This window comes from Pieris napi, chromosome 1 (genome assembly GCF_905475465.1).
Source record: "Pieris napi chromosome 1, ilPieNapi1.2, whole genome shotgun sequence".
Classification (NCBI taxonomy): domain Eukaryota; kingdom Metazoa; phylum Arthropoda; class Insecta; order Lepidoptera; family Pieridae; genus Pieris; species Pieris napi.
The window spans coordinates 10326252-10398340 of NC_062234.1; the positions used below are offsets into that span (position 1 = coordinate 10326252).

General features: G+C 33.5%; 1 protein-coding gene, 1 long non-coding RNA gene, 1 other non-coding gene and 1 pseudogene across 3 annotated transcripts in view; 2 read left to right on the plus strand and 2 right to left on the minus strand.

Annotated features, from left to right (window-relative positions):
- Positions 1-24784: 24784 nt before the first annotated feature.
- On the minus strand, positions 24785-24897 carry LOC125055440 (annotated as a pseudogene).
- Positions 24898-28960: 4063 nt separating this feature from the next.
- Positions 28961-29033, plus strand: Trnav-aac. Its single transcript has one exon. It is a non-coding gene; the product is annotated as a tRNA-Val (tRNA).
- Positions 29034-44056: 15023 nt separating this feature from the next.
- On the plus strand, positions 44057-44737 carry LOC125054592. The gene is made up of 2 exons (XR_007117732.1): positions 44057-44137; positions 44214-44737. It is a non-coding gene; the product is annotated as an uncharacterized LOC125054592 (long non-coding RNA).
- An 11261-nt stretch (positions 44738-55998) lies between these two features.
- LOC125048962 (toll-like receptor 6) overlaps positions 55999-72089 on the minus strand; it is a 58148-nt gene continuing 42057 nt past the window's right edge. The window contains exon 3 of the mRNA XM_047647946.1: positions 55999-58856. Coding sequence (XP_047503902.1) covers positions 57101-58828 — 1728 coding nt within the window. The 5' untranslated portion in view covers positions 58829-58856 and the 3' untranslated portion in view covers positions 55999-57100. The remainder of the gene's footprint in view (positions 58857-72089) is intronic.

Genomic DNA, 72089 nt, shown 5'->3' on the forward strand with positions numbered 1-72089 from the left:
TTGTCCCTCTGTAATATCCTCTAATAACATACGCTAAAAGCACTGGACGAAATAATTATACGGATGACCACGTGAAAACAATAGCGCCGTTTCACGGAATTTTCAAACTATTTGTAAGGCAACTACGTCTAGTTTCCCGTGAAAATGTCTATGTTAGCTCCTTTCAGCCACGTGTTTTTGTATGTAGACATTTTCCCATTAGCGTAACGAGTGCAGCGACAAAATTGTCTTTTTAATAAATGCAATTCGGAGATTTTTAGGGAAATTAAATGTAATCTTGAGACTTTTAATTCAGGGACGTGAAATCACTAAAAGTACTTTAACAAAAATAAGATATCACCACAATATTGAAAAACTAAAGAAAATACGTTGATGAAACAATGACAGATGTTTACAGAATATAATACTTGAAAAATTTATTTATTCAAGAAAATTTCCTGTAACATGTTCCATATTTTTTATGTAACTAACGCAATATTTTAATCTTAATTTATAAAAATACCAGGTAATAAATATATCTCAACAGATACCTTCACACCGAAACAAATAAAATAACCATTCTAACATTACCATTGTTTGCTATGAACGTATTAACATATAAAACACATTCGGGAAAGTAATTAACGTAAATAATCAGAAGAACACGTGAGCCTTCGTGGTTCAGAGAGTATGAGATTTAAATTAACCAACCTTATTAGAATTATTATGGTTTTAATTTGCCCGTGTATTTAACGTTTCGAATCAGTCACAATTTGGAACTTTAACGTTGACATTCTGAATAATTCACATGATTATTTTTCCGACCCAAATATCGGCCAATAGAATTGCACCATTCGACGTCACGTGGTACAACCTACATGGTATTATACTGACAATTTTTTGTGAAAATTTTCTCTGGTCGTTGCTTCAAGAAAAGTATTAAGTAGTTGTTTTATTCATTATGAAATTCTTATTTGTTAACTGTACATTTCGTCTCATGGTGCAATTCTATTGGCCGACATTTGGGTCGGAAAAATAATCCCCCGAATACCACTCGAGCTTCAAAATTATCTGGTATTTCCCTCAAGGTTCGTTGCAAACAAATATAGTCGTCATGACGACTATATTAATTGTTTGCAACGAACCTATCGGGAAATACCCGATAATTTTGAAGCTCTTGTGGTATTACATATGATAAATTATTTTTTTAGTCCCACTTGTGACCATGTCTAGTGCTGCCCTAGTCAAGCTTACGAACGTGCATTCGATACCTCGGGTTTGCACCTATGGATTGTATGTAAATATTAAATAAAGATTTTTAATAAGGATAAACATTTTGAATTTTAATTATAAAACAAGCTAAAAAATTACATAATGAAAAATAATAGTAAGTATTATAGGCACTAACAAATAGTAGATATTTAGTCAGATCTCTCAACGGACAATAAAAAAGGTCCGTTAATAGTATTGTCTTTGATTAACATAACTTATGTTCATTTGAGTAAAACACTATTTTGACCGGATTGAAGTTATGTATTTATTATAAATTTACAACTATTTAACATAATTTTAAATTTATCCGACGTTTCGCGTGCTTTACAGCGTGCGTGGTCACGGTGACTGAAGACAAAAGATGTTGAATGTCAAAAAGTATCACAGCTGCATAGAAAGTTGGATTATCTGTATTTATTTCCCCGGAGTTGGTATCGACTAAAAGATGGAGGGTTTTGGCAAAAATGGCTCACGGTGTCCTCTATTTTCGCGGATTGTGTTTCTTTTTGAGATTTTAATTTGGATATTATTGGATCCCAGGTGTTTGACAATTTTAGGCCGTCTTCTCTATTGAAATTGGGGTGTTTTTTGATTTCAATGGCTTCGCGTACCAATCTTGGGAAGAATCTTTTCTCTTTCGCAAGTACTTTTGGTTGGTCAAAGCGTATGTAGTGATTAGGCCTATCTAGTATGTGTTCACAGACTGCTGATTTTGTGTGTCGTCTATGTCTTATGTCTGCAATGTGTTCTTTGAGTCTGCTGGACATATTACGTTTAGTTTGCCCTATGTAAGACAGGCCACAGTCGCAATCCAGTTTGTATATACCTGCATCTTGCAATGGGGTGTTACTTTTGATTGGTCTTAGGAATTGCTGAATCTTCTTGTGCGGCTTGAAAATTGTATGAATAGAAGCTCGTTTTAGGATCCGGCTAATTCTATCTGTAACTCCCTTTACATATGGCAAGTAGGCTGGCTGGCGGGGAACTGTTTGTGTCTTGTTTTTGTTTTTGTGATGCAGCCGGGGGATGCGCAGCTTGTTTCGGTGTAGCACCTGTTTGACATGCTGTAGTTCCTCCTCGAGGTGGGCATCATCACAAAGACGTTGGGCTCTCTGAAACAAACATTTACCGACAGAAAGCAGTTGTGAAGGGTGGTGGTGGGATTCACCATTGAGGTACCTATCTGTGTGGGTTGCCTTCCTGTGTATTGTGTGACCTAGTGTGCCATCTGCTTTGCGTATAATTAAAATGTCTAAAAAGGGCAGACGGTTGTTGTTTTCTTGTTCAACAGTAAATTTAATGTTCTTGTGTATTGAATTTAAATGTGCTAAAAATGCAGATATTTTGTCATTGGGGAGTACTACAAATGTGTCATCGACATATCTCTTGTACAGTCGAGGTTTAACCGGGGCATTGGCCAGAGCTCTCTCCTCAAAGTCCTCCATGAAGATGTCAGCGACTATAGGTGACACTGGAGAACCCATGGCTACTCCATCAACCTGCACATAGAACTCATCTTTCCACATTAAGTATCCTGATGTGAGACAGTGTTTTACAATATCTACATAATCTGGTGACATGTTTTGTTCTCTAAGTCTTTTTGCAATGATATCTAGGCAGTCATTTAGTGGTAAGTTTGTAAATAGTGACTCAATGTCAAAGCTCACCATGGTTTCATTGTGGAGTAATTTGAGATCTCTCAATGTTTCCACAAAATGGTAAGAGTCCTTAACATGAGCACTAGTGTGCCCCCTGAGAGGGGATAATATTGACACTAAGTGTTTGGCTAATTTGTATGTGGGTGAGTCGATATGACTGACTATGGGTCTTAAAGGATTGTTGTGTTTGTGTATTTTTGGCAATCCATACATTTTTGGAGGTTTTACGCAGGCTGTTGTTAAAGATTTGACGTCTAATGACAGTGTTTCAAAAATCAGCAGTCTGTGAACACATACTAGATAGGCCTAATCACTACATACGCTTTGACCAACCAAAAGTACTTGCGAAAGAGAAAAGATTCTTCCCAAGATTGGTACGCGAAGCCATTGAAATCAAAAAACACCCCAATTTCAATAGAGAAGACGGCCTAAAATTGTCAAACACCTGGGATCCAATAATATCCAAATTAAAATCTCAAAAAGAAACACAATCCGCGAAAATAGAGGACACCGTGAGCCATTTTTGCCAAAACCCTCCATCTTTTAGTCGATACCAACTCCGGGGAAATAAATACAGATAATCCAACTTTCTATGCAGCTGTGATACTTTTTGACATTCAACATCTTTTGTCTTCAGTCACCGTGACCACGCACGCTGTAAAGCACGCGAAACGTCGGATAAATTTAAAATTATGTTAAATAGTTGTAAATTTATAATAAATACATAACTTCAATCCGGTCAAAATAGTGTTTTACTCAAGGTCCGTTAACCTATGTAATTCGTTGACTAACGTAATCCAGCGTTTGTGATATTATCCGAAATAGTTTCGGTCATTCAAGTCTAATAATGAAAGGCGACTGTAATATTGTCGGTAAAAGAATAGCCAGCTAATTCAGTGCTACGTGTTGTATTCAACTCACGTCTACCGTAAGTAACGGCGTCTTCGCAACTCGCATGTGACACCTAGCGTTAGGTGCGGTGAAAAATGGCCCTTTTCCCGACGCGCGGATAAATTTATCTTCCCGCGACTATTGCGAGCGGGTTATTCGTGTGTTAATATTCATTGCGGTACAATAACGCATACTTTGACTTGCAGCGTCGCGTGCAAAATTCGCTGCATTTTATTTTACACCCGCCGTTTAATGTTTGCACTGGTCTTAAAGGATTGTTGTGTTTGTGTATTTTTGGCAATCCATACATTTTTGGAGGTTTTACGCAGGCTGTTGTTAAAGATTTGACGTCTAATGACAGTGTTTCAAAAATCAGCAGTCTGTGAACACATACTAGATAGGCCTAATCACTACATACGCTTTGACCAACCAAAAGTACTTGCGAAAGAGAAAAGATTCTTCCCAAGATTGGTACGCGAAGCCATTGAAATCAAAAAACACCCCAATTTCAATAGAGAAGACGGCCTAAAATTGTCAAACACCTGGGATCCAATAATATCCAAATTAAAATCTCAAAAAGAAACACAATCCGCGAAAATAGAGGACACCGTGAGCCATTTTTGCCAAAACCCTCCATCTTTTAGTCGATACCAACTCCGGGGAAATAAATACAGATAATCCAACTTTCTATGCAGCTGTGATACTTTTTGACATTCAACATCTTTTGTCTTCAGTCACCGTGACCACGCACGCTGTAAAGCACGCGAAACGTCGGATAAATTTAAAATTATGTTAAATAGTTGTAAATTTATAATAAATACATAACTTCAATCCGGTCAAAATAGTGTTTTACTCAAGGTCCGTTAACCTATGTAATTCGTTGACTAACGTAATCCAGCGTTTGTGATATTATCCGAAATAGTTTCGGTCATTCAAGTCTAATAATGAAAGGCGACTGTAATATTGTCGGTAAAAGAATAGCCAGCTAATTCAGTGCTACGTGTTGTATTCAACTCACGTCTACCGTAAGTAACGGCGTCTTCGCAACTCGCATGTGACACCTAGCGTTAGGTGCGGTGAAAAATGGCCCTTTTCCCGACGCGCGGATAAATTTATCTTCCCGCGACTATTGCGAGCGGGTTATTCGTGTGTTAATATTCATTGCGGTACAATAACGCATACTTTGACTTGCAGCGTCGCGTGCAAAATTCGCTGCATTTTATTTTACACCCGCCGTTTAATGTTTGCACTTCTTGCGGCTCGAATGTTTATTATGATGTCGCTACTGCATTCAAATGCTTTTGAAGGAATTTTTTGTGGCACTAGAAACTATTTTACATATAATTTAGAAATATTTGCACGTACTGTACAATCAATGAAAGCAGCCGGTACATAATAAATTATTTAAAAGCATGTACGGTTAAAATGATTAATGTTTAAAACAGTCGACTATAAAATCCACCGCGTCGCTTGGCGATTTAATGGAGCTATTTTTGCAATACTTTGGCGTAAATTAATTCAGAAAAAATTGCTCTTCGAAATAAAGCGATGACAAAGGCAATGCACTGAAAATGTCAGGCAACCGCAACGCCAAACCAATTAAACGTATCTGTGGCTATAATTCTCTTTACTAGGGATCGAAACAATGGATTGAAAATATGACAAAAATCGCACAGACACCAGACGACATTAATTCGATTGTCGCCAGTCAGAATTGATCAATGTTAGGTAGATTAACGGGAAATTTGATATTTGGTGGGGACAGCCAATTTCCTAGCACTGGTAATGGACGATGAGGGGAAACTAATGCTAATAAAATAACAAAATAATTAATGCTGCACGCCAAGCTGTAACGAAATACGTGTCGGATATAAGGATATTCAGAGACGGGGTCGCAACTATCAACACGAATTAATTTACGAAACTCTATTATCTATTTAATACAAAAGAAGCTGTATCAGTTATTCTCATCATTCATCGAGAAGTTTTTATCATTAAAGTCTTTATAGACAAAGAAAATTCGATTAACAAAAACCTAAAACAAACAAAAGCTATCGAAATTCGAATACGCGTTTATTTAAACACTATTGTATGCTAATTGGTATTCTATTTGGAATACAATAGCCGAATAAATAAAAGTTTTTAGACTGTGGATCATTTTTGCCACTCATAATTCTGAATGTACCATAATTCAATTATTATCATGCATGCACATCTGTCACGACTCCGTGCGTGTGCCAGTCATGTAAGTGTTCATGACATTCGATGTACACGCCCCAATGTCCCTTGACACTGGTGAATTGAGTCTTTGGCATGCAGTTGCAGTTGGCAAGTGATTTGTATCATTAGCTACTGCAAGCTTTGCTGAAAAGCTACCATTTGAACAGGTTTCCAAGGAATACTAAAGATCTTTTGTCACACACACCTTCTATGTGGAAATATATAAATTATTAAGTCAAAGTAACAATAGGCATAAGGATACACATACAGAAAAGTACTATAGTAGAATACACAAAAGATGTATGTGCATCAATGACAAATATGCAATACTAATACAAAAAAGGGATTATTTCAATACATTGCTGTACTGATTTAATCATTATTACTACTTAATTGAAACTGATTTTAAAGCAAAATAAAATTCTACGATCTACCTATGCATATAATGTTTGTACACTTTTTGACAAAAACGGTTATAAAGTGATTATTCTCTAAATTTACATTTGCATGTTCTCAAATCGAGAGCGTAAAGTGGACAAGAAGTCTGGTAAAAATCTCTCCGACAATCCTCTTAATCGTTATTTAAAGTACATTTTCTCATATATTAAAATAATTGTTCTGTCGAATACTGCCACATATATATCTATTGGCTATATAGTAAAATTTGGATGATTTTCGCCGGCTCGGCTAACCCCTTGCGCTGATTAAAAAAATTAAAAAGCATTCAAAACTACAGTATTTTAGACCATGAAATAGGAAATTATGATAGAAATCGATGATAAATGAAAACAAACGTAATTAAATAGAAAATATGAACGTAAAGCAGATATTAAGTGTAAGTTTTAACTTAGGTAAGTCAACAGTTGCTGGAGTCGCGAGTTTCCAAGTTTGATGCTATTCCTGATCAAATTAATACAGTCGAGTCAACTCATCAGAATTTTGATCATTAGCGACGGATGTTTGTGCTTGTTCTAAACTTATGTTGTATGGATTAGTTGTTAAATTATATTAGGTTGTACACAAAGGTTTATTTAAAAAAAAAGCTCTTAAATATAATATAATAATGTGAGTTGCGAATTTAAAGAAATTAATAAATGATTCGGAAAACTATTATTCCAAAAAGTTACATATTGTTTACGTAACATTAGATTTTTGTTTATAGACAAAATTTGAAAAACGTTAGGTAAGTCTGTGTTTGGTTAAGATTCGCTGTTGACTAATCACAATCGATACATTTTCAAAGCTTTAGACTTTACACTAACCTAAATTTTTAGTACACTGGCTAGTATACTCAACATAGGTCAAGATTGAATGACAAATAGCGTTCCAATTCCTAAAAGACCGGCAACGCATTCGCGAGTCTTCTGGAAGAGTAAGTATCATAGCTATGAGTATCATTTAAAAAAACATACAGTTTTTAGTATTTTTGTCCACGTTTGAAGGAAAAAAAGTTGAAATGCTTTAATTATGAATGTTATAAAAATGTTACCGTGTCTAATAAAACCGATTAATAAAAGCAATAATAATCCTCAAAGCCTTAACAAGACAACGGAAGGCGCCGGCACAACAATAAAAGCTTAGACTTTGAATTTCAAAGCTGTTAATAGTTCAAACAAGTCTAGTTGCGAGAAATAATCTTGTTAGGTAACAACCTGGAAGGGCTCTCCCGGCGAAGTTAAGGCAATTCCCTTTACTTAGCAACTTTCACACCCAGCACTATATTCGAGACTAGAAACCAACCCACGGTTCGTACAAGTGCTACATTCTATTACACATTAAACTTCTGGATGGTAAATGATAGCTTAATGTAAGATAATTAAAATCAATTTTTTGCATTAATTAACAAACAAGAAATTTATACTTGGAAAATTATCTCCTACAATAATTTACATAAGCCCGTTACAAATGTATATTCAGAACAATTATTGGCCGTCTAACAAGTATTTGAATTGGTTCGAGAATAAGTTGACAGAGTATTGTTCTGGTTTCAAATGCGTTCGCAATGAAAGCTAACTGCAATTGGGATCTTTGAACATAACAGTTAAACCAAGTTTATAACTATCGGTTTGTGATATTCTTGATTACGCGAAACTGTTTCTCTTTTGTTTGAATTTCCGTGCAGGTAATTATGAAAGTTTGCTCTAGTCTGGTTTGTACATTACAAAGAAATGTAAATAATTCATTTATCGTTATTATACTTGCATTATTTTTTCGTAACAATTTTTAATATCATCAATCATGTGTTCTTAAGATTCTACTATAGCAAATGTGTTTAATTAAGACACTATCGCTTTTTTGTCTGTATCTTCCAAAAAGTTAAACGCGAAGGCACAATTTTTTATAACATGTGTTGGTTTGTGGCATTGTCTTGCTAGACCCCCTTTGTGAGTCACGCACGCTTAACCACTAGTCTGTGGTCTCAAAAACGCAAATGACAAAATAAAAACACAAGTCACACTGTGCTACTTTCTTCGCAAACAACATTGTTCAATTAAAATTGTACCAAACGAACATCGGCTGAACGTCAATCAACAAAGTTGTTACGACATAATAATATTTACTGCAGTAGAACTTTTCAATTGGCATAAAGTTAGGCGGCGCGGGTGATCAAATTATTACCATGTTGCGGTTCCAGACACTGTCAAACTTCAACGGTTTTTATTTGCAAATACTTTGTAAGTAGTGTACGGAGTATTATTTTTTAAAACGTTTATATCGATTTTGTTAGCGTATAGTATATATTATTTAGTATTCTAATGTAATAATAATGATAATTGAATATTAATAAATAGAAAATTAAAACAAATTTAAGAGTTTGGTCCCTATAACGATGGCAGCATCTCCTCGCTGAATTGCGATACTTAATCGTTGAGCGAGGAAAGCACCTGCTCTGGGGTCACCGGTACTATCTACCAGGCGCCAACTTAAATCTTTATTTAGCGCTTGTGCACTTGAACTTCACGGACCATGAGTCTTTATTCCAAAAGGATCAAAGTTGAAGGAAATACTCTTTTATACTCTTTTTTAATTCTAAGTAGTTTATAGAAAACTTTTTTGAAGTTGTACTTCTTTAGGCGCGTTATGAAAAATTTATGAGAGTGAAATTTTACGATTGCGCGCGCACCTATGACACAAAATTGGCAGTGTGATATAGCGTGCGCGAGCGAGATGGGAATAAGACAAACTACAAGTAAAAGGAAATAGAATATGCGTGAAGCTAACTTCACGCATATTCTAGCTTAGCAGCTTAACAAGAATTTTGAATGACCATGACAATTGACATCTGACAATGACATTTACCTTTTAAACAAATATAGGAGTTTTAGTTATTGTTTAAAATTAATAATTATATACCTAGTTATTTTCATTATACAAAATATTTGTGAAATAATATAAAATATTTGTGAAAAAACTGTGCTAACCTTCCTGAGTGCTTCAATACAATTGAGGTTAACTATCCGTATGTATTATCGAGTATTATTGTTGATTAAAACTGAAACATGAACCATTATTCATTGCTTTTGTTTATTGCGTTTGTTACAGCAACTTTTTAGAAATATTCTACGACCCTATATATCAATAATTGAGAACAAAGATTTAAGCACGAATACTAATAAGGAGAAAATGAAGGCTTGGAGCGATATAACAGAGAAGTAAACATTTTAATAAGTACCTGCATCTCAAAAAAATGACCACATTATTTAATCAAAACATCAGATTTAATCTAGCAAATATAAGGACAAGAGACAAAAAACAATTGATGAATCAGTGGAAGTGCACTAAATTGAATACAAAAAAAGAGTTGTCATCTTATCGCCGTGAAACATCAAAAACTGGAGGTGGAACAAAGCCACCATCACCTTCTCGAGACACAATGGTTTGAAGTAGATTTCAATGAATTTGATTGTGATGGTGTTGAGGTAGGAATGTTAATTATAAATATGATGTATGGTAATGTTCAAGGTTCAACCTTTCAAGCATAGGCTTACAACATTACTTTATTCCCCTACAGGGTAGTTAGAGATATTGTAATACCTCAAAACATCCATGTTGCACTTGTAGTACCGAAACTCTGTCCTGCCAGAAGTGAGCCCATTCCCACTTATAATGGACAGTGGGTATAATACACCTTAATACCTGAGTGCGAACCACTCACCATGATACTTAAATTAATAGATGTTATTTATATATTTCAGGTTATTACAAATAAAATCATTTTGGAAACAATTGATATCCCAAAAGCAAATAAAGCCAACAATGACAAGGTAATAAATCAGTTTTGACATAACTTGAATACTAAAAAAGCCAAACAAAGGTGTGCACAACAGTGACAACATAACTTAACAATTTCATTATTTTGTAGGATTAAAGAAAGGTTAAAGAAAATCATGTCGAACTGAACAACAAGAATCCCCAAACAACTCCAAAGAAACCTACAAGGAAGACACCGGTATTATATTTAAATTATCTCTATCTCTAAATAGAATAAAAGAAAGTTGCTATCCAGGTCTGTAGCATGTGCTACAAATTATATTATTAATACATTTATATAATTATATTAATATAAATGTGTTAAAAAATTTATAATATGAATTATAAAAAAAATTAAGTTTTGCATGGACAGAGCTTAAATGAATATTCTCTTATTTGTTGCAGAAAGCAAGTAGTTTTGGAGAAGCCTCGTAGATGCACAACCAAGTAATGATTAATTTAAAATTACAAACCGAAATTCTGATGAAGACATTAGAGTCACTTAAAAATAAATAGTATAATGAAATAAAAATGTTTTAAAGATAAATAGTGTTTTATTTGTTTAATGTAAGAGAATAATAATAAATATTTATTTAATTAATTTTTCAAATGTAAACTGAACTTTATTGACTTTAATGACTCCTTTTCCAGTCTTTGATTATTTAATTGTAATTAATTATTTGCATGCAATCAAAAACTATTTTTAATAATGCCAAAGAAGTATAACTTCTTACGCGCGTACATAAGTACACGCACCCTTTTTTTTTAAGATTATTTATTTATTCACCTGCCTATTTTTTAAATTTTAATGTTTAAATTTTGATTATAAATTTCCTGGACTTAGCAACTTTTTTAATGATCTGATAAAGCTTTGATTAATAAGCGTAAATGCCATAGTGTATTTAATAAAAATTAAAAGTCCTACAACTTCTAAGCCTGTCTTATCTGTCTTCCAATTCGTCGTTTAAGCGTATAGGAAAAATAACGTTACTGTTGCATTTATAATATTATTATAATTAGTACAGACTTCAAAAAGTAATTCCATTTCAGAGAGGTGTTCGACTAAACACTTATTATCTTATCGCCTACAGCAACGAGACTTAATTAAATTAAACTAAGAAACTGTTTCTCTAAAGTGTGCGATGATTGTACTAAATCTGATTAAATGTAATCTTAATGTGTATACATTTGTGTATATTATTTTACCAAGGATTTTTGAGCTATTTTATAGTACGTGAAATGTCCAAGCTGGCTGAAAATGTAGTTTTTTAATCCAACAAAGGTTTTTTATGACATTGCAAGCGGGTCATCAGTCAAGCGAAGTGGAAGCCTCTCAGCCGTAGATATGAGGGGACTGCACTTTTACTTTGAACTAACACGTTCCCATATGACACTAGATGGGGTCAGTTGGTGAATTTAGATTTCGAATTGTCAGGATTTATTGTAAAGGTCACAAAGGTAGACAAGGATATAATGGATAAAAATATAGAAACGAAAGTATTGCAATTAACAATGTTATTGGTTTTGCAATGACCACATTTTTAATTCATATCCTTTTCATTTTGAGTGTCTAAATTTATTGGTTAATGTTTATAAGTTTATATACAAATTTCTCGAAAACTTAATATAATCGAAATGATGCCAAAATTTCTAAATTACTTTGATTAAACATGCAATATGGCATATATTATTATTATATTGTCTTCTAGTGTTTGCTTTTAAGTACTTATTGTTTTGTACAAACTTATAAATGTTTTAGAAGTAGTATGTACATATATAAAGTGTTTTAGAGAGTAATCTGTATAAAACTATGGAAGGAGGGAGCTATGGAGTAAAATAAATAAATAATCTTAAAAAAAAAGGGTGCGTGTACTTATGTACGCGCGTAAGAAGTTATACTTCTTTGGCATTATTAAAAATAGTTTTTGATTGCATGCAAATAATTAATTACAATTAAATAATCAAAGACTGGAAAAGGAGTCATTAAAGTCAATAAAGTTCAGTTTACATTTGAAAAATTAATTAAATAAATATTTATTATTATTCTCTTACATTAAACAAATAAAACACTATTTATCTTTAAAACATTTTTATTTCATTATACTATTTATTTTTAAGTGACTGTCTTCATCAGAATTTCGGTTTGTAATTTTAAATTAATCATTACTTGGTTGTGCATCTACGAGGCTTCTCCAAAACTAAAACTACTACTTGCTTTCTGCAACAAATAAGAGAATATTAATTTAAGCTCTGTCCATGCAAAACTTAATTTTTTTTATAATTCATATTATAAATTTTTTAACACATTTATATTAATATAATTATATAAATGTGTTAATAATATAATTTGTAGCACATGCTACAGACCTGGATAGCAACTTTCTTTTATTCTATTTAGAGATAGAGATAATTTAAATATAATACCGGTGTCTTCCTTGTAGGTTTCTTTGGAGTTGTTTGGGGATTCTTGTTGTTCAGTTCGACATGATTTTCTTTAACCTTTCTTTAATCCTACAAAATAATGAAATTGTTAAGTTATGTTGTCACTGTTGTGCACACCTTTGTTTGGCTTTTTTAGTATTCAAGTTATGTCAAAACTGATTTATTACCTTGTCATTGTTGGCTTTTGGGATATCAATTGTTTCCAAAATGATTTTATTTGTAATATCCTGAAATATACAAATAACATCTATTAATTTAAGTATCATGGTGAGTGGTTCGCACTCAGGTATTAAGGTGTATTATACCCACTGTCCATTATAAGTGGGAATGGGCTCACTTCTGGCTGGACAGAGTTTCGGTACTACAAGTGCAACATGGATGTTTTGAGGTATTACAATATCTCTAACTACCTGTAGGGGAATAAAGTACTGTTGTGAGCATATGCCTATGCTTGAAAGGTTGAACCTTGAACATCACCATACATCATATTTATAATTAACATTCCTACCTCGACACCATCACAATCAAATTCATTGAAATCTACTTCAAACCGTTGCGGTATCATCTCTGCCATATCCATTGTGTCTCGAGAAGGTGATGGTGGCTTTGTTCCACCTCCAGTTTTAGATGTTTCACGGCGATAAGATGACAACTCTTTTTTTGTATTCAATTTAGTGCACTTCCACTGATTCATCAATTGTTTTTTGTCTCTTGTCCTTATATTTGCTAGATTAAATCTGAAAAATTACATGTTTTGATTAAATAATGTGGTCATTTTTTTGAGATGCAGGTACTTATTAAAATGTTTACTTCTCTGTTATATCGCTCCAAGCCTTCATTTTCTCCTTATTAGTATTCGTGCTTAAATCTTTGTTCTCAATTATTGATATATAGAATATTTCTAAAACGTTGCTGTAACAAACGCAATAAACATAAGCAATGAATAATGGTTCATGTTTCAGTTTTAATCAACAATAATACTCGATAATACCTACGGATAGTTAACCTCAATTGTATTGAAGCACTCAGGAAGGTTGGCACAGTTTTTTCACAAATATTTTATCATATTAATTAGTTTTGATTTAGATATTAATTTTAAATCACTTCTGATTATAATTCAGACGCACATATAAAATTCGCACTTGTATAATGAAAATAACTAGATACATAGATAATCTTTTATTTTAAACAATAATTCAAACTCCTATATTTGTTTAAAAGGTAAATGTCAATGTCAGATGTCAATTGTCATGGATATTCAAAATTCTTGTTAAGCTGCTAAGCTAAGAAATAGAATATGCGTGAAGTTAGCTTATATTCTATTTCTTTTGTAGATTGCGCACGCTATAATCACACTCCGAATTTTGTGTCATAGGTGCGCGCGCATCGTAAAATTTCACTCTCATCAAATTTTCATAACGCGCCTAAAGAAGTATAACTTCAAAAATAAAATAACTTGTAATAATCATTAACTTGTTTTTGTAAACATTCATTCCAATAAATAATATGTCATCGCCTGTAATGTAATGTAATGTAATATACTCCTAATACACTCCTGGAGTTTAATTTCGTCGGATATGTGTATTTGACCCTTGACTTTCATTCGTCTTTACTGCCATGGATAGAGACTGGTGCGACATCACCTGCCTAGAGAAGACGAAGGCGATTTGTTTGTTCTTGAAATTATAAACGTTTAATTTGAATTTTCAATATCAGAATAAAAAAAAAATAATTTCTAAACTCCATTAAATAAAATTTCTTAATTTCACTAAGATGTTTCTAATTACCTGATTTCATAAAAGGAATTACAAATTTAAAACCAGGTGAAGAAATACAGAAATGTTTCAAAGGAACTTTAAGCTTATCAGAAGCTGCCAGCTCGGTAATGAATTTCACCATCCATTTCTTTGGTCGCCAGTCGCCACTACCGCTGACTGATGACCTCGCTCTAAGAGCATTTTTCTGCAGTTACTTTATAGAGCTCACGTTATGCACTTTTATGAACATTACAGTGGAACCTAATTATTGGTCACGTGACTTACCAATACTTTGGAAGCCGTCATACTTTTAAATATTTCTGTTTAAAGAGGCGGTTCCTGTAGCCGTATTTTTTATCCATTAGTATGGTTCTATTACTATAACCTTACTAATGGATTATTATAAAAATATTGTAATAAAGGCTGGATTACAAATTATGGAATTTTAATCAAAAATAGCTCTTGCTATGAATTTAGTAAACAATTTTGATATTATAATTACGTTACTAACAAAACTTTATCTAAAGGCATTCCATAATGCGTAATGAAAATTTATTTGTCAATTATTATTAGTCTAAATAGATTTCCTGCTCTGTGCCTGTACAAGGGTAAAATTTATCCACCCGAATTCCTGTTATCGGTATTCGTTTAAAACCCACTCACACCGCAACAATATTCTTAAGGTAAAAGAGTTACTAAAACGGAAAACAAATTTTCATAGCTAATCGATAAATTAATCTCGACTCTATTACTGAAGAATAGAGTTGGAAATACAACAATTTTTAACTAGTTATTGAATACACTGCTTCCTTTGTAGTAGGTTTATTGCGATTGATTCTATCCGCAAGATGGACGCTATACACTTATCTAATTTTATTGTCACTCTACCCTCGGTTACTGAGAGAAAACTAGAAATGTTGTCTTTATCTGCACTAGGGGAGCGTTATGGTGACCATTTTGGTCGATGAGAGGAAAGATAGAACGTTAATTCATAAATTGGTGGAACAAAACTGTCACGCATCTCAATCATCGAAATTATTTATTATATTATTTCATCGAATTGTCATATATTTTTCCATAGTGGATTTTTTCTTAAATACATTACATTTCAAAAGAAAAATCAAAGCCTTATTAGGCTAACACTATTCTTTTAGCGTTCTTTTTAAACTATTGCATTTTTTATCGCGGGCTTCGAGCGCGGCGACCGAATCAAGAAATTCCGTAACGAAAAAAACCTTACACCCGATGACGTAATCTAGGTGCGGCAAATACGCGTTAGAGTGGGACAGAACGCATACTGCGCATTCCCATCTCTCTGACGAGATCGGTGACGTAACGTGAGCGGGGCCGGTGCAGCCGGTACGCGTTAGAGTGAGACAGGCTATATAGGCGTTTTAGTCTGAGTCTGGTAGAGTGGTAGATTGAAATAATATCGAAGAAAAAACTTGAATTAATATCAAAGAAAAACAAATACTGGATAAATAAAAATAAATAAATAATTATAACTGCATAAGTTGATAAAAAATACTATGCAATAGCTTTACCGCGGCAGTCCCTGAGTGAAACACGTTTTTTTTTTATAGGACAGGAAGTGGGCCACTTTGAATAAAGTAATAACCGCCGCCCATGGACACCAGCAACTTTCTTAAAGGCGCCTAAGTCGGATAGGTTCAAAATACCTCTGGTGTGCAGAAAGTGCCTTAAAAACGCTGTATTTTGGAATGATGGAATTTTGTATCCTGCTTCAACATCCCATGATGGAATTTACCCGCATGTCCAGTATTCAGCCTAGTTCAGTCTGTTCTCTTAAGTATATTATTCTAGATAGCCTGTTCACCGATTTATCTTTGAATGTCTTCAATTCCGGCAATCACTTGCGTCTCCCGCGAACTTGTAAGGAAATCTGTAAGTCTTGGACAAAAGTCAAGCACAGAATACTAATAACCAAGTAGTCAAATACTCAATAAAACAGCTACAGAAATCTGAAACCTACATGCTCTTATAATAACAAAATTCATTACCTTCCTTCATAATTTCTTAAGTCTCTACGTATAGAACAGAATACATTTCAATTATATTTTTGATATTTTCTATTTTGATTATACATTCGATATTTAAAATTACATTTATCATAATTAACGTACTGGTGATTTCTAAATCAGGCGGAAAAGGAATGATCGTACTACAATGTCTTTAAACAAACAGCAACATTTTAAAAGAATCTGTGTGGCTTGCCATATCTAAAATAGTAAAGTAGTTTTAAATTTATTAATCACATTTCAACCTGTATGTTAAAGGCATTGCATGTCAGTTAGTAGACTTTATACGCCGGCAGTTAAACTCAATTTAAGATCGGAAGATAAACGGGAACTCTGGGTGAAATATAAGGAAATGTTATCCTGAAAAATTTCGGTCACGTTATCATTATATTAGATTCGGATAAAATAAATTTTGGTCGGCGAGCAGCGTTATTACGTTTATTTTACGGTAAGCGAATTCACGTTTGCTAATATTATGGTTACGGTAATGTTAATAAGTGTTCTCGTTAGCGCTCGGGCTAGTTTTATCTTTAGTAAAAAGTTTCTGAAATACAGAATTAAGAAAATTTCTATCATTACATATACATCTGAGAGCGTAATCATTTTTTATCTTAGCGTTATTAAAAAAAAATAGACTAAGTTTTATTTTATAAACTGCTTAGATCATAATTAACTACTTTAATATGTGATGAGGAGTATGTTGTAATGGTTGGAGGCAATTACAAGCATTTTGTAAAAAAAAAACCTTGGCGATTTCAAAGAGTGACGGAGAGTTTCTTGCAGCTCTTCTCTTCAGTTCTAAGCCCTTGATTTGAGAAGTGGCAGTGTAAATTTAAATTTAGAACCATTAATTTTTCATTCTTATGAAGACGTATACGTTATGTTATATGAATAAATAATATTTAGATTTTAATTTATGGGAGCCCATTTGACACTCACAACACAAAAGTCGGGCATTCAATACTGATGTACCAATGAATTTTCTTTCTTTTTTAATATATTTTGTCCATGTATTTCTCACTATAATTATTAGGTTAAGATTATAATTATGTTAATAGTATTCATATTTATATATAATAAGTTATAGCATATATTTCTTTCTATTATAATTTATGTTTCTTCTTCCGACCTGTGGCGAAGGCCCATATTGTAGCGCTACTGGATTACTATTAATAATGCGTTAAAGGTCACTGAACTGACGCATATGTTTGTATGGGTTATATTTTAACACATCAGGCAAGCTACAAAGTTCCAAATTTGAATAAGATACTATACTATTCACAGTACAATCTAAAAGGCAGTACTATTATAAAGATGTCTCCTGTAGCCACATTAGCTATGATAATTGCTACATTTGCTTTGAGAATTGCGAATGAAACAGACATTATGACGTGTGTAACCGTTTTAATATTCTACGAGTAGTTTATGGTATACCACTTCATGGTGTCTTTTATTAAGTAGCTTGAATAAATTACCAAAAATATAACTTAGCTTTAACTAAATAAAATCCTAATCATTACCTATATTATTTATATTCAGTAGTAAATGTACTTCGACAGCGAAATTGATGAACGATTTAAGTTGTTTGCTGTTGGAATAAGCAATGAAATGATTTCAGTTTTCGACAAATACACTTCCTTAAAAACCTAAATAAATAATCGTACTCAAATGTTTCACAATTACAAAAATACTAAGGAGCTTAATAATTAACTAGTCGATGACTGTCTACAAACTTACATACAAACTTGACGTTTCCAAATTAAACAATTTTTTCTAAGCGTTAACCAAATTTTAACAAACGTACTTCCAATTACTAATTAAATAAAAGTCCTGGGGCATTTACCTATTCTTTTACTAGCTCCATTTATTCTGAAAAGCACGTAAAAAACGCCTTATTTTAATTTAAATTCCATGATCAAAAACAGATAATATTTTAATCAGTATTTTAATATAAGTTCAACAAAATTCAATAAACATTGTTCGGTTCTGCCATAACATTAATGCACGTGTCAAAAGTGAAATTGATTTTGCCTGCGTGCCGTATCAGCCTGCCTGAAGTGGTAGGGGAGGTTTGCTAATAACTAGAGAAGATGTTTATTTAATGGTACGGGCCGTAATGGGGATTCGCGCCCATAGCTTCGACAACGCAAATTACATAGGTCAACAAAATCAGCGATTGTCTGTTTTTTTTTAACAAAAAAGATTCGCGGTTTATGTACTCTGTGATGGACCTACTTTATGAGGGAAACCGTGACGGGGTAATTGCGTGCCGTCATTCAGATGACTGCATATAGTTATTCTTTATAGTATAGAATGTACTCTGGCAATTTTATGTTTTGTCAATAGTAAATATCGATATAGGATCTATTTCATAACATGAAATATGGGGAAGACAAAAAATGTAGCCTTTGTCAATCTTCGTAGATATTTTTTTATAAAAAATACTTCATCATAAGATGGCGCCGTAAGTCCAACCATAGATTATCGAGACAATCTGTCGTTTACAATAAGACAATAAGAATAAGAATGCTTTTTATTTCTATTTTTTTAAAGAAAATTCACACCAATTGACCTAGTCCCATGCTAAGCTGGTGAAGCTTGTGTTATGGGTACTACATATATACGGATATACATATATATTATAGATAGATAGACATATAAATACATATTGGAACGAAGTTCCTTATTTAAACACCCAAGACCTAAGCACAACACCAAATGCCCATCACATCGATGTTCGTCTCAGCCGGGGATCGAACCCGGGACGCATGGATTCGCAGTCAGGGTTACTAACTACTAGACCAATGAGTCGTCGTTTCCTTTGACCAATCACAATCAAGCGAAACGCTTCAACGTATCTTTTATATAAGTAAATGCTTCCTGAAAATTTGCAAGGAGCAATTACCTCACGTCCCTAATTACGAATCTCAGCTCGTTTATTAATTATTGGGTAAACAAAATTTAAAAAACAAAATTAAAAAGGAAAAATTTAAACATGGAACACAGACTACGCATCGTTGACGCTTTTTTCATAAAACACATTAAAGTGGCACAGACAACCCTCTATCGGCGGTAAAATAATTGATGTCTATGGCATCGCTTGTCGATTATGGCTTGCTGTTTATTTACATTTCGCTTTCTCCCTTCGTAATATTTTAAAACTGAATATTGCAGATAACATTAACTGCACGGCGCGACATCTCATTACATTATCGGTTGGTCGGAAAAAGTAAATGCTTTTAAAAGACGTTTTTGTTATTTGTTATCTTTGCGCACGCAACTTTGTGTTCAATGTGGATAAAGTATAAAAGCCGAGTCCTTCCAAGATTGGATTTATTATGGAAACATTCCTTTTCTTAGCTTATATATGCTAAATAAATTCTAAAGCTAACAAATTCAACTTTACAAATAAAAGTTAAAAGTATATATTATGATGATCTGAATTATTCAAGGCCGATCGCTAGCTAAGCGTACCCTAATGTCTAGCGTTTGCATTATAGCTATGCGTAAATGAATTTTTGCTTGCATTAAACATTAAAATTATCTAATATTTGCTTATACGATATACCAAACTATTAAAAAAATAGCAAGACTTACACCCAAAACATCGTGTGTCGGGCACAAAAGCTGACCTTGCCTATAAAGACACTGATTTGTGTGCTCTAAGCTCCATGTGTTTACATGAAAGTCACAATGTTCGATATACATAATTTTAGATTAATAAAATTTGATGAGGATGATCCGAAATATTTTTACTTAGCCGGTCGTCACATTTTTTTTTATCTCTGCTTAGGTTTACTCGAGTTATGTTAGACTCGTTTTTATTTTTATTTATACCATTGTGCGCTTCTTGTGAACTATTGTGACGAAAGGTATCAGTATCAGTCTAACCTCTCTTTACAATACAATACAATACAATTAATACATACAAACTAATACAATTTCTCCAAATCCTAACGACTGACAATTGTGTGCCTTTCTTCTTGGTAAGGATACATCGTAACTCAGGACTTATTATTTTAGTATAAATTGTGTATAGACGGTTACCGAACCGTTCTTTGTGGTACACATTGTCATAGATTTTTATTTCAGCCCTGCGATTCTGTAACTCACTTTTCGAACTCACACAGCGGTTTTCGCATCGGCGGTCGCTCTGAAATCAGTCGTGAAGCAGTCATCACGAAAAGTGAGTTACAGAATCGCAGGGCAGTAACTAAACAATACAAAAAGGCGATTTTTGAACGCAAAGTATTCAACGTTCCATCAGGTATGAGGCATTGCTGGTTACATTTCTAGAGACTGTCCATTACTACGCATAATTCACAAAGCGTGTGTCGGGATTATCATTTGAATGTGCCCTCATAACAGGATTCAGTGAGAGGCGAACAATGGAAAAAATCTCGCCAAAACTCGATGTTCTTAATACTTAAGGAAATTACGTTTTTATCACGACACATTTCGCGTTATCTTTGTAATTCTGTTGGAAATCTTTGGTATTCATCTCGTGTTGATGTTTGAACTTCATTGCAATGTCAGTGTTTGTATTCAACTTTTATCTCTGCGGCTTTTGCAATTGTCGCAGATTAAATCAAAAATTATTTTCAGTTGCGTTCATTTTCTTTTCTACGAATTTCATCATACATTGACTGCACGGACAGAACAAAAACCTTTGTGAAAACGCTAAAGATTAATCGTTCTCTAGAAGATTATATCTTTCGTAATCAAAAGATCGAAAAAATGTTTGCTTTCGTTTAGCTTAACGAAGTGATCGTTTTGATACGTTTTCGTTTTAAACAATTTAATTAAAATCACAATTAACATTATACAAATAGCAACTATACTGCATTCTGAAAGCTTTAAGATAACGATAAAGACAATTTATGGCGTTATTTTATTAATCTACATAAAACAAGCCAAACAGTGATAAAGCGGTAATGTTATTCGCTAGGGCAGCTATTAAACAAAATTATTGTTGACGCTTTCGTATAAGTATATTCCCCTTTAACTATGTATATGCACTACATTTTATTTATATTTGGGTGACATTAACATAGTAGAATTTAAGAAAATATGGGTAAAATTTTAAACGAAATACATACAACACTTTTAATTTCCAGTAAGGAGTGTGGTATGTATTATTATTACAACCCGGGGTGATACAAACATTTATGTGTCTAGGCCCCAGACTTCTGCCTCTTATATATTACATAGTATATAAGATAGTCTTTCTATATCAGCCTTTAGTGCCTGATACACGTTGATTTTTGGCTATACAGGATATACAGGAGTCACTCTTAGCTCTAAGTCTTACCCCGCGACATTTCGATTTCCTCACGATGTGTTTCTTCACCCTAGGCGCAAGTGTTAATTACGCATTTACGAATTGGTGCATAACATACACGTCCAATCCCCACACGGTTAAACTAAGGCAAAACCTTGATCAGTATATTATTGGATTTCAAAACCGCATACCGACCGAATGGAGGCGATTACCATATAGTCAGAAAGTTCAAAATTTTATTCATGTTTAAATAAATGTGTACCTAAAAATATTGAAAAAATGACTAGCAAATATTTGCCATTTAGCAATGCACATAAATTCCGATATCATTCGCTAAAGAAATATGAGTCAATTGATTGGTGAGCGGCGAGCGCGGCTGCATTCGGTTCTTACGAGCATGTGTATGAAGTTGCAAATGGAATTTCATGTACAGCGAGGCAAAAGCGTTTTCTGAATTTTATCTTCCGGATTGCTGGCTGCGGAGAAATGAAAGTATCGAGAAAATGAGAATTGTGCTGAAATTGATTTTGCCCGTGGCCCAAGGCGGCGACCTTCCATTACCTATTTTATTTCAGCGTCTATTTTGTCTATCAATATAAAATCAGTCAAAGATAAGGCTGTATTCACAATAAACTCTACTTTGATAAATTGCCTGAAGCGAAAGTTCAATTTCGAATGCCGAATTGATAAATGAGTTCCGCGCAAGCTCCCGATTGTTACACTTAACTTAGATTAATATTTCAGTAAATATTATGACAAACATTTCTCAATAACTGGGCCGACATAAACTTGATATCAGTTTAACTTTGTTCAATTAGAAATACAATTTATGTGTCCGACAGACCTGTTCAGATGTTAATCATTGTTTTTATGTGTTTAATTCGATTAGCGTATTCTAAAAATACATTTTGCAAAGGAATAGTCAAGTCTAATAGAATTGGAAGCCCGAAAACATAATATATGTAGGCTTAACAAATTCACCTGACCGTTGTTTAAACTAGCCTTTTTACCGTATGCGGCTCGCGTGTCCTTGGTTTATTCAGGTTGCCTTTACTTAAACAACTTTATCACAGAAGCAGGCGATTTTATGTCTTCTTGCATTGTAATAGTGGCTTCTCTAAATAATACGTCAATGGGAACATTTTCTTCGTCTCTTGTCACGATTCGTAGGCCGCAGTTTCTTGATTACTAAATGCTGAGTCCTTGTGAATTGGAATACGCTTTGTGATATTGCGTTAGATTCTAGGATGTTTCTACTCTTGTTGCTTAAACGTGATTGCTTTTGGAATATGAAATACATAAAAGCGTAAGTGAATGTTTTCCGATTCGAAACAACACATTACCTGTATCCCTTAAAATTATTATTAATAAGTTATATGAGTAATTTTTTATAAGAGGGGCAAACAGGCAGGAGGCTCATCTGATGTTAAGTGCCCATGAACACTCACATTGCCAGAAGGCTCGCAAGTGCGTTGCCGACCTTTTAAGAATTGGTACCCTCATTTCTTGAAGAACCCTAAGTCGAATTGGTTCGGAAATACTTCAGTGGGCAGTTGGTTCCACATAGTGGTGGTGTGCGGCAATAACCTTAAAAAACGCGCAACGCCATTTACATTATCTATATATTATTTGGTTTCTTGACGAGATCTCTTAGAAGCAATAAGGCCGCATGTTCTTTACTAAACTTCGATTTTCTTATTGTACTAGTTTTGTAATGCAACCAAGTGTTAATAAATTAGTTTTGAAAAGGTTTTCGCCTTATAAAAGAAATTTTAAAAAAATAATTATATTTATTTATTCGTGTGTGATATACAAATACCTAATCTTACCCGGTAAAAACATAAATCAGTTCATAAAAATGAATAGCTTATACATATTACGTAAATAGATCTTCTTCATTAAACATTTCTGTAGCAATGATTTAAATTTTTTCAATTTAATAAAAAGTAATATTATTACAATTGGCCATTAAACCGCATCCATTTGCGGTCAACATTTAATTTATTATATTGATTTTCGATAAACTTCTACTTTCAACACGTTGTTTGCGGCTCGCCTATAATTTCAGAGGGGATTAATTGTTATAAAATGAATGAAAAACAAAATCAGTATTAAATATTTATAGTATTAAAGAGAAGAGTGGAAGCTCTTAGAGGAGGCCTATGTCCAAAGACAAGCTGAATAACAGAAATTAACCGGCTTGCCGATTAATTATTATTAGTGTTTATTTTTTATTTTTAGTGTAAATTTTTTAGTAGGTACTTCACATTTTTATATACTAGTATAAGTAAAGGCTTTTATAATTATTATTAGTATTAAAGTAGTGTATTAAAAATGTAGTATAAACTAATATTATATTGTTTATTTATATATTTTATTTTCCGATAAATAATTAATTAAAGCTACAAAAGAAATACCTTATATATAATAAAGGGGGCAAACGACCTGGAGGCTCACCTGGTGTTAAGGACACCGCGGCCCAGGAACACTTGCATGATGCACGCTGCCTGAAGGCTAGCAGTTGCGTTGCCGACTTTTTAGGTATCGTTTTAGGTATCGTATTGGTTCGCTCTTTTCTTGAAGGTGGTGGCGCGTTATACAATGATTAAGAAATAAGATTACCCCACTATGTAATATATGTAGGTATATGTAATACATAACACTTGTTATTTATTTAAACAGTTGATTTTAAGTAAGCGACTTTTTACCCTGAGATCGTGGATTCGAATCCCGACTGTGCCATAAATAAACGTTGAAGATTTATCTGACTTTGAAGTAAAATATCCGGCATGTTCCATAAATCTACAAAGGCTGGCACACTAGGCGTTTCAATAAAAAAATAATGAATATTTTTTAAAGGTATTGATTGTATTTTGCAACGAAACTAGGAACCCCCAATTATTTTTGTACAGGGATTCTGGTGTACGTTTACTACCACTAATTTAGTTAAGTGTTTCCAAAAAAAAATTTGATTTCTTATCGCTACGAAAAAAAAGCCAACATCGCGAGGTGTTCCCAGGCGGTCACCCATCCAAGTACTGACCTCGCCCGACGTTGCTTAACTTCGGTGATCGGACGAGAACCGTTAACGTGATATGGACGTTGGCGTTAAGCATATTGAAAATATAAAATAGAACAACTATAGCAAAAAGTGTCGTTACAAGTTTTGGTCTTAATTTATTCCGTCTAGCCCCCTTCAGCAACGCGCGATAAGTAACTTCGTTCCAAGAACAAAAAGGTAGAGAAATCTAAGACCATGCCGCGAAGCGACTACTTTGACGTGAAGGGTAATGTGGATTTCGTTACGGCGTATACCCACTAGAACGTATTATACGTATACGTATTATACGTAATGCGCAATCTAATATCAACTTGATTATAACCACGTCATGTAACTTGAGTCATTGTAATTTGTTGTTCTGACTTACGGTTATCTGTCGAAAAGGCTTGCCATATATCAAGCAGCTGAAGCAGCTATGCGTTTGACAGTTGCGTAGGTGCTACTCTCAGTGTAACACCTCTGCAATAAACAAGGTTTTAAATCTTGCAAACAACACACAAGTTTACGCCTTTCTTCAAAATATTAAAAGTACTTGCTTTAAATTGCTGGTATTATGGAAATACTATTAAATATGGTTTAGTGTCGCAAAATGGTTTTATAATATTACAAAAGTTACATATGTATGTGTTTAAGTCATAGTAAAATAATAGCCATGATGGCTAATTGTGAGATAACATTCGATGGACTTCAAAATTATCTTTCGAAAAACATGCGTTTAATTGTCAGCCTACGAATCACAATTTTTAAAACATCATTATAAACTAAATTTGCAAAAACAATAATGCACGAAATACAATTCAACATATTTCAGACCCTTCCCTTATGACATTTGACTTCTACATGTACTAGGTACAGATAATTCTGTGCCATGAATAATTCCCACAGACTCTGCATAGAAATATTTTCTGCTATGTTGGTATCTAATCTATGGACGTAAGCGGATCACGTCAGCTTATTTGTGTTTGTTATGAGACGGTACCCCTTGGCGCCTGCAAATGTCTTGTAGTTAATATTACAAACTAGTCACCGGTTTATCTATATCCAGATAAATTAGGTTCTGATTTATCATAGATTTTATTGAGTTTCGCGTACATTGCAGAATTTGACTTTTCATCTTAACTTTGTATGTTACTTTTAGGCATATATTAAGGAGCTAAGGGTGTTTATATAAATATAAGCTGTATTGTTTCCCAAATCTATTTATAACAATGTAAAATATACAAATTCCGACTAGCTATGATTGTTTGAAAATATACATAATTTTCATCTTAGCATACAAACTAAATCTCTCTTTTAATACTTAACAAAAATGGGAATGATGTACCGTAGACTTTTATTATAATAATAGCGTCCTGTCCCGGCATCATACACCTAACCAATAAATATGCACTTCTTAGGGATTAGGTAGCATTTTAATAGTAAGAGATTTTATGAATGAGATTAAAATTGTTTGAAATCGGGCAAATAGTTACAATATCTCCTTGACGCAGCCATTATTAATCACATATTCATTTATTAATCGGCTTCAAAAACCGAAAAAGGAGGTTTACTATTTTTTTATGAGACCGAGTGCCACTGAGTCACGCATTATGGTATAATAATATTTTGCTTGTATTATTCAAACCCCTATTTATACGTTATAGTTAATATTACGTCTATTTGTCAGTCTAATTTCGATAGGCATTGTTGAGGATATTGCGATGCTGAAATTCTGTTACATTTAATTAATTGTCAGTTAAATATGATGTAGATGAGATATACATTTATAATTAACGTGATTTTAATAAGCTTCCTTTGTACTGAGAATAACCTACTAACTCATAATTAAATGTTCGGTTAGATAATCTTTGTTATTCGCGTTCAACGGTTAGGAGTAGGTACTTGGGTTCGACTCCTAGCGACACAATAATTTATGAGATTGGCACAGAAGAATGCTTACTTGTTTATAAAGAAAAATGGTCTGTGAAATAAACGGGAGAATATATCTCCCCCATGCATTAGCCGTTACTTAAGCATTCGAGGCGTAAGTGACGTTCATAAGCGATATAAGTGATTCTAAAAAGACAAATTTATATTCCTACATACATCTGTTCACAAACATAACAAAGCCTTAATGATTAGGTACTTACTACTGTTAGGTACTTTTAAAGAGGTCCCAGCATTGATCATACTCTTATAATTTGTGCTTTTAAATTGCTTGAAAGATCTCGCTAAGACGCGTAATTAAATTTTAAGGTGTCATAGTTCTCCATAATATAGTGTTAAATAAATCAAACATCTGCTAATACACTAAGGAAAGCAGTACAAACTGCTTATTTCCTGTGTATGGTTCCATTACTGACACTTAATGTAGTAAAAAGTTTGGTCAGCTGTATTCAAGTCATACATAAAGTGAAAAATTTATTCAGCAGTGGACCTATCTTTGAGCTTTGTGCTAGACTCCCTCGGCTCACTTAAAAGTAAGTACAAGCAAGGAGTGACTCGCATTTAAAATACGTGAACTGCCGTCGATTGGACTTATTCGTTACTTGTCCTTTGGGACTTGTTCGAGATGCAGTGAGATGAATCTGTAAATTCGACGTAGAGTATTGTTCTAAATAAGTAGTGACAATCATTATTATGCATTTATGATGTTCTTTTAATTAAAATCCACATCTCTTACTCACAGATTCTCTGAGATATCTTTGCCAAAATTGCGCAATTATTAATCAATTTATATTTCTCGCTTTTTAAGTTACACATTTATAGTTAATGTTGTATAAAGCGTGCTGTGTTTGCCTGTTAATTGGTACTTCGAGTTGAATAAGTAAGATTTTAGCTTTTAATGTAATGATGACGCAAACCTTCTTTTTAAATAAATAATTAAAAACCATTATTTGACAAAAAGCGACCAACTCCCTGTTTGAATTAGATACTATTTTATTAATTTTGTTATATTCAACATAATTTTTGACACGGATAACTAAACACAAAAAGTTTGCTTAGCCGATGGCATGGTATCTAATTTTCAGTCTCGTCTTTCCCATAATTATCCGTATTAACAATGAGGTATGTCGAAGTATGATCACAGGGCAATAAAAGTTCTTAGTGCTAAACATATCTATATGATAAATGCTGTTAAGCTAGCTTCTCGAACGGATTACAATTGCTTCATATAAAAATTTAATTTACTCATGTTAATTTAAAAAATCACCGACGAAACTCGCAATAGCAAACATAACGACGTACGTATTTCTAACAGTGATAAAGAAAATTATGTAAAATAACATATATTCCCCGATTTACTAATAATTTAAAAAATAAAAAAAAAATAATCAGTGGCGCTACAACTTTTTGCGTCTAAGGAAAACGGTTTCCTCACGATGTTTCACCGTTCGAGCGAATGTTGAATGTGTGAAAATTAAATGCGCACATTGAAAAAAAATTCCATTGATGCACAGCCGGTGATCGAAGCTACGACCTCGGGGATGAGATTCGCACACTGAACCTCTTGGCCAACACTGCTTACTAATAATTTACTGTTTAATATATTATCTTAACGAATAAAATACAATTAAAATATCATCAGTATAGGAAAATATTTAAGATTTAAGTTTTTAAGATTTAAAAATTGAATAGCTTTTTAATTAATGCCTGAAATATCATATACATATATACGCATATATTGTAATTGTGTTTTGGCATAATATATAAAAATTATAACTGAAAAACTGTGTAGTTACTAGTTACATAACAGCACTACAGCGATAAATATCTAAATTTTACTAATTTTTGAGGATTATATTAAAATATATTTTTTACATGACAAGGATAAAACTTGTAATAATAAAAAGTAATTGAAGTAAAATCGGTCTTAAGCTAAGAGTTGTTTATTATGGACAACCCACGCAAATTTAGCTAAATGTAATATTAATTATCTTCTGTTCTATCTATGTATACTATAGCTATAGTTTTATTACATAACCTTGTTTGGTAAATTCGATGAAAGGTAATCGAATTATTATATTGAATAATAAATAATGATTTGATAAGTTGACAAGATAACTGTACCTTGTTAAACTTGTTTTATTGACCAGTATATATTTTGTATTTTAAGACATGATGTCATCGTTTCCGTGGTGTAGCGGTTATCACATCTGCCTAACACGCAGAAGGCCCCCGGTTCGATCCCGGGCGGAAACAATCTTTTTGATACTTACTTTTTAATTTTATTTAGTAAGTTTTAAAAATCTTAAAAAAATATCAGCGAGAAGACCGCCCATTACACTTCTACTGATTTTATTACTTTACTATACAACGAAATATGTACTACATAATTGAATTAATAAAAGTATAATCAAAGTCAACATTAGTAAAAGTCAAGTTAATGTAAATACATGTTTAACTTATAAAGAACTGAAACAAATCATTCCTTTAGTACGATGCATATAATAGTAATTTATACGCAATAACACCAAAAGTCTTTTCGTATCTTACCTAAGGCGAATTCATTGACTTCACGCCTTACTATTATTTCCTGACTAAAATATTCCTCCCTGATCAAAATTTATAGCATTAGTTTAACTATCCTATTGAACTGTAATCACTCTTTAAATTGGTCTGTTACGCTATTTCACGCTTCTACAATTATTCACTATTGAAATTCCAAAACATTTTTGCGAACGCAAACTCAATTCAACACTAATGAGAGTCGAAACAGACTAAAATCGAACAATTTACGAACACAAATCATTCAAAATAGAAGCAGAGTGTGTTAAACATTACTCTTCATTAATTAAAATATTAAAAGTAAACCTCAAATAATTAGCGGTTGTCAATTAGCTGTTGTAATGTACACAAGGCGCTAACGAACCAAAGCACCCTGCACAAATTTGCAATTTCAATTGGCATACTCCTGACGCCCCTGAGAATACAAGGTACATACAATTATTATAAAACTTGTATTGGAGGTGCGATGATCGATTTCTCGCAAATGCTAACGTGAGAATTGAAACGAATACATGCTGTACATTTACACTAAAATGGTTTTTTTAAACATACATAAAAATTGTTTATTTGATATAAATTATTACATTATTAACGTTTTATTTAAATGTTTACTAGATAATCACGTAAACCAAACAATAAGTATCCACAACTTATTTAATTGTAAGTTTTAAAACATGGATGCTTAAAAAATAAGATTATGTTAGAATATTCATATAATTAACTCGGATCTTTACATACTTTGTTAGTCTTTTCTTTTAAGCTTCAGTATTTTGTACCACAAAAAAGTGGTACCTAGGATATTCTTTCTCCTTTTTTTTAAATTTTATAGATCTATACATACACCTAATCTTATTTATGGTGTTAAACTTAAGTAAACTTTTAAATTACGTTGATAGATTTTACGTCAAAAATAGGTTTCTAAAGAAATTATTTATTATAATAATATTTCTTATACTGGATCTTAGGACTCGGACTTAGAACAGTGTTGACCTAGTGGCATCAGCGTGGCGTCGTAGGGGATCCCCGGCTGTGCACCAATGGACTTTCTTTCTATATGCGCATTTAATATTCGCTCGAACGGTGACGGAAAACATCGTGAGGAAACCGACATGTCTTAGACCCAAAAAGTCGACGGCGTGTGTCAGGCACTGGAGGCTGATCACCTACTTACCTATAAGATTGTAAAATGATCATGTAAGAGATTCAGAAATCTGAGGCCCAGACCTAGAGGTTGTAATGCCACTGTTTTTTTATTTATACTGTATCGGATTAAAAAAAAACAATACATCAATTGTACATTCAAACTCGCACTTGGTAAAATCTACAATCATTTTTATGTGTACTTTATTCATAAACAAGTCTTCGATATACGACTCTGATGGAATCATAAAATCATTTTTATGCGATCTCGTCACTACTCCCAGTGGGTTTTGTCACAATGTTGTTTTTACGAGTTGAATTTTAAATTGAGTAAGGTGAGACCGACTGTTCACTTTATTTTCTACGTGACTTTTTAGAATTTATCCACTTTTGCGCGTTGTCATATTTTTACATCTGCATTACAATAACGTAGTAGCGACATCTAGTGATACCTAATTTAATTAGTATTTTATCGATTAAGTATTTTAAGAATTTTTAATGAATACAAGGTACGCGAAACCCAGTATCTAAAGTTGAATTTTGATCCTTTATAACCTTTAAGTAGATGTCTGACACTTTTGTGGAGATTATGATTGCTATGAAACTACAGATTAACATTATGAAACATATGTCATTATTATTAACAGTGTCAAGCTGTCGGCGCTAGCTACTCCAGCTTGCCTATAACGAACTCTCCCATATCAATACCGAAAACCTATAATACATACGAAATTGAAATTCCTGCCGAATTGGCAGGAACGTTCCTTGCAGCCAACGCGTTGTAACGTAGGTATTGGTAGGTATTTGATTATAAACTTATTAAAACTGCCACTTATGGAATTATTTCTTAACGAAATTGAAGGTTGCTTTTAGTCTGTATTAGATACATTTGTGTATGTAATAATATATAAGCAGGAGTTTAAAGAAAAAACTTTTTAACCGGATTAAAGTTATGTATTATAAATTTACAATTATTTAACATAATTTTAAATTTAACCGACGTTTCGCGTACTTTACAGCGTGCGTGGTCACGGTGACTGAAGACAAAAGGTGTTGGATGTCAAAAAGTATGACAGCTGTAAAAAAAAGGTGCATTATCTGTATTTATTTCCCCGGAGTTGGTATCGACTTTCTTTAAATGTGTAAAGGTTATGTCAATAAAAGACAATACTATAAGCAGGAGTTGTGTGAATACCTACAGCTGAGTTTCATAGTCAGATTTCGAGACAAAATAAATTTCTCCCGAATGACGTCTGTCGATGTACAATGTAGTTTTTAGACACTTTTTGCTGAGAGGCATTTATTTCCAAATATCTTGGTTTTTCAAGAAAGGAGTGTACCAATTACCGCACGATTTCTCAAGTGACGGCATTACTTAACCTAAAGTGAGTCTCCTGTCAATAAGTACATGTTATATTTAAAAATGTAAAAGTTTTAGCTTTAAGCATGCAAATTCATTTATCAAAAGAATTATGTATGTACAGTTTATTATGAGATAACTAGCTGACCTGGCTGACTTCGTTCCGCCCTACAACCTTATAATATCGTTGTTACTTTAATTTAACTTATTTTAGGATTTCATTAATGTTAAGTATTACATTAATACAACTTTTTTGCAAGTACAGAAATGTTTTATTGCTTGCCATTGCGAAAGAATAATGGCAGTTTTACACATTAGGCATCTTCTCTCTAGCGTCAATATGGCGATACTGCATGTTAAGCACTTTCTGATATCCAACATCTTTTGTTCAGGATCAAAGCATGGTTATGCATCTCCTCATTCACCTCAAGATCGGAATTTCTTGAACTGACACGAATTCGACGTAAAATGATGCGTAGTTTTGTCAACAGATGGCACCATATGGTTTTTGCATTCGTATAATTAATTAATTAATTTATTGTTATTCGATAACTTATCCGATATTTTCCGACGGAAACAAATCCAACAAATCAAAAACCATGGCAATCGGTCCAGCCGTTCTCGAGTTATAAGTGTTGTAACAGACACGACTTTCTTTTATATATATGAGATAATATATATTTTCTATGTAACCCTAACTTTCTTAACAAAAGATCAAACAGCTTTAAATAATTAACACTTAAAAAAGGTAAATTTATGAAAATACACCGTACACGGCTTTATCGTAGTTTATACAATAAAGAACGCTTCAGAAATTGGCAGTTTCGCTGTACCTCGCTCGTTTTATAAGTTTAACAATATTTCAGTTATCTGTCAAACGAATAAACCAGTTTTATTTTATAGCCAGTGCACGATGGACTGTCATCGTTTTATTTCCCATAACGCTATTTCGAAACACGGATATTTTAAATAGTGGCGATTTTAAAGGCTAAATTTATAATTTTTGTATTTTATTTTACTAACAACTTTTACACATATCTGCGGTCCCTTTTAAAATTTCAATGCGAAATATTAAAAGTAATATTATTTAGAAACCTGAAATCAGTATATAGTATATACCCTATGTTTTAACACCAACAACAGAACTAGAAAGGTGGAATTGTAGACTTTATTCGACTTTTTTGAGGTCAATTTTAAATAAAATAAGGTTTACTAACCAATATATATATATATTCAAAATATAACCGTTTTATTGAAAAAAAATGTACAACTAACGGGCTTCCAGTACTATTTTAATCAATTACAAGCTAAATTTAAAAAAATCGGTTGTCTGTAAAGTCGGTTTACTGACGATAGTTGAACGTGACAACGTCATAAAAAATATTGATGGGATGGTTGCATTTAAAAAAAAAAAAATTATTTGTTTGATAGGTATTTTGTATGGATATAGAGAAGGAGGTAAATGGAAATCACAATTGAATTGATCAAGTTACATTTATTTGTACGCATAAATACAATTATGTCAATTTTAAATGGAACGCCTCAGAGCGAGGTAACGCCGCATGAGTCATGTTTTTTCGTGCGTGCAGCCGGCTCCATCGAATTATAAGACGTTGTCACGTCAAAAAGGTTTATCAATATTATTTCAGCCTAAAAACGTGAACCACCAAAGTTTTAAGGCGCCGTTATAATCTCCACTTCGCCTGAGTGCTCGGAGCGAATGTTTTGTTTCAGTGGAATTTTCGCCACTTTGTCGTACTACGATACTGTTAATTAAAATCCAATATTGTCTAACCAAAATTGATCACTAGCTCCTCGCTCCGGTTTAATCTGTCGTCACAGCGGGATACAAAGCTTGAAGGGCACTCGTTAAACAAACTGCTATTTGTTATCAGTACTGCTGAACACATTTTATTGGAAATACTAGTACTATAAGGTCACCAATTTATCCTTTTCTTGGACCTAGATTCACATTATACTAATAGAGATATTATTTTAATATACAGTTTACCAAAAAAAAAACATTTAAAAAATTGCCTGAAGTATTTCTCATTCTTGTTAAAATAAGTGTAGTATTAAATTATTTTGGCTGTTCAGCTATGTAGCTGCCCACTGAAGTACTTCGGAACCAATTCGACTTAGGGTCCTTCAAGAAAAGAGCGTATTAATTCTAAAAAGGCCAGCAACGTACTCGCGAGCCCTCTAGCATTAAGAATGTCCATGGGGGTTATCACTTAACATCAGGTGAGACTCCTGCCCGTTTGCTCCTTAATCTATAAAAAAAAAGTCGGGAACTTGAGTAAAACATAATCGTTAAAATCATAACCAATTATACCAATAAGGCAGATATAACAATGACGAAGAATGACCCAAAATGTTTACATGCACCATTCATTAATGAAAATCATATCAACCATTTCAAATAGTCATTAAAAATGAAAACCAATTTCAGTATCCAAAAGCGAATAATAGCTCCAATTTTTCCATTTGTATTAATCTTTCAGCGGCAGGGTCTTCGCCATTGAAAAGCGGGCGCCGTAAATTAATCCTGTAGACAATACTGACCGTGACACTGCAGTGTTTACAATAAATTATTCATACGCGGTGATGGAATGTAAACAAGATATGATTGGCTATTAACATTGCGTCCCCAGACACGCATCACATATTTATATTATGAACTTAATACGTTTAGCGAAACTAAGCCCAATAAGTTTTATGTTTGCCATCAAAATTATTGCGTGTTTATCATTAAAGAATGTTAAGTGTGATTTTAATGTTCTTGAACAGTGAGCGCCATCACATCTGCCCGGCGATTCTGTAACTCACACAGCGGTTTTCGCATCGGCGGTCGCTCTCAAATCAGTCGTAAAGCATTCATTTTACATTTGGCATTCTAATAAACAATAAACTACAAGCTCCCACCTTTTCAGAATGCCAAATCATAAAATGACTGCTTCACGACTGATTTGAGAGCGACTGCCGATGCGAAAACCGCTGTGTGAGTTCGAAAAGTGAGTTACAGAATCGCAGGGCTGCTTAAACAAGGAGATCCAGATTAATTGAAATAGTCAATTTATTATGTATGCATTCATAATTCGATATAATTAAAGACTTACCTTTCAAAAATATTCGTAGTATATTTTAGTAACCTATAGAGTTGTAACAACATGATTATAAAATAAAATGAGTATATGATTATATAACAGGTCTCTTTATTGATAATACTTAATACATAACTTTTTCTGTCTAGAATTTGATAAATTATGATTTATCGTTATCAAAATCGCTATATTACAGTTCTATTTGATGAAAATATAAATTATATTTAAAGTACAGTCGTCTTATAACAAACCTATATTTTGGATAGTGTTTATTATTTTATTGGACAATAAAAATCTTTTAAAAATCATCGTACACCTAAAGTCACTTGTTTATTGCTTTTTACAATACCTTAAAATTTTATAGAGATTTAAAATACCTCTGGTCAAAGTAAGTATATTACTCGATTTATTTTATCGCTCGTAAACAAAGCCTGTAAACTCTGTCAGTCTCGTTTTGAGGTTTTATTGTAAATAACATTTTATAGTAACGTGCCTGAGCCGCCATCAGTTACTTTCGTAAAGCATTATCACTTTATATGCAAATAGTATGAAGTATCTTATTTCGAATCCAACTTGGGTGGACAATACTTCAATAAACAGTTTGTTTTGTATATATTGTAATATGAGATGTTCAAACTCACAATAGTAAAGGGCGTGGCAAAGTTTTACAGAATATTATGATTTAAAAGCCCTAATGTACACATTTTGTATACTTTATTATCTAGTCGTGTAATATTATCAACTTAGGATAGATTATTTTACATATTTTTGATTAGCCGTATCGAACCAAAATGTATATTATAATGTAGACTGATTGACAACAATGTTATACACATTGATGTCAATCATAAATGCAATTATCGTGAACACATGATTGTAGCTTGAAATCAGGTTAGTTACATTACAAATGCGCAACAGCTTCAATTCCTGGCTGAATTCCCCTGCACCATGAACTTTTTATCTATTCGTGCTTTTAACACTTGCTCGTACGGTGAAGGAAAACATCGTCAGGACCCAAAATGTCTATGGCGGCTGATCACCTACTTGCCTATTAGAAAAACAAATGATCACAAATACAGAAATCTAAGGCCGATATGTCTATGTTTTAACACCAACAACAGAACTAAAAAGGTGGAAGTGTAGACTTATTTAAGTTCAATTATAAATGAGGTGTACTAAGTAAAATTATTTTATAACCGTGACTGCAATTAGCCAATCCAAAGTTACATAAAACTCCGACAGTTATCAGTAAACATTTTTAATAACCACTAGCTTAGTTCGATTTTCAAATTCTAATCGAGTTTTAAATTGCAGCAATTCTTATCAGAGCTCGTGCCTCGGTCTCGAACTTTCATCTCTCATCTACTGTCCCATTCCTCGTTAGTCGTTAGCTTCTCCTCAAAACTTCGTCTACAACTTCGCCAACTTTTTTAACTCGTCCAGAACTCATTTCTCGTGATTAATTAAATTGATTGTGTATGGAGTCATTCTCAACTAGGTCCATTATATCGTGTTTCGGGTCAAGTCAGGGGTTATTTTCGCCGAGTCACCGCGAGAACAGATTTGTCACACCCCACAATTTCACCTCTTATTCTGAAAGTTCAAAGGTTTTTTTACTAAAATTAGACATCCAATTTCTTCATGACTTTGTTCCGCATTACGTGACAAAGTTTCAACAGTTTTTACTTTATAATAATTCATGTGGTTAAGTTGTACAAGTTGACATATTTAGGTCGCTTCTAAGTAATACTTTAATTTTGAACTATAGTGTTATAACTAGATTAGGATCTCAAATGGCGCAAGAAATATTTTTCATTGTTCATTAAAATTTTGTGTAAATAACCAGTCAACGTTTTAAAGGCCTGTGGTTTACGGCACGCAACGGAATTAATGGCTTAATATAGAGTGACTTAGTAGGCACGTTAGTACTTAATCGGTAATACAAAACCGCCTTGATAACTCTTAACGTAATAAATGGGTCTTTTCCGTCAAAAATCAAAATGATAAATTTTATGCCGCGAAGTTGGTAATTGGTTAGTATGGCAAAATTTCGACGGACACTTAACATGACATCAGAAGCATTATTGCACAAGCGAAAGATGCTGGAATAACGTGAAAAAAAATCAGTTACAACCTTTTTAGGTTTGAGGCTCAGATTTCTGTATCAGATCTTACGTAATCATTATATCATATAGTTATATGGCAGTTTGATAGAGCAGCCTTTTGGTGACGAAGATTGGCTTAATGTAATGAATCACAGTTCGCATGTATTTTTCTAATAGACAAATACGTATTTGATCAGCTTTCATTACTCAACACACGCTCACGACGTTTTGGGCCCAACACATGCCGGTTTCCTCTTGATGTTTCGCTTCACCATACGAGCGAGTGTTAAATGCGCAAATAGACAACAAGTCCATTGGTGCACAACCGAGACTCGAACCTACGACCTGTCAACAATGCTCTTCACTGTTTTTAGTTTACACGTTTTATTTAAATGTGTGGCACTCGAGTAAAACAAAGATAAATTATAAATTCTTAAACAAGACCTATTTAAGCGTATACATAAACTTTCAGCTGTGAATTACACATCCAAATATTATTATGTAAATATGCTTTAATACGAATCGTGTTATTTGGAAGAGCTCAATATCATAAAGAGAATTCATTAAAGCTCTACGAACGTTCAATAATGATACGTAGGTAAATAGTTGTAGCGTTACTACGGGTTGGGGTTTATATGAAAAGGTTTACATCAATTTTAACATGCCAAATTGATATAGAAATTGTAGATGATAAACATTGTTTTGACACAAATATTACAGTTATTTTGCCTACAAATTTCATCAAATGTAAAGGATTTCAAACTCTATTGATATTTCATCATTATTCTTTATTATTGATAATATTGACCTAATTATAACAGAATTATTTCTAAATGGAATCCAGAGCAATTAAATAAATTTTAATAGCAAGAGAAAATATATTTTGTTCCATTTGAAATTTCTTTACTAAAAGAAATGAAAGAGAATGCCCAAATGCGTTGCGGCATTTTTATTTATAAGAAACTATAGCTCAGTGCAAAGACTAAAAGCTTAAACAATTTTATAGCAATTAGTTATAAGGGGTCAAATGTTATCATTGATAAATAAATTCAAAAGGCACCATAAAAGGTTTTTCATAGTCCACTAATTAATAAAGAGAAAAATGAAATCTGTGCTCAAATAACGTGAAAACACTTTTCAATCTCGAAAGGGTTTATTAAAGCACTTTCAATAAGTGGGGTTCACAGAACCCATTTTCGGTGAAAAATACTTTAAATCTTTTCATAATATTGTAGATTTGAGTTTACCTTACTAAACTTCACATTGAAGAATCTCAATGAATATTGAAAATTGTTACTTTTGGAGTCAATTGAAGTTATTCCATGCCTTCATTATTGTCAGTTCGAATAGCTTTTTAAATTTCACAATCTCGATTCTTCATTCGATTTCTTTTTAATTACACAAAACTTCAAATAGATAGAGATCATTATATTCAAATACAAAAATGATGAATTGTATGACAAACATAGCAAGTTTATTTGTATATTCAGAAAGTTGCTTTATTTATTTGAATATACAAAGACATCTTAAATACTTAGGGTATTCATTTAATAACTAGAAAGAATCAACAGTGTGAAGCTTGGCATGTTGCCAGTATCACTGCCAAACAGATATCTTTTATTCAGTAAACTCAAAGTTTTCACGACATAAATCTACAAGAGGGTACTTTCATGAAAATGTAATGAGAAAGAACTATTTATGGCTAATCCTTTCGAAATAAACTGTTTGAAACGGTGTCCATTTGAATTTGCCTTTGTGAGAAAGTTTCTTTGCAAAGTGTAACAAAAAGTAATAGTGTGAAAGAGATGTTATCATTGCATCATTGTGGGAGTAAAGGAGATAGAGATAAAGCAAGATATGCTAGAGGGAATTTTTGAATTGCAAATGGGGAAATGAAACTGCCTTGGTCGCTCCCCACATCTTGAGTTATAATCATCCTAATAACATGGAAGTGATTTAATAAATTTATGTAGCGATCAAAGCAAAAGCCTCAAAGAAGATGTATGTCTGGATTATGTATTCAATTAACTTAAGCGGGTCAGTTGTTAAGTGTTTTGAATAATATTATAAACACACTTACTAGTTAAGTCTATATAGCAACAGTTAAATTACTTCATACTTTCATACTTGACGGCTTTGTTTCATTAAATTACCAATTAATGCATAAATCTTATTTAATACAAAATACTATCCGTGTCACCTCGATGTCCGTCGTTCCACAAGCGTTTCTTAAGGCAGATTTTGCCGCGCACCACCACTATGTGGAACCAGCCGTCCACTGAAGTATTTCCGAACCACTTCGACTTAGGGTCCCTCAAGAAAAGAGCGACTAAATTCTTAAAAGGCCGGCAGCGCACTTGCGAGCCTTCTGGCAAAGTGTCCATGTAACACTGAACATCAGATGAGTCTTTTGCCCGTTTGCCTCCTATTACATAAATAAAGTAGCGCTAAATAAGCATTAATTGTTGTGTTCTTATCAGTCATATGTGTATATGTGGTGAAATATTCTTTAACTTTTAGAGGCTAAATAAAGGTTTTTGAAGTTATACTTCTTTAGGCGCGTTATGAAAAATTGATGAGAGTGAAATTTTACGATGCGCGCGCACCGTGACACAAAATTAACAGAATGAATTTGCCCACGAAATATGCTACGGCATTGGACATAATTTAAAAACAACATTCGAATAATAATATAATTTATGTTACACTTAATGTAAGAGAATAATAATAAATATATATTTATTTAATTTTTTTAATGTTAACTGAACTTTATTGACTATAATGACCCCTTTTCCAGTGTTTGATTATTTAATTGTAATTAATTATTTGCATGCAATCAAAAACTATTTTTAATAATGCCAAAGTAGTATAATTTCTTACGCGCGTACATAAGTACATGCACCCTTTTTTTGAATTGGTATTTGACAGGCAACTAAAAAAATTACATTAAATTAGTATTAGAATAAGTATTTAAACATTACATTTATAATTGAATGCAACGTGAAGGACGGGTTGGTACGCGACACTGAGTTGGGTGAATATAATTCAACCGTGTAACATTCCGCCGCAGATTGCATTCCTGGTGAAACAGCAGCGTTTTCGTTAATTACGCGAAAATTGTTGTCATATTGTATAATCTAAAGTAATATCGATACTATTTTTCAGAGTGTTCCTTTGTTTGTTTTATTGACCGCCCTCATCACGGGAAATACTGGTTCGTATTGAAAAAATTGTTTTTTGTGAATAGTATTTTATCGAGAAAACCGCGACAAATATTTGAGAAAAGTTTCTATGTCAATTTATTAAAAATAATTACATGTTCTTAATAATTAATATTTTTTTAGTATTCACTAAAAATTTAGTGTTAATAACGATGGAGGGCAGGACAATAGATAATGTATATAAAAACCATCGATTTTGTACAGCATGGTGTGCATTTTTGATAAAGATTTATAATTCTCGTGTCACAATATTTACAACCAAATTCCACCGAAACGACTTGACCTATGAAACGGTAGGTCTGAAGTAAGTCGTAAACAATTTTTATGTCAGTGGTAAAGGTGGTCCAACTCAATTTTATTTTTAATTTATCATTATAAAACACATACAACCCTTAATTTTTGCCCTTTACTACTCCCATTTTTTATTAGCATATTAGTACTGACGACTCATTGGTCTAGTGGTTAGTACCCCTGACTGCGAATCCATGGGTCCTGGGTTCGATCCCCGGCTGAGACGAACATCGATGTGATGAGCATTTGGTGTTGTGCTTAGGTCTTGGGTGTTTAAATATGTATTTATATGTCTATCTATCTATAATATGTATGTATATCCGTTGCCTAGTACCCATAACACAAGCTTTACCAGCTTAGCATGGGACTAGGTCAATTGGTGTGAATTGTCTTAAAAAAAAAAAAAAGTACTGTAAAAATTTGTACTATAAAAGGCCGTACTTCGAATATATGACGCCTCTATTATAAATATGAACCAGACGCAGTAAAAACAATTACACAGAATAAATTAACAATAAACAATAGAATACGTAAAGGGTATACAAAGGAACGAGGCTCAAAAAGTCAAAATGTACTCCAGTGAAGGGCATGCAAATTGATATCACTTGTCGCTACAAAGGGTCTGACTGGTCAAATAGAGCTTTTTGAACGTAATGGAAAACATTTCGGCTTAGGAATAAGCTGACTTTACTACGATTTGGTAATTATAATGGATATCTGAATTTTAAGTGATTTAAAATATAGGTATACTAGCTGATCCGGCAAACGTCGTTTTGCCATGTATATCATTTATAATAAAAAAAGGGGTTGATAGTGGTCGGGTGAAAATTAGGGGTTGATTGTATTTTTTAATGCTGTATCATAAAAAAAATAATAATTAAAAAAATATCTAGAAATTAAAAAAAAAAATAACACTACCCTTAACATTTAGGAGGATGAAAAATAGATGTTGTCCGATTCTCAGACCCAATACGCACACAAAATTTCATGAGAATCGGTCAAGCCGTTTCGGAGGAGTTTAACTACAAACACCGCGACACGAGAATTTTATATATGAGATTGTTAAATGGTGTGAGAAAATTCGTTAATAAAAGTTTTATTTTCAAAATGATTGAAATATTTAATCAGTTTCTAATAATAATGGGATTTTTTTCTGATTACGATGGCTGTAAATCACTCGTTGAGTTAATTATTCATGTTTAAAAAAATTTTGAAGATATTTTTATAGTTTACATAATATTGTACAAATCATGTAAGAAGAGAGGCATAGAGGTCTATTTGGTCCATTTCATTTCCCATTATAAGCTTCTTACATTCTGCGCCTCCCAAATCAAAACAATTACAGGTTGTTCTACCTCTGGATTAATACTCACTTTCTACTAGTCGTCGTCGTCTCAGTCATGATGATATGGAAAAAATGGTTATATATTAATAATTCTAATTCACATCCATCATCTATTATTTATGGCAGTACCTGTGTTCCGAGCTCTATATTATTAAGACGTTGCCCCAGGCACACAACAGGTTTAAATTACGAGAAACACGTAGTTCAGTTAAGTGTTCAGCCAAATTACCAAGTTTATCTATGTTAGTTGATATATTACTCGAATATTTTTATAAATACGGCGAATTAGGGAGCACAAATCATTTTTTATTGATTTTCTTTAACCTTGCATTCTTAAGGTCTTAGGTTCCCACGTCTCCCAAACCTTTAAGGATTGTATATTTGAATTGATAGTCAAAGAAAGTCATAAATTAAATCATATCTAAATGGTAAATAAAATTAACTATTACATTATATCTTAAAACTAGTGCAACTCAAAATAGTGACTACCTTACCTATCCAAGATTCCAATTGCATCTACGGGTAATTTAAAACTTTACTTTATGGTTTAAGTAACTATTAACTCTTAATTAGCAATTCTGAGTATAATTGAACTTAAACTACATTTTGTATTAATTGTTTTATTACGGTATTATTTTTTAACCTGTATGTATTTAAAACTCATACTCAAAGTTTTTAAAATTGAAATCCATTGAATTTTCAGTGACGCTAGTTTTTCATTCATACTTTCCACTCGATATGAGAGCTTATCTCTTGTTATTCAAATGAATTTTTGAAATATAAAAAAAGTTCATATTACAATGTAGCTTGCAATTAATATTATAACAAGTCGTATACAAAAAAGGTCCTATACTAAACTTACATTTATTTGACAACTACTTTTTTTGTGCTGCTATTGATTATTTTATCATTGTTGTTAAATGTTTATATTTTACTTTATTACGAGAATGATAAAGACAAAATATTCAATGGCTAAGTACACGTAGGAATAATTTATGGATCCAGTCGCCATTACAAAGTAAAAAGTTATCACCGAAGCTAGAATACTAGTACTTTTTTCTGCCTATTTACAATTAAAATTAATTACAGGCGAGCAAAACGTCACATTCTCATTTCTTAGAATGTTTTGCATAATAAAATATCGCTTCTATGGGTTTGTGACACATACTGCGCGTAGCCCGAAGATTCGATTACCGGCATAATAATAATAATTTTATAAAAGTCTGATACCCTGTCATTAATTCTTAAAATCTTTGTACTCACTGGAAACTTTAACATATTTTTTCGTATCACATTACATTCATAAAACAAAATAGTTGCCTATATGGGTGATAGATCTACGACCACTCCCAAATATTTAAAGACAATGATTGAATATTAGCTCTAAAAATATATTTTTCATTAAATATTCATTTAGAGCAAAGAAATACGTAAAAAGTTCCGGAAAAATTTATCCTAAATAATGTAATTATTGAAAATCTTCCAAAGTGAAAAGGGTTTTGACGTTAATTGAATTTATTTAATTTTTACTAACCAGTGATAGATAAGTGAAATGGCAAAAGTTAATGAATATTATAATAGGTAGAGAATATTTTTACATTAAAGCTGATTTTTAAAACTGTTTTAATTTCACTTGTTGTGTGTCATAAGGTCCATGTTAGTAAATAAGTCTTACTTGCTTTTTAGTTGTTCTCAATTATAATAAGAAATAATATAGTCTTGATATCACTTTTTTTTTCATTTATATTTTTTAAGACATTTAAATTTAAATGCCAAACGTCGGAACTGTTGTGTGTTGTGAATTTTTGAAGTTGTACTTCTTTAGGCGCGTTATGAAAAATTGATGAGAGTGAAATTTTACGATGCGCGCGCACCTGTGACACAAATTTGGGAGTGTGATTATAGCGTGCGCGAGCGAGATAGGAATAAGACAATCTACAAGTAAAAAGAAATAGAATATGCGTGAAGTTCGAAGATCGCAAATTTTGAATGACAATAATGATTAATGACATTTGTCATTTACCTTTTTAACCAATAAAGGAGTTTTAATTATTTTTTCAAAGAAATTTAGCAATGCTTTTTAATTATATTCAGAAGTGATTTGTGAAATTGAATATTTTAATCAATAATTATTTTCTTATTATTATTTTTCTAATGAATATTAGAAAATATTTGTGAAAAAACTGACATTAACCCTCCTAAGTACTTCAATACAATTGAGGTTAACTATCCGTATGTATTATTATTATCGAGTAATGTTTTGATTAAAAAATTAACCACATTGTTTAATCAAAACGTAATTTTTCAGATTTAATCTAGCAAATATAAGGACAAGAGACAAAAACAATTGATGAATCAGTGGAAGTGCACTAAATTGAATACAAAAAAAGAGTTGTCTTCTCTGAGATCTTATCGCTGTGAAACATCAAAAACTGGAGGTGGAACAAAGTCACCATCACCTTCTCCAGACACAATGGACGTGGCAGAGATGATACCGCAACAGTTTGAAGTCGATTTCAATGAATTTGATTGTGAAGGTGTCGAGGTAGGAATGTTAATTATAAATATGATGTATGGTGATGTTCAAGGTTCAACCTCTCAAGCATAAGCATAATATGCTCACAACAGTACTTTATTCTCCTACAGGGTAGTCAGAGATATTCTAATACCTCAAAACATCCATGTTGCACTTGTAGTACCAAAACTCTGTCCAGCCAGAAGTGAGCCCATTCCCACTTATAATGGACAGTGGGTATAATACACCTTAACACCTGAATGCGAACCACTCAACATGATGAACTTAAATTAATAGATGTTATTTATATATTTTGGGATATTACAAATAAAATCATTTTGGAAACAATTGATATCCCAAAAGCAAATAAAGCGAACAGTTATAAGGTAATAAATCAGTTTTGACATAACTTGAATACTAGAAAAGCCAGACAAAGGTGTGCACAACAGTGACAACATAACTTAACAATTTCATTATTTTGTAGGATTATAATCGAAAGGGTAAAGAAAATCATGTCAAACTGAATAACAAGAATCCCCAAACAACTGCAAAGAAACCTACAAGGAAGACACCGGTATTATTTTTAAATTATCTCTATCTCTAAATAGATAAAAGAAAGTTGCTATCCTGGTCTGTACCATGTGCAATTAGTTTTTCTAAACTACACAACGGGTTTTGATCTGACTAATATATAGACTGTTCTTCCAGGAAGGATTTTTATAATATGAATTATAAATTTTTTAAGTTTTGCATGGACAGAACTTATATTAATATTCTCTTATTTGTTGCAGAAAGCAAGTAGTAGTTTTAGTTTTGGAGAAGCCTCGTATCAAGATATGCATAGCTTTCGGGCTCTGGAAAATGAGCGGCTTCAAATAGAACACAAACATAGAGTTAAGAATATGGCAGAGATGCACAACCAAGTAATGATTAATTTAAAATTACAAACCGAAATTCTGATGCAGACATTAGAGTCACTTAAAAATAAATAGTAAGTATAATGAAATAACAATGTTTTAAAGATAAATAGTGTTTTATTTGTTTAAATAACTTAATTGTTAAAACAACCTAAATTAAGAACTATCAACCTATCAATTTTGATTTTGAAATCAATGGCTATATTGTGCAATACTGCCAAAGCTACAACATACATCTTAGTGTTTGGTAGAGATGTTCTAAATATATAATACTACATAATATATACTTTTAACTTAATAGAATTTATGTTACACTTAATGTAAGAGAATAATAATAAATATTTATTTATTTAATTTTTCAAATTTAAACTGAAATTTATTGACTATAATGACTCCTTTTCCAGTCTTTGATTATTTAATTGTAAAAAAATATTTGCATGCAATCAAAAACTATTTTTAATAATGCCAAAGAAGTATAACTTCTTACGCGCGTACATAAGTAGACGCACCCTTTTTTTATGTTAAGATACGACTTGTGACTCTTGCGCCACAAAAAAATCGTTAGAACAAGCGCAAGTTAGCGTATTAGCACAATTGCGCCAATGCAGTATACTTCCTCGGTAGAATTATTCAATCGTACATCATACATATTGGAGAGATAAGTCATAGGTACTAATTATAAATAACGAAACAAATCTGTGGAAATTTTAATTTCACTCCTCAAGTTTATAGCGCTCATCGTAAGGGCAATTAAGTTTTTATATAATTTATTAAAGTCAGATACAGTACGATAAAATAATACTATTTTACAAGATTAAATAAAATGCTCCCTAAGATGCATCACTAAAGAAAGAATTGGAAATAAATCAGGCTCGTTAAATTTTCTCAATAATTATTTCACCAAAAATGAAAAATGTATCCGTGGGAATTATTCATTAAACTGTGATAACACGGCCGTCAAATGGAGCTTTGTTATCCCTCTGAAATGAAAAACGTAATAAGAAATCGTAATTTATTTCTTATTGAATGAGAATAATAGACGCTAAGAGCCAAAATGTTCCCTATGGACTTATGCGAAATATTAAGATTAGTTATTGATGCACAGGAATTTACCTGTTATTTGTTGAAAAATAATTTCTGTTTCGTAGGCCAATCTACAATAATATATTTAGTATGATCGATTCAAAAATAGTATAATAACGTTAACCTAAATAAATATATATAATGTAACGGAACTGGACGGCGCGGTGTATTTAAAGAGACATTTGTTATATATTTAGTAACATATAGCATTATCAAAGGTAAAACTAAAATACAATAAACTAAATTCTTAAGCCTACAGAACAAGGCATTTTCAATATTCTTATTCAGTATCTGTACTAGCATTAAAATAATAATAATAATAGCCAAGGAGGTGATCAGACTCCTGTGCCACGCCATCGACTTTTTGGGTCTAAGACATGTCGGTTTCATCACGATGTTTTCCTTCACCGTTCGAGCGAATTTTAGCCGGGCATCGAACCTACGACCTTAGGGATTTGAGTCGCACGCTGAAGCCACTAGGCCAACACTGCTCTGCTCAGCATTCAAACTAAACTTAAAAATACAGAGCACATCCCAGTGTGGATAACGAGACTTTACTTTGATTACCTATTTAAAAATGTATTCTTAAACATCAAAGGAAAATTCACATTGTCCTAAATAAGTCGCTTTGACATTTCATTTTAAAAGGACTCTGCAAATCTACGCAAAAGATAAACACATTTTGGTTGTAATTTTTTCGTAACTTTAAGTGGATTACAATGTTAATTTTATTGATGCAGGCCACCCTTGAGGATAGACGCCGCGGCCGCGCCATTAGTATGCTGATGGTAAAAAAAGATAAATTTGTTTCTACAGAATTTAATTTATGCGCTTTTTTTGTGAAAAAATTATGTTCATCCGTCTAGTCCTCTCTTTATAGCGGTCAATGAACTCTTTTAAAATTATTAGATAAGAACCAGTACTTTTCAATCAAATCAAAATTTTGAATAAATTAAAATTAGTTTTAACGTTTCGTAAGATTTCTTTATTATTATCAAAATTGCTTACGGCCTACATATGGGTTACGTTTAAACTTTACTTTCGACTTAGTAAATATATAATAAAATTAAATAAAAATATCCAATACTTATAACTATAATGTTTAGGATATAATAGAAATAATGTGAAGTAGTTTTTCAATTACTAAGGTAATGAACTTTGATGACTGCGTTTATATCAATAGCGAACTTATATGCATAGCATCCATATCATTAGGGGAGTGCTACTCGTAAAGCTCTCGTAATGGGTTTTATCTCCGACTATAAAATTTATTTACACTCTACCACATTATTGAGTCTATTTCGTACATTGCGAATACTTCCACGTTATTTATTATACTTCTTTAACGTGATTCAAACTGTTCAAAGAAGAGCCTTAGTAATAAGTGAAGTTATCATCTATTTACAAATCGATCAATTGTAAAATTATTCGAATACTTTTTAGAAGCTGCTGGTTATATTAGAGGTATTGACTAAGTTATTTTAATACAATACTTTACTTTAACCAACATACACTCTATATTGCCATATTTAAAACGGGCCAAAGTCTTTGTGATATATATTTTGGTTATATATGTATATGTAATAAACAAAAAGCAGTGTTGGCCTTCAGCGTGCGATTCTCATTCCTGAGGTCGCAGATTCGATTCCCAGCTGTGCACCAAAGGACTTTATTTCTATGTGCGTATTTAACATTCGATCGAACGGTAAGAGAAAACATCGTGAAGAAAACGGCTTGTCTTAGACTCAAAAGTCGACGGCGTATGTCAGGCACAGAAGGCTACTAGATTGACAATTAATCATGAAACAGATATAGAATTCTGAGGCCCAGACCTAAAAAGGTTGTAGCGCCACTGATTTATTTATTTTATATGTAATAAAGAAATACAACAAGTTAGCACTAAGGAAGCCCATCTCACTTCAACCACAATAAACCTTGATCTGCTGATCTATAGAAGGGGACTGCATTCTGTCCCTTCGGTGCCATAACGAGTTATGTCGTGAAATAAATCTCACTACCCCTAAAGCCTCTTTTCAGAAGGCCTTTATGTTTACGCGCTAAAGCCTTCCGACGTAGTTTGATTGGACGTCACGCGTTCTTGACTTTTTTGAGTCGTTAACAACGGTTGGTTTTTATCTGTACTTCTTTGTCACTATTTAAATGGCTTGACGAAACGAAATTTTATGGTATACTCTATGAAAACAACGTTTTTGTTGTAGATTTGGTTATAAGCTAATTAAACTTAGTCCTCTGACACAACATTGTATAAGGAATTAAGGTAAAACTCCAACAGTAATGACACCTCCAGCGCATATTAAAGCAACTAAACAAATTTAAATCTTGCCAAAAATAAATCCTAATTGGGAAATATATACCTTACATGTTAATTCCATTATGAGAGTAGCGCAATGTATGAACCCGTCGTAATTTGAGTACTTTGACATTCATTTATCTCTATTACAGATCTGGTGTACCCTCGGCACCCTCACAGTCGTGCTAAGCATACCTGGCTTATAACTGTTGTATGTTTGTTACAGCGAAATACACCTCCACCTAGTGTAATGGGGTGGCGATTATACTGCGCCGTGTAGGTGAAATAGTATGTTACGAGTCAATTTTAGTCACTGGTGCTTACTGTTGGAGATCTGTACCTATTTTCTTAATCGACTTATGAAATAGAAGGTTTTAGAGAAAAAAGTACATGCATCTTAGGTCATTCATGATTTTGAGAGCACATTTGCAGTCGGTTGGATTTGTAAAATTATATATATGTATATTGTATATAGTTGTAGTATTTGTTACAACAAAGTCAGTTTTTTTTAATTATAGGGGGGCAAACGAGCCTACGGGTGGGACGCCCAAATGGGGCAGTCAATGCAGCCCATGGACACCCATTTTTAGTGGGTGCGTTGACGGCCTTTGCGGGAGAAGTATACTCTAACATTCAATAGTTGGAGGTCGTATCTCTCAAGGAAGACCCACCGGGAGTTGATTCCACAGTTCGCTAGTTCGCAAAAAAAATGCCTTGTGAAACGGACTGTGGAAGACTTCCAGCCATCAATGTGATATTGATAAAATTTTGAATTGATACGGTTCGTACGATGTTGAAACGATCCAGGAGGGATCAACCCAAACAATTCTTCAGAACACTCACCGTACTTTATAGAAAACGTATTTTAAAGTTTTTAATATGAACATTCGTTCGTTCCTCTGAGCGTTGTTTAAGTTTTTGCCGCGCACCACCACTATGTGGAACCAGCTGCCCACCGAAGTTTTTCCGAACCAAGTTGACTTAGGTTCTTTCTAAAAAAGAGCGTGTTCGGGCTGCTGCCAAAACACTTTAATGATATTTAAATAAAAGATTGCTTTGCTCTTAAAAACTAATTTAATGAGTGATCGCGTTGATGGTTGATGATACACTGATGTTATAGAAAAGCGTCGCGCGCAGGCGGCGATCTAACTATATGTACTTATGCTATTTAACAAAGTGTTCGGTTACTTTCCGAACATGCTCCCGGGCGGGAGAAAAAAAAACAAAATGCTTAAGATTATACATAATAATGAGAGAAAAAATTTACTGATAAAAAAAATGAGTGCTTATGCTACATGACACTATCTTCGATTATCGAGAATGCCTTTCGCGCACTAACACATTTCACTTTCATTGTGAACCACTGATTTTATCTCACTATTATCACTGCGTTGCGCGCCCGGTGTTAAATAGCTTGGTAGTTTCTTTGCTTTTGAAGACAAGAGAATTTTAGATGCCCGTAATATCCAAGCCAACACCCGTCTGGCCTTTCTTATAGAGCTGTGTTTTGCTAGTAAATCTGTTATGATGTTTTGTTTATATATGCTTTTTTGCTCGTTGTTAGCCTGAATGACGTTGGTGTGTATTATATTACGTAACTCCTCTTCTGTAGTATATGTTTTGATTTCAGATTCTTTATCTTCATTATTTGGCAGCCCGTTCCACCATAATTTATGCGTAACCAGCTGAGTTGTGTAGATACCTCTGCTGGCTGCGTCAGCAGGATTTTGATCGGTTTCATCTATCAATATTTTCCGAAACATTTTTTCTATGTCGGCGATGAAGCCGACTTTATATTGTCTCCATGATAAAATTAGTGATTGCAAGTCTTTTTGTAAATTCGGACCTTTGTGCATTAAATAATTAAGACTGAACCCAGACGACGTCTCAGCTGACCCACTGTAAACATAGCGTAGGAATTTGCTCGCGTCGGCACGCTGCACGCCGTGGTGCGGGAGATAACATTCCGGGGAAGCCCTTTCGTTATATATACAAGGTGTCATATGACCTAAGTCTAGATATTCCTGCATGAATTGTTTGTAACTTGTTGCCAAATTAGGATCCTTTGCTAGTTTCTTTTCGATGTTTCGATATTGTGCTATTGATATGTGTTTAGACTCTCCTAGTTTCTCTTCAAAATTTTCTGTCATTGGTAACCTGACCTGGTACCGTCCGTCTTCGAGTCTTTTTGTTGTTTGCTTGTAAAAGTCAATACAATGTTGATCAGCTGTGGACATTGAATACTCCTCCGTTATACCCTCGATCTCCCAAAATTGTTTCAGGTCTTCGAAGTTGCTGAGTACAACGTTGCAGTGAAATGATTGGGGCATGTTTCCGCAGAGAATCCAGCCAAGGCGCGTTTGTTGTGCTATTGGTTGTGATTGATGCTCGCCCTTGACTATCCCGTTTAAGATTATAGATGCGTAGGCATCCGCTCCGAATAGTAGATCGATTGGTCTACTCATATTATAATTAGGGTCCGCTAATTTTATGTTATCTAAATACGGTAGAAACGGTCTATCGAAGCTGTGATTCGGCAAGCTTTTGATTAAGTTGTTGATAATTAAAACTTCGGTTTCGAATGAGTAATCATCGTTGACAGACGCGCACTTGATAGTGAGCATGCCTTTGCAATTATTTTGCTTTTGACCGACTCCATAGATAGAGCCGTTGCATTTTTGCCGTTGTAAACCTAATGATTGAGCAGCCTTTTCCGAAATTAATGATATCTGGGATCCTTGGTCAATCAGGACCCTCATTATTTGCTGTGAACCATCGATTGCCGTGATTTTGACTTCTGCGGTTGCTAAGAGAACTTCGGTTGCCTTTCCCACGGCTGCATGGGGCGTAGTTGCTGCGTTGCTATTTGGTTGAACGTGAGACTTCGAAGTACTTGCGGTTGATATGGTTGGTTTTTGCTTGCTAAAGGCGTCATGTAACAGGCTGTTATGATTTTCATTACACGTACGACATCGTTTTATTGAATAACATTTATTATTTTTATGAGAATACAAACAGTTTGCACAGAGTTGTAACTTTTGCACGGTTTTAAGTTTCAATTCGCACGGCATTTGCAAGAAATTATTGCATTGGAATATGCCGTGTGCCTGGGAACATAATGGACATATGATACCCGTAGATACGTGAAGCGCTTTCATGATGGGACGCGATGGGAAAGTTTTGTTTGATGGTTGATGTTCAAAATGCTGTTTTCGATTTTGATAATAAGTTTGTTGAGTCCCTTGATTTGTTTTTTGAGTCGAAAAGTCTTGTTTTCTACGAGACGATTCTAGGGTAGTGAATTTCAATTCTAAGAAGTCGATAAACTCTCGTAAAATAGGCAATTCCCGGGGAATTTTGACTGATTCAATGTAATCTGCATGGGTCTCTGTGTCGAGTTTTTGTGATAAGATATGAACTATGATGGGGTCCCAGGTGCTTATGTTGACACCTAGGTTCTTTATAGCATTAAGTACCTCGACTGCTGTGTCATGCATCCTCTTGATCTGGATCAATGACTGCTGCTGCATGGTTGGGAGACTGAACAGAATATTCATGTGTGATGTGAATATTAATCTTTGATTATTATACCTATTATTTAGGATTTCCCAACATGTAGTGTAGTTTTCGGAACTGATTTGTAGGTGACGAATTAAATTTTCGGCTTCACCTTTTACCTTGCTCTTCAAAAACTGCATTTTTTGTGCGTTTGATAATGACGGGTTGCGGTCGATTGTTTCTAGGAAAAGGTCCTTGAATGAGGTCCAGTGCTGGTAGTTACCCGTAAAAACTGGAATATCCATTTTGGGCGTTGAATACTCGCGATGTGCAACGGACCATAATTTGCTGTTGATTGATTTGATGTACTCGTTGTATGTTCGTTCATGCCTAGAAAATATGCTTTGATATACCTCATCCTCACCTTCTTGGTACATGTCGACCTCCCAGTGAAGAGAGTCTATAGCTGACCAGCGCTGCTCTAATGATTTTAGGGTGTATTCAAACTCCCATCTTTCGGACATGCTACTTAAATCTATGTTGCTGACTGTTCTCTCGAATGCTTTGAAGTTTGATATCTGCTTTCTAAGGAGCTCCCGAAGTTTTCCGTTGGATTTCGGGGGTTCTGCTTGCTGTACTGATTCATATGTAGACGATGTTTGCTGTTGACTAGGCTGATAACCTTGATTATGCTGTGCTGCTGCGTCTGGAGTCACAATGGTTGCTGCTGGCTTATTAGCTGACAGTGGAGAGGCTGCCCGATCCCTTACACCAGAAATAGATGCCTTTTCTAATATAGGCTGTTGGACAGAACCTCTTGCTTGTATCTGCTTGATTAATTCCTTTGTAGATTCATACAAAGTTGTTGCCAATTGATATTCGGAATTGATAATGTACGGATGCTGTTTGATTTCATCGTAGGTACACAACTGTATGTGATTTTGTTGAAAGTCAGACCACAGGTCTTCCAGATTAGCTAACTTACGAGCATAGTCCGGTCGCGACTTTCTTTCCGCGGGGTCTTTTTTAATATTTCTTTGTAACGACTCGAGAGCCTCAAAGGTTGTTTTTTGTTTTTCAATAAGATTATCGAGATACATACTGGATTAAGCAGTAATATGGAAAGATCTCACTTGATATGCTGTTACTGTTGTGCTGTTGCTCGAACCCGCGTGGTGCTGTCGATGCTGTATGCTGCTGCGTAGCAAGCCTGCCTGGCTCGCCCACAGGTAATGATGCTGTTGTGTGGTTAGCCTGCCTGGCCACCTCACGAATGCTGATGCTGATGCTATCCCTGGTAGCAAGCCTGCTAGCTTGCCGAACCAGAACTGATGTATGCTGTGATGTGTGCTGTGTGTCAGCTCACCGCACTTGATGATTTAATGTAATGGTGCTAGCACTTCGTACACACGAAACTTTCACGAAAACTCGCGTTCCAGGTCCCGCCTGTACGGAGGCTCGAAGGACCAAAAATGTTCGGGCTGCTGCCAAAACACTTTAATGATATTTAAATAAAAGATTGCTTTGCTCTTAAAAACTAATTTAATGAGTGATCGCGTTGATGGTTGATGATACACTGATGTTATAGAAAAGCGTCGCGCGCAGGCGGCGATCTAACTATATGTACTTATGCTATTTAACAAAGTGTTCGGTTACTTTCCGAACAGAGCGTACCAATTCTTAAAAGGCACTGGCAAGCCTTCGGGAAGCGTGATTGTCCATTGGCGGCGGTATTACTTAACATTAGCTAAACCTGTGCTAAAAAAAACATTCTCCAATAAACTTCATTATCACAAATGACTTTATCATAATCAACTTGTGTCCTGACCGAAATTCATTAGCCGTTCTCATTTATACCTTCAATTTTAAACGAATAACGAGTAATTGTGGATGTTTAATTGCTCTTTATTTCCACATTTTCAGTTAATTGTTTTATTGTTTCGGCCCAAAACGTAATGGAATCGTGTTGTCAAGGTTTCTTTCAATAAATTAATTGTAGGTTTGTGACAATGTTTGGTACTTGCTATTCGGTTTTAATTGTGTTTGTGTTTACACATAATTTTTACGTTGCTTTCGATATATATTTATAATTAAATTTATTGACTGACAGATATTTTTGTGTCGTGATTTGTTTCAAAATTATAATACACCATAACTAAGTAGTATTATAAAAAAACTTATTTAAAAACACAGTGGAATAGGAGCTGGTGCAGCTAAAAGCCATTGGCGGAAGGTGACACAGGACAGGGAAAGCTGGAAGATTTGGCTGTAGAGTTAGTTATTGTAAAACAAAATATGGTTTTGACAAAATTCTTAAGACGTGTTGTGGGTACTACAGCCGTGTTATATGGTAAATCGTGTTTAAAACAAAGGTAATACAAGTATAATACATATAAGAATTAATTTAAAAAAAGAGGTTGTGTTTGTGTGCGTGTGGCTGAGAGATGTGTGCATGCGCTGTCTTGGTTTTTGAAATCTCAGAGTCATGCCAAGATATAAAGTAATGTTTTTAGTGGTCATAAGATAAATAATACATCAAGTTAAAATTTTAAATTGTTTATTTGTCGTTTGTTTCAATGCGTACATATTTAATAAGTTCCATAACAAAATTTTAAGGTTATATAAATATTCTTATTCTATCGACTGTATGCTAATTCGATTAGTTATTACCTCGGGTATAGGCAGATACAGGTTAGTTAATATATAATTGTATACTTAGAAAATGATTGAAGGGCAATATGTATTTTAGCTATATTTTCAAGCGTACATTCCTGAGACGAAAGTATTACTAATAAACTAATGGTATTGTCGTTTCATTTGGTAATAATTTGCAAAAACGACATTACAATTAATTTGAATGAGTGGTAAATCTATCATTACATTTTAATAATTTTATTGGATTAAAATTTAAAAAATGCTCATAAAAATTAAATGAAGATGTAAAGAAAAACACAAAAATACGTTATTTTTAAAGTCAATTTTCTAAGCAAAATAATAGAAAGATTATACATAACCAATACTCAAGAGTAACTAAGGGAGCGTTCAAGTATTACGTAACGAATTTTTTGGTTCGGGGATTGAACTACGCGTTATTGTTAATATTATTTTCTACTTACACCAGATAATAGTAACTAAAGAGACACTAGGTGGTCACGAAACGTTATACTAGACTTGGGTACAGTACTGTACTTGGGTACTAAAAACGTTACGGCGAGTTCATGGGGGGGGGGGTCAATAATCTCCAAAAATTGCGTTACGTAATACTTGAACGCTCCCTAACATAATATACTAAGTTTTGATTATCCCAATAAAATTACCTTCCGTGAGCCGTTTGTTGTTAGTACTTCAAAGGATAATTGATTTACATTACATATAAAAATATTAATTCCAGAATATCTTTATAACAAAATCAAGTATCAAAGGAAATTAGAAAAATTGCCAAGTAACATGCTAATTATTTTGTACCCCTCACCATCAGAGCAACTGGTTTTATTGCATTATAATTATCATATTGAAATTTTGGACAAAATTCGGTTTCGGTTATTAAATATTAAAAAACTTAATACTTTTATTACTTAACTGAAAATAACAGCTTCATATAACAGATACGGAACGAGTTATAACTCTTTCAACTAATTTTCAAACTATATTATAATAAAGTTGCAACATTACTTAAACAGATATTGAACCAGTGTTGATTAATTTCATTAAACATTAGAAAGCTTTCAAAGCGTTCTTAAAAATGCAATGAATTATAGGTGATATTCCAGTTTTATGAACGCAACGGGCGGTAATGGAAAGCAAAAACTAAAAGTAACATCGCAGTTAGCAAGCTGACGGTTAATTATTCAACTTGTTAGTTATGCGAGTTAGTTATTCAAGTTAGAATATTTAACGCGAAATAAATGGCGATTTAAACTACGAATATTACATTCAGTCGCAAAAGAGAAGTTCATAGCGTTGAAAAGTATGACTGACCATCGGTGCTGTGCTATTAGCGATGGTATTACAGGTAACATATTCAGAAGAGTTCAATGTTCATTGAGTTGGAAAAAAGCATCGTTTTAAAGTACTTTGATTGTCATAATTCTTATAAAAGGCAAACACAACATGCAATTAAAATGGTACAATATTAGGAAATGATCCTAATTATTTCAAAGCTCTCTATTTACGTGATTTAATGCGATTTGTACTAACTATGGAGGCATAAAAATATATCTCGCGCTTATGAAACTCGCTTTTCATCCAAAATTTCCATGTGCTGTTCAAGCGAATATTTTTTTCCTAAATACATTAGTATACTTTAACAATACTCTCAATAATAAAAGTTAACGTATTTTATTATAATATGAAGGAAGTATTCTATATTGCTCATTTTTGTACAAAGTTTTCATTAAATATTGGTGTTTTATTCCAGAAAATATAATAACTACGATATAATTACAAGTTTTAAGTATTTTAATACCTAGGTATATTAATGGAACTACCCATAATGTCTGAGGAACTACATAAATAACCAAAATGTAAATTATACCGAAACAATATAATTACAGTATACACAATTGTAAAATACATACTTGAGGTAAGGAAAGGAAAATCTGTACGAATCTAAAACATATTAACAGCTAATAATATCTCAACTGTACATTAAAATATCAAGGAAAATATTCACATTATATCTAAACAAGTTAAGTACAAATTCGAAAATATTTAAAAATTAATCTATATACATCTTTATATACAAAGCTATCACATCTTCATAACATTATTTACATTATTGCAGGTTACTCGTTCACATATCAATTGTCTCTTATTAAACGTCTTATAAAATTGTTTGCGCTTTTGACAAAGTTCATCACTATAACCTTATGTTACACATACACTATGTGTGGTTTCTCTGGGGTCCTGTGTGGGGGAATAGTTTCATAAGCAAACTGTTGATAAATGTGCTCATCACTATCTTCCTGGTAATAAGGGTTCTTATCCATGGCCTGCCAGGGCGGATTTAATGAATGGAAGTTGTTAGTAACAGACGAACCGATCATTAAGTATTTATCGACCTCCCTTTTACTATCAGTTTCTCTACCACGGGTTGTGTAAACTAATCCGTTGCCCAATTTTGAAACATCACCGTTAAGCATAACGCTAGTCATAACTTGCTTTGATTTGTCTCCTTTACATTTCTTTAGAGGTCCAATAAAGTACAATACTCCACCAACAATGCTAGTAATGATGCTTACAGTCATCACCACTATAGCGACTATAACCCACCCACTAGAGCAGCCAAACTCTGACTCGGGAATTTGAATAAAACTAATTCCCTTCAAATGCTCTGGTGCAGCACATTTTACATCTTCATAATCAATTTTAAGTATCGTACTAGTATTTTCACTTTTTCGGCTCCGAAGTTCACATTCTCTTATAAGATTCCATAACCATACTAATGAACAGTTACATACAAATGGATTTCCCGATATTTCAAGTTCTTGTAAAGTATCAATTGGAAAGTGTGAAGCTTCGAGGGTTTCTAAAGCATTGTTTCTCATATAAACGTGTGTCAGCTTAGGATTCCCATGGAATAATCTCGGAGGCACTTCCTTTACTCTTAAGTTTTCATTCATCCATATCTTTTGTAGATTTATATTATCAACAAATGCTCTGAAATCAATTTTTTCTAAATTGTATATCCTACTTAAGTGTAAATGTTTCAAATGAAAGAGGCTTTGAAAAGACAACGCTGATACATTATGGAAGAAATTTCCGCTCAAATACAAGTGAGACAAATTCGACAACTTTGACAAAGCTGATGTTGGAATTGTAGTCATGTTGTTATCGCTAAGGTCTAAGTGTCGCAAAGAAGGTAAGTTGTGAAGGCCCAAGTGATCGATTTCTTCTATTATATTATTGTTCAGATCTAAATGTTTTAATTCCTTCAAGTACGGCACCCCATGCTTTGGTATAATTTGTATCAAATTTTCTGAGAGATCTAAAAACTCTAGACTTATAATTGTCAATAAATTGACGGATGGTATTTCCAGTATAGAGTTATTTTTTAAATATAAAATCCGAAGTGAAGATAGCGGTTCAAACGTATCTGATTCAAAAGTCACTAATTTATTATTAGACATATCGAGTCTCTCTAATACTGTTAGATCTTTGAAAGTTAGTGCATCTATAGTAGATATTTCGTTATTAGATAAATTCAGATCGACGAGTCTCTTAAGACCAATGAATGTGTCTTTGTCTAACTTTCTGAGAGCATTGTGACTCACGTTTAGATGGGTCATTTCGATGTTGTTATCAAAATTCCTACTTCCTAAGTCTTGTACTTTGTTGTACGAAATGTCGAGGATGGTTAGTTGGGTATAAAAGCCGAAAGTGTATAGAAGATTGTCGATAGAGTTGTGGGTTAGGTTTATTTGTGTTGCTTCTGGGTTGAGTTGTATAGGCACTATTTCGAGGCCTGCATTGGCGCACGATGCAGCTCTGAGCGCGTCGTCGCATTCGCATCGTGGCGGACATAATGTGCGCGCTGCAGCGCTCCACGCCCACGCTACCACTACCACCCAGCTCCAGTGTGCTACGCCGCGTGAGCCCATAACATTTCATATAAACTCTTCTGAGTACCTGAAAGAAGGAAAAGTTCACGTTAAAATCTCTTTTAAACAATGGCTATTTAATGTCACAAAGTTTAAGATAATACAGATTTTTATGTTAACTTAAAATTTATCCACAGTATTAAATTATTTTACCCTAGATAATTAAGTTTTAAATCATAGAGGGGAGGCCTAAAAAGGTAAGCTTATCAGTATGATAAAATCTTTATCTTATTTCTGGCCCGAACTGCTTAGAAAAATATATTCCTCTCCCTCAATTATATTATTAATATAAACTAGAATTGTTTGTGTTGAGTTATCAAACTTATAGTCGTAGCTTAAAATACGATTACAAATATTTTGATAGCCTAAAGTAACCTAAATGGTCTACAAAAATGTTATTTTCAATATGAATAGTACGTATTAAGGTGACTTTAAGAAATGTACCGTTGTGAAAAGAACTAGTAGTTTGGACTCGTTCCGTTAATCCTCCGCCGTCTAAACAATTCCATACAATACCAACGAAAACGCTTGGCTATTAACAAAGGAGCATTTGGTACTTTAAATTAAATGTTCGGCTTTACAATTCGACGGAATGTATAATGAATAGCACCGTAACATCTGTTAACGAAAGCGAACGATCTCAAAAGTTTTCACGCGCGGGAATAACTAATTGCGAAGGTTGGAATTCAATTTATGGCTTCTAGTGTACCACCAGGGAGATCACGCCACGCTAAAGTATTAATAATGCAAAACAGTGTCACGAAAAGTTTCTGATTTTGAATGCAAATTAAATTAGAAAACGAAGCAGGGTTTGAAACTTTCAGCACTTCAGATATTGTTGGCTTGCTAAATGTTAATCGCGTTTTGTTAACAGATAATCAAATTCCTCAGATAAAATGTAACACGTTTCGGAAAATAAATACAATTCTATAAGGAGTTGGCGTTCGTGTCTTTCTGAAGACGTGAGAAGTCGTTTCTCTTGGCCTCCCTCCGCAATTTGATATCGCCCTACACGAATGGATTACCCCATTGCGCCTGAATTACAGAAACCATACGTATACGCACATTTGATACATATCAGACCTGGTATTAAGATAGATTAATTCGGGTAGCTACTTTTTACATTCTAAATCAGATTAAAAGAAAAGGCTTCTAGAGACTTACACAATGAACTAATATATTTGTTTAACATTTCTTACCAAGGAAATGTACAAAATATCTGGAAAAATTAAACAAATGTGTAAACCATTCACCGATCATAGCCTTATTGCACAAACGATCAAATTGTACGTTTGTCCCCTTTGGGTTTTACTCAAAGGTGGTCGTGGTTAAGCGGCTCCGATGAAATGGCTAAGGGAGGGCACACCCTCTATTTCCGAGCCTAAACTGCCCCGGTACTCTTTTGTCTTTTAATTTCCTGTCCGCACTGCGAGTTAAGATCGTGAATTTCGCTTTCGTTAACATGTTTCGTTCTTTGTTATTACTGAACTTTTCTATTACAGCGTTAAAATGAACCCCCAAATTCCACTTGATGAAAATCCCATTACAATTGTTCCGCAACACGAGCAATGTTTCAAGTCTTGATTATACTTTAAGTAATCGACTTTCCAGCTTTGTTCTTTTGCCTTTGAGTTAAAAGTTAACATATTGATTATCGGTTTTAAACAATTTCGTTTAATTTGTATAGTATGGTTAATGGTTATAGTATATGTTTAATTTAAGACAAAAATCCGTTTATCACATAACCTAAATGTAGATAAGATATATTGGGATAAATTCCTGGCGCCGAATGAATTAGGTACCCTATCTATTACATGCGACCGCTAACGATCGAAGACGCCGTAATTTACTAAACAGTGGTGAGCGGTAAATTCAATATTAAAGGTGCTGTCCACAACTATTAATAACAGTCAACAGACTTGGGTTATTATCAAAACTCTCCGTTTAGTTAAATCTAATTGTGGTATTGTGGTCGATGCAATCAACGCCGAACCGTTCCCACTAAAGTTATCGCACTGGTAATACAACTTGAGACATTACTAGCACAAAGGACGCTTTACGAGGGGTGGAAGACAATAAAACCAGTGTAAAAGTCGGCTAACCACTCTTCCCAGAAAATATCCAAGCCTATTTTCATGAGTAGCTTAAGTCATGTTCCGTTTTTAAAATAGTCCCTATTCACTCGATGTTTAAAACTTAAAGCATATAGGGGGCAGCGCTTGAAATTTTTTTAAAGGTGGTTTTGTTGTGAGGTTACACTTCAAATACATACGTTTGTGATGGTTTTAAGTTAAGAACGGACTTGTATAATGAGAAAACTTGGTCAGTCAGAGCTGGTACCGCTAGCGAACAACACAAAAAGCGGACTGAACGACAACCGTTCTAAATGCAACTGCAACGTTGAGTTCCGCGAAAATAAATGACGGCATTCCTCTTAGGAAGAAATGCAGTAAATGGAGTTTGTAGAATCTGCAACTTGAAACAAATGCCGTACTTACATTGACAGATCAAGATTTTGCAAACTCCCTTTCAAGAAAAGCTGTTTAAAACAGAGTTATGGGAGTTTGTGGAGGAATTTCAGTAGAACAAAAATAATTAGCTATATCTTTGAAAACATCTAGAATAAACTGTCTTTTGTTTAACGTACTAAAGTGGTGTAATTAACTTAAAGCGTTATGAGAATATCAATAAACTATGATTAAATAATAATTATGCAAACCCATAAGCGCGATATCCTAATCGAAATTCAACGTCTAATTAGTCTCTAGGGTAGTTGTAATTACCCTTTATAACGATGATAGAGAGTCCACGCCCTAACCAATATGCCTAATATGACTATAACCTTTTCCAGAATTATTTATATCAACTAAAAAACTGTCTGAAAAGTTTATAGCACATGGGAGAAATATTTGTAGTGAATCTATAATTATACATACATATGTATGTACATCTTTTTTTTTATGGCTCTGGCACGGTTTGTGCATTAGCCAGCGTCAAGTATGAGATTTTTTATAATTCGTTCTTTTTGCCTTAGAAATTCGACCATGTCCTCCATGTACGGTTTAGGCACTCGCCCGGTACCGCACAACCCTCCCAAAGGCCGAGAACAAATTTTTAAATTAAATTAAAACTTGCCCTCGAACCGGGAATCGAACCCTGTACCCCTCACCTAGATGCCACTTAATAAGACCGCTAGGCTATGAGGCCCCCTATGTACATCTTGCATATTAGGTATAATTACAAGTCTTGGCAAGTTATAAAGAAAACAAACCTTAATCTTGCAGGCTGAAAACAAAAAAAAAAGTTTGTGACTGAGCCCTACACAATTCCATTTTCTCTTTCATCGCAACGGAGCGAAACTTAGTGAATCAGTCTTCTCTATAGCGCCTTTATAAACGCAATAATGAGAAGTGCTAAAGCGGCATTCAGCCGTGAGCGTAACGAGGGCCGTCGATGAATCGTCCATGAGGCGAACACAAAACTTGCCACTTGCTACGTAATCACGATGGATACCGAGACTTAAAATCTTTTCTCTATGGTAAAGACATTTAAGATTAGTTGACGATAGCTAAATCGACCAATAGTCGAATGATTCCAATAAGGAAACCAAATACATTCTGATGGAAATAACTGCTGCGTCAATTGTCTATTTCAAAAGCGTATTTATAATTTTACCAAAAATAATTTATTTAATAGTTTATTTCTTTTTTTTTATTAAAACAAAAAAAAATATATTATTAAAACGATAATTGTTGAACTAAAATAAATAAATAAATCATTGGCGCTACAACCTTTTAGGCCTGGGCCTCAGATTTCTGAATCTGCTTCATGATCATTTTTCAATCTAATAGGCAAGTAGGTGATCGGCCTCCTGTGCCTCGACGCCACACACGCCGTCGACTTTTTGGGTCTAAGACATGTCGGTTTCCTCACGATGTTTTCCTTCACCGTTCGAGCGAATTTTAAATGCGCACATAGATAGAAAGTCCATTGGTGCACAGCCGGGGATCGAACCTACGACCTCAGGGATGACAGTCACACACTGAAGCCACTAGGCCAACACTGCCTAAAATTGTTTAACTATATACATTAATAATCACTTGAGCAATATACGTACGGGTTTATAGTATAGTGTCGCCCATTTGCCAAAGGCTTTAAGCTTGACTTTCCTCTTTCTATTTCGATGCCACAGATGAATAGTCAATGAACGAATTTAGGCCAAAGCGGACGTTGCAGATTAAAAGCATGTTTGTTCAATGGTAACTCGATTAAAAATGGCCAGACTGAATGCTTCATTTAAACCAGGTTTATTCTACCAAGAATGTAAGGCGTTTCATAACTTTATGAATATCAAGTATAGGCTTCATCGCACAGGGTATTAGAAAATAGAAGTTTGTTTACACGAGTTTACACCGCAAGGATTACTTTGAAACTCCATAAGGTATCGAGTATTAAAACTAGTTACTTGAAGTTAATCTTGTATGAAAAATTTAGAAGTAGCTGCTTTGCTTTTATTAAATCATATAGGAAAATAATACGTATAACTTTATAAAACATACAATCTTTTCAGGTAATTTACTAAATATTGTATTAATTTGTATTCATACTATTTACAGTTCACATATTAAATGTTTATATAATTTCCTGACGTGGACCAAAAAGTCAATGTGATAGTGAATTTATGCTGATAAAAATATCTCAGGGATTTGCGAATCTCTATTCCCGCTGTTAAATAATGAAATAGCTCATTGAGCTTAAGTCACTCTGAAGCCATCAGAACGCGAGCCTAGTTCCTGCAGAATACCAAGGATTGCTTTAAATCTTGTAGCTATAAGACCTATTTAATGAAGAGGTTTTAGGGTAATAGGAAAAAATTCTTCCCACATTGAAAAATATTGTCAATAAAGTATTAAATAAGCCCCGTTCATTGAACGAAGCCTTTTATAGCAATAAAAGTTGTGGCCACTTATGGCAAATTGCCAATACGATAAAGGAAAAGAATAGTTAACGGTAGCGTTCTTGTGAACCACAAAAAGCAACAAAATGTATCTGTATTGATTCAATGCAATATTAAAGCCCAAAACGTTTTTGTTCCCTTCAAGTACGCTTATAAAGAATACTTTTCACTGGGTTTTATTAAATGCAAAATGCAAGGGGTTTAACCCGACGCGAGCGAAAAGCTGGCTACGTCTATAGCGCGCTTAGCTCAGCCGCGCCTCCAAAAGCGTAACGTGCAACAAAATCCTACGTTTCAGTTTCCATTCGGTATTGCAACGAGGGATTTCCGGTAACGTATTCAAAGTTTACAGTCGAGACTACGGGTTAGTACGTAATGTGTATGAATGAATGCGCGGTGAATGGGAGGATTCCCGAAATAACCATTGGTGAAAAACGCATCGAACAATGCGCTTTTTGCACTGTCGTTCGCAGATACGTGAAAGGTGTGGCTTCTAGATTTGGAGAACAATTGAAACGACTGAATGGTGGGTGGAATTCTTTCCGTTAGTGTTTTAGCACAATTGTCTTTGATTTGTCAAAAAGAGATAAACGTTTCCAATGTGAAGCACAATCCATCTCTATGTTTTAATTGACTGGCTTACGTTACATATATGTCTAGATGGAATAGCGTGGAAATTAATTTGAAGTGAATTCTCTATTTGTCCCATTTGCGAGGCCGAGTATCGCGAGGTATTTATTAATCAGTGTTCTGCAAATGGTCTGCGCCTCTCAAAGGCAATGCCGAGCTGATTAATTCGATTTTGCCTTTGATTGCGCTGCTACAAGACCAAAACCATTCCCCGCATCGAAACGAAGCTGTTGATTTAAAAACATATTTTTTTGTATGTCTAGATTTATAGAAGTTACACCAAACACTATCTTAAACTTCTTATTAAAAGATTCAGTAGAACCCGCACTGTACTAAAGTATTAAAAAGGGGACAGAATTCTTCTTGAATTAAATAAAAATATATTCCTAAAATATCAAGAGTACATATATAACATATAACATTTAGTAATTTTCATCAAAAAACTTTATGAAAATAATTACTGTATTCATTTGATTATTATTTTCACCACCGTTCGGCTCTTGTGTGTTAACGTAACTTTGTTTTTGGATTTCCACCCAACTCCATCGATCTAGAATCGTTTACAACTTCGTGAATGGAGTATTATTGAATTCCTTATTAGAATTACTAGTCTATCCATTGATGTTAGTAATATAACGTAACAAATAGAAAAACTAACGAGCCTTAGGATGTCTAGCGGGACACATCCTGTACAAGTAAAAAGATTTGTACCGCAAGCTAGTTCTGTTATCAGTCTTCTGGAGGTCAGTACCCTGGCCACAGATAATGTGATTTATTGCGGACATCTGTATTCTATATTTGATTATGTAATTTTATTGATATAATATATTGTCCACAATTAATTATGTTCCTTATAATTACTTTTAAAGTTACAATGGTAGGTGGTATTTCTTAAGACTTTACAGTATGAAACTTAATTTATTATATATATATATATGTATATATGCGCGTTTTTACAAGTTGTCTGTGGAAGTTAGTAGGGGACGCGTCGGAGTGACGCGCGATTGAATGGCGGATGACGTGCAGATTAGTGCATTGTATTATTATAAAAAGATAGAATAAAGGATATAATTGAGGATAAGTGAGCATTAAATGTCGTTTCTTTGTATTTGTACAGAGAAGGAAAACATCGTGAGGAAACCGGCATGCCCTACGGAGTGTGTGAAGCACAGAAGGGTGACCACCTACTTGGCAGATACAGAAATCGGAGGCCCAGACCAAGAAGGTTGTAGCACTACTGTTTTTTTACTTAGTATTTCAATAAACATTTCAATTATAAAATATACTAATATTTACCATAAGAACGAAACTAATAAGAGTGTATTACTTTTTAGGTTAGTACTTGTTTTGTAACATTAAATTTGATTCAATTATATAATCATTGAATTAACAGACGGGCAAAAATGACGTTACTAGAGTTACCATAGACGGTATTAGTAGGTTTGTATTCAAAAGTCTAGCCGTCTTAAGCTTAAAAGCTTTGTGCAATGTTAAAGTTTTTTGAATGGCTTTTTCCTTCCACCTCTCGATTAATTGCTTACAGTAACTTCAGTATGATCTTACAATACGCCATATATATAGCTCAAAAGTAATCACTTAGCTATCGTTGAAAAAAAGCACTATTTAATTTAACCGTTTACGTAATTCTATTATAAATATAATTCACGGCAACGACCTACTCCATATATTTTAAAGTTACTAAAATTCAAAACAAATTAGAATTCCTTTTACACTGCCAAATAATTTCAATACAAACTTCGTTAAAAGTTAAAACTTTTCAAGTATGTTTAACAGTATTATACAAAGACGTGAGAACCTGTTTGACAAGTTTCAGTAGCTTCAAGAGTTTCCTTCGCTTTATAAGTTCCTAGACAACAGATTTCTACAACAAGATTCATTAAAATAGCTAAGTGCAACTTTGCTAATGCAATTTTTTATTCCAACTTGCAGGAATTCAACACTTCCTCTTTAATTAGGAACATTAATCACTATACGGTATTGAAATATTTTAGTTAAATAGTTTTAATAGAAGGAAGAAGTCTTTGAACTTAATTTCTGTAGATCTTTTTGTGTACATTCACAGTTAGAAGCTTAAAACAAAAACACAGTATGGCCAGAAACATATTGTGCCTTCAAGTTATGCACTAATTAATTTTTGTTTGTGTGTGCGCATTTTTAAAGAACATGTCATAATATCAGCAATGTCTTAGGGTATAATATTCAATAAAAACCTTAAATGTTTTTTTTATACAGCAGTGATATTTAGCACTAAGAATTGACCCTGAAACCTTTAGAAATATAAACCGACAAAATATGACATCCGTCAACTCGCACTTGGCACCCTTCATTAAAGGACTACCCGTCATATTATAGGCTCTTGGTGTCGTTAAAAAGCTGTAAAGTAACAAAATAGTGAAATATTATAATAATATATTTTTGATATCTTTTATCGAAACATCAATATTTATGTATCGGTGTTTCTATTAATACTAATGAGGAAATAAAAAAATATGTAATCGAAACTTGAGATCAAACGGGTGTTTATGGACCCACGGTCGCAACCGCACGTTATCCGATGATCTATGTGGTGAAGGAAGAATATCGATTTCATATTCATAATATTATAAGATCTACATTCGCATGGCATGTACATATAGAATATCAATCGCCATCTAAGTCAAATCAATATTGATAAATGGACCATGAAACATATTAATATTATTTTACTATCCAAACGTTACTTTTAGATGAAGTACCTATAGGTTATCGACCTTAGATATAGGCTTTTAAAAGCATCATTTAGTGAAGAAATTATATAAATTATATTTATAAGCAAGGTTTTTTCTAAGAATTGTACCTGACGTACTGGTTTACTACGTAATTATCAATTTCATTTTTTATTAGTATTTTAGTATAGTATTTTTCCAGTTCTCTAATAAAATAACATAAAAAATATATCGTCTTTTTGACTCTCGTGTTTTAATAAATAAATAAACGCGACAAAACATTTATCTAAGACATAATTAAAGATTGTATAAAAACGCAAGAAATCTATAAAATTTAGAAGAATAAAAGCATCACAGCGGTGACCGTGATCTAACCACTAAGTGTTCCGTTCGTATCAAATGTAGTTCCAAACTCGACGTTCCCACCGTTTCGCTCTATTGACCGTGGATATAACATTTCTAGCTTCCATAATTATTTTTCTCGTGAACCAATACAACAATTATAGCATTCGTCACGATCTTAGAATGATTTGAAACTATTTATTGACGTAAAAAATTGGGGAACAATAATTAATAGTGTTCTATAGAGTAGTATAGAAAGCGAAGCATAATTATAGGTTTAAAAATGACGACGTCATTTGAGCGAATGATATTTTAATATAAGTGTTCTTTTTTATAACGCTATAGAAGGCTTTTGTTTGAAGTTACGTAACCTTCAATGTGGTATAGAGTACAGACATTTCAGTGATCAATTGTTCTAAGATATTAGTTAGCCATTATCGCTTGGAACTCGAATCATTTTTGGCGAGCTTCAATGACATTTTATATCATGTATATTGAACTACAAATGCTGCGGTAAGTAAAAAAGGTACCACACCACATACATGGGCTGTGTCAGTTCAATAAAGCAGTAGTTTTGTATTTAAAGGTGTAATCAAACTACGTTTTACGGCACCGATGATATTTGAGAAAGACAGCTTCAAAGGTTTTATAAATACGTCAAATCTATAAGAACTAAACTTGCGTTAAGTTATCGTCTCTGAAGTTTCCTCCTACCCTGTAAACTATATAACTGCCAGAGACGTAACAATGAAACTATATCCACGAGGTACAAATAGTCCCCATTCGAATTCACGTCAAGTCGTCGTATTTGTAATTCAACACGGAGTCCCCGCGCGTATTGTTTTACCTACTACCGCTAAAGGGGAAGCTCATTGTTCATAAAACATTTATTAGTCGCGAATCGGTAATGAGTCGCCTACGGCTTTCAAATAAGGCAAATAGGGCGTTGCGGCCTGTCCTTGACTTGTGAACAATATTGGGGAAATGTAATTGTACCACAGTGACGTTTCAAGTCTGATACTCGTTAATCAATTTTGAATTCCTTAGTTCTCGTATAGACAAGGTTTTGTCAGAGTACTTGAGATATAATCATTGAATATAATCTGTATTTGTTATGTATTTATACCGAACTAAATACTGTCACTGAAACCCGCGATACATTTTAATGTTTTCACAAGCTACATACATCCACATGTTTGATAATAGGCGCTTGAAGTATAGAATTTAGATTGGATTAGCGACAAATTTACCTTTTTATTCAATTGTGAGTCAAGTCTATGTTCCCTATATTTCAAATCTTTTTGGTGTAATTTGAGTCACTCGACAGATCGAAGTTCGTAAAAAACTCTCATTAAACCTCCTGTTATAATAATGCTATTTACAATTTCACAAATAAACAAAACATAGATAAACTTCATAACAATTGAAAACATCGCAATGAGAAATATATCAGACTGAATTGAAACTCATGAATATAGATAATCAAACTTTGTCTTTTTCATTCAAAACTGTATACATAAAATATGATAGAATTATTCATGAACGCATAAATAAGTCTTAAAAGTTAAAAACGATTGAAACAGGTGCAACAACTCGTAAATATTAACCATTTGTATCACGATGAATATAATAGAATTCGGACAAAAATTCGAAGTGTATTTTAAGTCTTTAATAAGATTTTTACATCATCAAGCCCTATTATAGTCGAGTCATTCATACGATTTACGGTTCCCTACGGCATAAAAACAGCTTTTGAATCAAATTACTACTTTTAGTTATGCATAAGACGTAATTAGTAAGACAACCGTCTCTATATTAATTTAGATTGGAACAATTTAATCGAATAACCGTAACGAAAACCGATAGATACATAGGTGAAGCAATTTCGGGGCAACTCTAATTTCGTAAAGCTAGTAAACCGCTGTCGAGATGACGAACTGCCTCTGGAAGTGAGGAGACTCTTCATTAAGGGAGGGGTGCGGCTAGGCCCGCGGGGGGCGATGGCTTTATGGGACAATTTGCATTTACACGAACCCAAGCACAGATTACGCCAGCACTTATCCGCCTGTCGAAATGAGGCTCACCTCCGCTACAGGCTTAGTCCAAACAAGCCTTTGTTTATGTTGCGTTGAATTTTTAACCGTCATTTGTTTTGACGGCACGCTCCTTAAACACGCCGGCTTTTAGCTTTATTGTTCGATTCAAGCTCAGGTTTTTTTTCGCGATCCCATTTTCTGATTACCAGACCTTATAAATATGAAAGGCGAGGCTTAGACTCCAGTTATGAGACGAGTCACGATTATAGGCAGTACGTCTAGATAGCCGGGTGCGAAATGTTGACTGTGTATTACGTTTTAACAAAGAGCGTTCGGAGGAGGCGCCTCGAATGTTGTCACAAGACTAAACCGATAAACAAAGGGATACAAAAGCACTGAGCACATACCTCCGGAGAACTATTCACAAATCCCCTGACCCAATTTTGGGTAACCACCTTTGGATCGCTCCGACAAAAGCACATCTATGTAGGAACATCATTCTGTGCGACCATCTAACATCAATTTAGAGCCCGCATGGCCTATCGATAGCAACCACAGGATTACGAAGCAAATTTTGGCAGCTACAGTTAAAACATTTTAATTATCTATACTTATATTATAAAGAGGAAAGATTTGTATGTATGTTTGTAACGAATTGGCTCAAAAATTACTGGACCGATTTTAAAAATTCTTTCACCATTTGAATGCAACAAGATCAACATAGCTAAAAAACTAAGGATCCCACTAAAACTACAATAATGTTACCCAAGGTGTAAAAAAATGCGTATAAAATATCTTTTATCGCATGCGCTGCGAAAACTATTGATGATAGAACAAAAAATGTTCCACAATATTAAAGAACATATCAATATTTACAATTTTTTTTACAAAATAAATGTCCACGCGTGCGAAGCTGGGACGGGCCGCGAGTATCTTATAAAAATAAAATACTCCACAAAACTTGCTTACAGCTTTTTATATTGTCATTAAAAATAAAATAGTTATATCATTACAATTTCAACCAAAACATTAATCAACCGAGTATAGATGGATCACTATACCGAAACAAACATTTCGAATAGGTTTGACGATAAATAAATACTGTAAGCTCCATTCGTCGGCGTAAATTCAACAGTACCTCTGTCATGTGAATAAAATATATAACTGAATTAACAATGTGTTTTCATAGAATCGCCGGCTGTCTGCTGCATATACCGTATCCAAATATTAAGTTAGCTTAACGTATAAATATTCATTGGAGCTCAGTTTCAAGCTATTTGCCACAGTGTCGCTGGTACCTACAATACCCTTAATCAGTGAAATTGCTAAGTAACCGAGCTGAACCAAACTTTGTATGATAATGAAATAGCGAAAACGTTAGTCTCAAATTCAATGTATTACGATGAAGTTTATATTTATAAAAAAGAGTGTGTGTACTTATGTACACGCGTTAGAAGTTATACTTCATTGGCGTATGGAAAAAAAATAACTAAAATGCAGTAGTGATTAACGATAAATATTATAATTAATCAGTAAAATTATTATTAGTAAATACTATCACCGTCGTATATGAAATTGATTTAATAATAACACCAAAATAATATTTATTTATTCACACTATTTAATTATACTATTACGAAACACGTGTTCTAAATATAAAAATACTAGAATATACAAATTGAACATAGTTATTATCGATTTTCATGCCACCTAGAACTAACTTCATTCTGTTAATTTTGTGTCACGGTGCGCGGGCATTATAAAATTTCACTCTCATCAATTTTTCATAACGCGATTAAAGAAGTATAACTTCAAAAACTTTTATAGTGTAATTTTAATAATTTCAGAGCTTAGCAATTAATACTAATATTTAGTTCGTACCGATTTACAATTTTGTTGTAAACAATTATTATCATCATGCAAGCCGATATTTTTATGTTATTTACGAGTATATCCTAAAGTTCACAGGCAGTTTGAGTTTTTTCGGAACAATTTTTTCCAGAAACAATTGAGCGATGCAGCACTGTTATTGACTACAAATTTTCCGTAATTAATTGCCTTTCCAGTCATGTATATGGAATGTAAATTTTATGTATCAGTGTTCGCTGTGCCCGCTGTCACTCGCGGTCATTTGAACGCAACGAACCGTGAGATTGACATATTAAACTCTTGTTGAAAAGTAGCATATTCTAAACTCTGATATGACATATTATCTTTCGTATATTATGACAAAGCGATTATTTATATGTGTTATATTTTTGGATTTTTCTATAATATTTGAAATGTGTGTGATTGATAGTGCAATTATGAGTTTTTATTATGATATTTAAAATCTGCGTGTTATGTGTTTTTGAGCTATTAGTAATAAATACAAATGTGCAAATTGGATAAACTTAAAAAATTTCATTCAAATATCACAATTTCACAATGAATACATCCACGGTCATTCCAATAAATATTTTTTTATACCCGCGCAAGTATTACTTGGTCAAAAGGTCGTATGAAAAAGCGATGTTTTGCAATAAAAATACGAAACCGGAAACGCAGTTGGAAAACAGTTTTTCAATCTC